The 72,089-nt window shown below is 37.7% G+C and overlaps 6 protein-coding genes across 6 annotated transcripts; 3 read left to right on the top strand and 3 right to left on the bottom strand.

Annotated features, from left to right (window-relative positions):
- Positions 1-3,718: 3,718 nt before the first annotated feature.
- On the top strand, positions 3,719-4,524 carry LOC122015498. Its single transcript, XM_042572417.1, has one exon. The coding sequence runs from the start codon at positions 3,863-3,865 to the stop codon at positions 4,382-4,384; it is 522 nt and encodes a 173-aa protein (XP_042428351.1). The 5' UTR covers positions 3,719-3,862; the 3' UTR covers positions 4,385-4,524.
- A 27,551-nt stretch (positions 4,525-32,075) lies between these two features.
- Positions 32,076-33,935, top strand: LOC122016430. The gene is made up of 7 exons (XM_042573730.1): positions 32,076-32,928; positions 33,011-33,082; positions 33,163-33,230; positions 33,299-33,443; positions 33,516-33,596; positions 33,682-33,771; positions 33,845-33,935. The coding sequence occupies exons 1-7, from the start codon at positions 32,722-32,724 to the stop codon at positions 33,887-33,889; spliced, it is 708 nt and encodes a 235-aa protein (XP_042429664.1). The 5' UTR covers positions 32,076-32,721; the 3' UTR covers positions 33,890-33,935.
- On the bottom strand, positions 33,561-38,618 carry LOC122016429 (L-aspartate oxidase, chloroplastic-like). The gene is made up of 8 exons (XM_042573729.1): positions 38,373-38,618; positions 37,775-37,914; positions 37,263-37,623; positions 36,776-37,018; positions 35,890-35,946; positions 35,695-35,775; positions 35,477-35,538; positions 33,561-35,253 (listed from the first exon to the last, which is right to left on the bottom strand). Exons 2-8 carry the CDS (start codon positions 37,906-37,908, stop codon positions 34,236-34,238), a joined length of 1,956 nt encoding a protein of 651 aa, XP_042429663.1. The 5' UTR covers positions 37,909-37,914; positions 38,373-38,618; the 3' UTR covers positions 33,561-34,235.
- A 5,856-nt stretch (positions 38,619-44,474) lies between these two features.
- Positions 44,475-49,599, top strand: LOC122016433 (1-deoxy-D-xylulose 5-phosphate reductoisomerase, chloroplastic-like). Its single transcript, XM_042573732.1, has 12 exons — positions 44,475-44,807; positions 45,351-45,535; positions 45,908-45,994; positions 46,073-46,198; positions 46,275-46,337; positions 47,183-47,332; positions 47,475-47,542; positions 48,147-48,258; positions 48,351-48,455; positions 48,582-48,703; positions 49,041-49,187; positions 49,272-49,599. Exons 1-12 carry the CDS (start codon positions 44,723-44,725, stop codon positions 49,438-49,440), a joined length of 1,419 nt encoding a protein of 472 aa, XP_042429666.1. The 5' UTR covers positions 44,475-44,722; the 3' UTR covers positions 49,441-49,599.
- Positions 49,600-49,936: 337 nt separating this feature from the next.
- Positions 49,937-50,728, bottom strand: LOC122014144. The gene has a single exon (XM_042570324.1). It carries the CDS (start codon positions 50,726-50,728, stop codon positions 49,937-49,939), a length of 792 nt encoding a protein of 263 aa, XP_042426258.1.
- Positions 50,729-53,226: 2,498 nt separating this feature from the next.
- Positions 53,227-55,567, bottom strand: LOC122017693 (RING-box protein 1a). The gene is made up of 5 exons (XM_042575364.1): positions 55,249-55,567; positions 55,071-55,121; positions 54,891-54,950; positions 53,607-53,678; positions 53,227-53,514 (listed from the first exon to the last, which is right to left on the bottom strand). Exons 1-5 carry the CDS (start codon positions 55,403-55,405, stop codon positions 53,477-53,479), a joined length of 378 nt encoding a protein of 125 aa, XP_042431298.1. The 5' UTR covers positions 55,406-55,567; the 3' UTR covers positions 53,227-53,476.
- Positions 55,568-72,089: the final 16,522 nt, after the last annotated feature.

The following is a 72,089-nucleotide window of genomic DNA, read 5'->3' on the forward strand; positions in this document are numbered from 1 at the left end:
CTAGAGATTTAGAATTCTGAAAATTTGATATAAAAAACATCCTACGAACATTATTCGATATAATTCATAGATGTGAAAATTTTGAAGAGAATGGATGAAAAAAAAATATAGAAGGAGCTGCTACGCCAAAACCTTAATCAGTCTTCTTCACATAACACTGAATCTTCAAAGTTTTAACGGAGCTAAAGTTTTAGATCACTTTTAGGAATATTTTTTCCATTGATATTTTTTTCTGCGGTTGAAATCTCGCCAAAATATGATGGATCCCAAACTTGAAGTATACCTCTGAGAAATCGCCATTGTTGTTCGAGTAAATTTGCATGCACTCCCCATTGGTAAACACAATTTTATATGCAGTCCCCATCCATGAAAAACTTTCTTTTCACTCCCCAGTCAAACATATTTACCTAATTGTCCATGATATTTTTAGGTACAAAAAATCCAAAAACCAGTATAAATCCTTTTAAATTCAGTATATTAAATTAGAATCTAGTATATTTTCTATTAAATTAAGTACGATTCTTTTTTCACCTCAAAATATACTCGATTTTAGTTTAATGTGCTGAATTTAATAGAAAATATACTCGATTTTTAATATAAAGTACTGATTTTAAGAAGAATTATACTCATTTTCGGATTTTTTGTACTTAATTTTTGACTTTTTGTATCTAAAAAATATGGGTTAATTTCAATAAAAAATATACTCGATCCTAGTATAGAGTACTGGATTATAGCGTAAAGTGCTGAATTTAACAGGAATTATACTTATTTTTAGATTTTTTATACCTAAAAAATAAGAGGGATAATTTTGATAGAAAATATATTCGATTTTTAATATAAAGTACTGACTTTAAGAAGAATTATACTCGTTTTCAGACTTTTTGTACTCAATTTTGGACTTTTTTTACCTAAAAAATCTGAGGGGCAATTTAGGTATCAATATTTACATGAGGGAGTTGAAACAAGTAATATTTTGCATGTAGGGAGTGGAAACAAAGTTTTTTAGGCATGAGGATTACATGCAAAGTTATGATTACCATTAGGAATTTTTCTCTAATTTACCGTTGTTCTAAACGTCGAACACGTGCAGACATATTCTTAAGTCAAGATCTATTCGTTAGATAGATTATAATATATCGGTCATTCGTTCATTAATGAGAAGAATCTTTTTTAATCTCAAACAACTATATAATGTGCCGCCTAGCTTAATCGGACCTAGTACTAACGTCACGATGATATCATAATTGTTAAAATTAAAAAGAAATTAGAATTCCATTGAGAATTGGAAAGATCTACTTGAGCCGGGCCCACTTCGATCCGACATGAGAGGACACTGATGGGGTTTAGGGTTTAGGGACCAGATCTTCTGGACCGCCTTTCCCTGGTCCGCCCTTGGACCACACCGGCTGTATAAAACGTCTCTCACGTGTAAAACACGTGCACGCCCTAACCTCTCTCGCTCTCCAACGCCCTAACCTCTCTCGCTCTCCAGCGCCGCTCAACGCGAAAAATCCCTAACCTTCCTCGACCTCCACCGTCGCCTCCCTCCTCCCTCTCGCTGCCTCCCTCCCGTGGTCTCCAGCGACATCTTGCGGCTTCCTCCTCCAACGTCGTCTCCAGCGACATCCTGCGCCCTCCCTTCAGCGACCTCTCTGCTGCGTCGCCGGCCTCCGACAACTTCCCTTCTGCGTCGTCGGCGTCCTCGACGACCTCCCTCCCGCGACTTTCCCGAACGCGACCTCCCTCCCGCGAACTCTGCGACCTCCATCCCTGGCACCGTGTGGAAGAAAGCAAAGACTTTTTCTATTATTAGGTAATAGTGATTCAAAAACTTCTCATTTATTGTTACAATTTCGATTTCCTCCTGATCGTGTTAGCAGATTTTGTGATGATATTTTTCAATTTAGTTTTTTTGTGCTACAAATGCTACTTGATTTCCACAAGGATAATTAAAGTAGTTACTAGTGATTTTAAACTTTGCCCTGAATACTAAACGTATGGTCTCTAAAAGTTCGGGTCTTCTAGATCACTGTTGGATGATTTCATGCATGATCAAATTCTTTAATTTTTTTAGTTCTGTCAAAGAAAATGCAGAAATCAAGTAGATGCTGTTTTTTGAGTTGCTGTTGAAAATGTAGAAATTTGACATAAAATTGTGGTTGTTTTATTATTTTTTTCGCTATTTTTTAAGACCTAAATTTGTTATTTTTTTCTACCGGATCAAAGTAATTATCATGGAGGGTGAATCTACAAGTTATCATCATTTAGACAAATACATAGAAACTGATTTCATATCATTCCAATGTCTCTAGGTCTATCAACATATTTTGATCGAAATCGACTAATGGATCTTTACTGCAGAATGAAATAAAATCAATTCTTATGTGTTCTTTTAATTTTTTTATTAGAAAAATATCTTAAAATATTGATTTTACCTAATATATTAAAAGTGATGATTTTTTAAATATGAATTAAATTTTTTCAATATATTCGTGTTTAAAAAAATAAATGCTCTTAATATTTTAAGTTAAATTGATATTTGAGAATACGAATATATATAATCATAAGAATTAAACGAATTCATATAACATAATTTCACATTATTTTAAATATTTTAATCTATCAATAATCAATTTTGACCGAATAAATATAAAGAGTTTCAACCGTCAAAATTAACTAATAAATCTACATATCTCAAAATTATACTAAATTAGTTCAGATATGATTGATTGTCCAGTACTTTTAATTAAATAATAAAAAAAATATAGGTACGTAATTAAATAATTTTAAAACTGTCATACATATTTGATAATTTCATGTGGTTCGATAAACAAACTGTTTTCTCTTACCGAATTATAATTGTAAAAACAAAAACTTTCTCAATTTTATGGATTCCAGACCCACCGCCTGTGCCTCCACACGGCGCGCTGCTGGTTCCGCCACGTCTCACCCGCAGCATTTCAGGCGCCGCATGTCGCAGCGCTGGACCCGGCTCCGCCAGCCAGCGCGACACGAGCCGCACCGCGCGGTGACGCGGACGGACGAAAATCTTAGCGAGCTGCCACGTGCGGAATCGAACCGAGCCGCTCACACCGGCGCAATAATTTTAATTATTGCAGCGTGATTAATCCCGCGCCACGTGCCATCCAATCGGGCTTCCTCGTTAGGCCCGGCGCCACAGCCACGTGATGTGTCGCCAGCATTAATGGGTAGGAGGTGGGGCCCACTTCCCCTAACCCGGCGCAAGTGCATTAATTATTGGAGGAAGGGCAGCGGCGGCAGATTAGTTGGGCGGGGCCCGTCGACCGACCTGTCAATCGTCCATTCGTTCATACCTGCCCAACGCAATCGCGTGTGGTCAACGAGTCAAGGCCAAAAGCAAAGGACGGAGAAATTAGTAACGGAAAAAAAACTAACCGTCCAAATTAACGCCAATCAGTGGTCCTATTCGGACGTCAAATCCGGACTTCAAATCAAGTTGATAACGGATTTTTTTTCTAATTTTTAGAAAATGGAAGAAAGAAAGGAAAAAACAAAGAAAAAGGCTCGTCGTCCTCCGCGCCCGTGACAGGTGTCCCCACGATCCCCGAACTCCACACTCGTCTATCTTTTTTTATTCTCTTTCGTGTTGAAATTACCGGGATACCCCTCGATTTGGTGGCCTATGAAGAAGGGTTTTCTGAAGAATAAAATATCTGCCGAAATCCTCTTCCTATATAAAGCCCTTCTTCCACCGCGCACCGCACCGCACCGCACCGTTCGCACGCGCACTGACACTCTTCTTTGTCTTTCTCCCTTGCGGCTACGGAGGGCTTGCTCCTTTTTTTTTGACCTTTCCAGATCGGAGACGCTCGCTGGTTTCATGGAGGGATTGTCGGCCGGCGACCACAAGCGGCGGCGCGAGGAGTTCGAATCTGGGTCGCCGGAAGCGAAGCGCTTCCTGCTCGACATGCTCGACGACGATGCGGAGGCGGGGGAGCAGGATCTCGCCTCCATAATGAAGAGCCTCGAGCAGGAAATCACCCTCCCCTCGCCGCCGCCAGTGCAGGCGCCTGCGGACCGCCCCGATCTGGAGTTTCTGCTCGAGGCCTCCGACGACGAGCTAGGCCTGCCGCCTCCTTCGGAGGAGGAGATCGCTGGCGCCGGAGAATTAGAGGAACCTGAGTTGGGAGAGCTTTGGGGGTTTGACGCCAACGACGGCGGCGGCGGCGGCATTCTAGGGTTCGAGAGTTTCGAGTGCGGGATGCTGCCGGAGGAGGAGAAGGTGGAGGAAGGCGGAGTGCCGTTCGAAGAGGGACTGTTTGAGTACGCCGACGTAGCGGGCTGCGGGTCGTCCGATTTCGCAGATCTCTCGTGGCAGCCGGAGACGTTGCCCGCCGTCTGATGGGTAGTGGATGTTTCTTGCCCTTGTTTTTTTTCCCTTCCACACATCCTCCTTGATGTGGATGTTGGAGGTGGTTGATGTAGAGGCTTCACGAAAAGGTTTTGATGAATCCAGAACATGACAAGGAAGGGAAACAAAAACTTGGGTGATAAAATTTTTCAATCCACGATCTAAACCATTAAAATTAAAATATCGAAATTATTATTATTGTTCTTTTACAAAGCACTGAATTGAGTTTGTTTTCAATAATAATAATAATAATAATAATAATATTATTATTATTATTATTATTATTATACATTTTTTTTCATCTAGACTCGTTCAAATAATTTGATTGGTTTGACCGGTCCACCCAATCCATTGGTTTTAACGTTTTGCATCCCGGAGGTAATCAATCCGCTCTCATAGTTTTAAATCGCAGAAAAGTGATAATGCTCAGTAGAGTGTCGGCGGTTCTCAGTTAAATTCAGACAAATTAGATATTTTATTTTTAGTACAGTCCTGTTTTTTTTATGGGACGTATTTTATATTCTAATCGTTCAGTAATTTATTATAGTAAAATGTTATTATTTTAGATAGTTCATCATCTGAGGAGCTGATTCATTGTCTAAATGATTAGAAGTGAAAGGAGTTTTTTGACTCATTGTCTAAATGATTAGAAGTGAAAGGAGTTTTTTAAAATATATGTTCATTTAAAATTAATTTCTATATTATTAAAATAAATTTGTCGCTCTTTAAATTAGAGTAATGATATACACAAGGAAAAATCTCAAGAAAATATTTAAGGATAGATACATAAATTCATGATCTATCATTTTTTTTTTGTGAATCTCATCATTTTATGTGTCTATCATTGAATATTTTCTTGAGATTAAGACATATCATTTTTCTTTAAATAATTGTTATTGTTGAATTATATGAAAATAGTTAAATTATGAAATTAATTTATAGCTGATCATTAAAATTTTAAATTATATAAAAAATAAATTATAGAATCAGTGAAATTAACTAGGATGCATCCTATCAATATCGAAAATTTAGAGCAATTTACGATTTGGGGGCACGCTAAGAAGCATGGGAGCTTAAACCTCGGCCAATCATTGTAATGATTAAAGTAAAGTAACCATCCACGTTGAGGAATCGGTGAGAACGTGACCTCAAACTTTGGCGTCCAACGTGTTACGTGCCTCGCACAATCTTGGCCTGTGCATGATACATACGGGTGGTAATTTGGATCAGATTTGGATGGGTGGATTTCGATTGGTTGGTTAACGAATTGGAATATTAAAATTTAAATTTTATCTGATTAATATTTTAAATTGATCTATTTATCTATATTTAATTTGAATCTTATTAAAATGATTTATTTATAAAATTATATTCATCTTAACTAGAATTCAATCGAAATTTTTTTTATTTTATTAAAATATACGTATTTAAATCCGAACTCAATCAAAATTTGATCCGAAAATATTTAAAAATGAGTTCGGATCATATCCAAAAATATTTAAAAATAAGTTTGGATCAATTTAGATTGATTTAAATATAACTTATTTATTAATCATGTCAATCAAATCAATCCAAATTCGATCTGAATCTAATAAAATCCGACTTTAACTTAATTTTTTTTATGTTCAGTTTTGATCCTATTTTCATATAAGATTTAGGATTTAAGATTTAAGATTTAGAATTTAAAATTTAGTATTATAGGATCAAAAATTACAACTAATAATAAATATGTGGAGCAGTAGCCACAGTTATTCAGGTACACCCTCCTCCTATTTCATTCAATAGTCCTGTTTGAAATTTATTATAATTACATGAAAATGTTATAAGAATGATTAAATCTAACCGCCGATGTAAAAAAACACGTAATTAATTCGTTCGATTATTTGATACTTAATTTTTTTAAAATTTAATTTAATTGATTGATTTTAACTGAATATTTGATTTTAATTCGTTCGATTATTCGGCAGCTTAGTTTCCTCGACGAAGCCGCCACTTTTCCATTGCGTCGTTCTTCTTGGTGCTCTGTTTCCGGCGGGTCTATGCGCTTATCTTCTTGGTCACGCCCGTTTGATCATTGATATTTCCCCGTTGCTAGCGTTGTTCGAAGCCATTCGCGCTTATTTCCCTTCTCTTTTTTTGATCTCCTTTTCATGTCTATTGTTCCTCGCTACGTTTTCGCATTCCATTTTCAGTGATGCCTTTCTCGATGCCTCGGCTGATGATCGATGAATATCTTGGTTTTCTCGCAATCTTTTCCTGCAATTTCTTTCTTACTGCAGTTAACGTATCCACCTTCTAATTAGGAAATACAAGTTGCATTATCTTCAGAGAGTATATAGTTGGAGTCTTCTTGTTTATAATAAACCTCAACCACATTCATTCATTTTTTTTTAATGAAAACCAAATCCATTCATTGCAAAAAGGTGGAACCGCTACCTTAGCGGGCCCCTGTGTCCGATCCCACAGATATCCAGGGGGGGTAAATCACGATTAAACTGGACAGGAGGAGTGACTGGGGGTCGAGTGGAATTTAAAGCGCAGCAAATCGAGGTTTTACGCCCGTGTGCAACTAACGACTCTCGACCCCTGAACCTCCGTTGTAAGCGTCAGACACCCTTCAAGCTGATCCAGCCCGTGGAGGCAAACCAAATCCATTCATGACTTATCTCATGGAGTGCAATTATTTCAGCATGATTTGATGAATTAGGAGTTATAATCTATTTCATAGGTCTCTAACATATTATTGTTCTACCATATGTGAATACATAAACTAATTGAGATATGACCTTATTGGCATAGAGGAGTCGGCAAGAGGGGTTGATCATGTATAAAAATAAAACTAAACTCTTCTCGATCTTTCAACTCAGATTAATAACACACTTATAAAAAAATTAACAATTAATAAAATAAAAGAGACTAAGAAATTACTTGGTTACAAGCTAGGTGGTTGTTAATTCAAGACAAAAGAAAGTATTAAAAAGATCTCTTTTGTTTAGGCGAAAAAGCTTGTTACACTCGTTGAACACTCAAAAATGTGCTAGGAAATATATACAAGAGTTGTTGAATATTTCCCAGGTCTAGTGGTATTTTGATAACCCCTAGAAAATATATTCCGCAACTTGAAAGCACCTTCAAAGAGGTCCAAGGCGCCTTCCATCGGATATAATTTATCCACCAAGGATAAAACTTTATCCTCGCTAACGCCTAGCAAAGGTGTCTTCCATAGGTTGAAAGGTGCTTTCACACTATCCATTGAATACACCTTCCATAAGGTAGAAGGCAGATCAGCTCCCATACATTGATCTTTTCTTGGATGATGCTCCGGCTACCCAGAGTTGAGCTCACCTTAATCCAACTTCGACCTTCTCCTCAAGTAGGCTTCCTCCCCGGCTTCTCGTCCTTCTCGTTCACCGGTGTACTCTTCCGCAGCATCTCATCACTCGGATGCACCGAGCCCATTAGCTCCTTTTTCCGTATCATCCTTCTCGCTAGTTACATCTTCTACTCGACTTCTTGTGTTCCTAAGCTTCTGCACACTTAGACACAAGGATCAAATTAAATACACAGGACCGAACTTAACTTGGTTGACTATATCAAAACTACCACGGGGTGCTTAAAATCTCCCGTTTTTAATGTGTAACAATCCAAGTTAAAGTTAAGGTTAAACAAAAAGTAATGATTATGTAAAGAAGTAAAGAAGTTGCAATTAGAATAAAATATTATAATGTAATGAATTATGCAAGTTAATAAAATTACAAAATTCGTAAAAAAAATGTCCTTACTCCCCCTTAACTTGTACATATTTCTCTCTCTTTGATCACATAAAAAAAATAGGAGAAAAATAAAATAAACTATTAAAAAAATTGAAATATTTTTCTGGGGGTACATTGCAACAATTATCAATAAGTTAATATTTTTTAGAAATAATTTTTAAAAATATTCTATTTTTACTAATTAATCTTCTATTTTGATAAAAATAATTTAGAAATTAATTATCTATTTCAAAAAATTCTGAAATTTTTTATCAAACTTAAACAGAATATTCTTTATCAATATACAAATTTTGACAGAAAAAATAGTTTATCAAATAGAAATGATTTATTTTATCAGAATAACTAATTTTGTGAAGTTAAATCTTTAAAATGTTAGTTAGAGCCCTAAAGCCAATCATTTGATGATTGTATGGACTCATTGTATCATATTCTTGTATATTAATAAAGGCATTTGTTTGGTTATTATACTTATTTATATTAGTGCCAAATAGACTAAGTATAATAGCGTCCTTGAGTAGAAAGGTTCTTACCTATATCAATCGATTGGTTGAATCGATAGTGAGATGATATAGGGAACACTACTCTAAATCATTCCTAGTCGAGTATTAACATTCAGGGACAATGTTAATACAATAAGACTAGCATGTAGGTCAGCTCGATGACTTGATCTCACAAGTCATGGATATAGAGATATCAAGCTGACACATGGGTATGCATTAGAGAATGTATACTGAATGACCCGCCATGAGAAAGTATCATGGATCGTTATATGAGTGTCATATACTTTCTCATGTGGCTATTAGTATGACTATTAGTCCTTAGACCTGAAGTCACCATGGATCCCTACATAAGGAGTTATGTACTTTGGTTTCGTCAAACGTCACCCGTAACTGGGTGGACTATAAAGGCGATTACTGGGTATATAACGAATTATGTAGAGGGATATGAGTGATGTAGATGGGATCTATCCCTCCCATATGACGGGAGCGACATCGGTATTCTTGATAGAGTGAGACCACTAAGTGCATGGTCATGCCCAAATGAGTCAACATTAGATGTTGAGCTCATTTGATTGAGTGAGTCTACTTGGGGTTCAAGATTTAGATTGATTAGAGGATGACACGGTCTATGCCTCATATTGATCAATCTAGATGTCTAGGATAGAAGGACACTTGTCATTATTTTGTGAGGAGTCACAATTGGTAGTCACAAGGTGATGTCGGATCTCGACATTCTTGTAACTTGGGTAGTAATGATGTGTTGCTAGATACCGCTCATTACTTATGCTCCTAAATGTGTTTAGGGCATTGCCAACGTTACAAGAACCTATAGGGTCACACACTAAGGACAATTAGATGGAGATTAGGTTCATATGATGAACCAAGAGGATTAGATTCATTTGATGAATCAAATTGGATTAAGAGTAATCCTAATTGGGCTAACTTGAGTTGGACTCAAGTTGATTCATGTATTCAATGAGTCTAATTTAGATTATGACTCATTAAACCAACTTAATTTAATGAATTAGATTCATTATATTAAGTTGGTTTGATTCAAATGGTTAGATTAGATCAAACATGGTAGAGATTGAGTCAAGTTTGACTTGACTTGAGAAGGAAGACCAAAGGTCAATTTTGACTTGACCTTTTGCCACCTCATTGGTGAGTTGGCATTAGGTGGACCAATAATGATGTTCCACATCATCATGGGTGCCACCTCATGGAAGTTACAAAGTCATTCTCTTTAATGGTTTCATATTAATTGCAATTAATGCAATTAATTTGGGAGGTTTTTGAGAGTGGCCGGCCACTTTGTGTTTGTATGGGAATTCATTTTTCCATTCAAGTGGTGTAACTCCTTCTTCTTCCTTGTGTTCTCTCCTAGCTCTCCCTCCTCTTCCTTGTGTTCTCTCCTAGCTCTCCCTCCTCTTCCTTGCCGTGACCTATCAAGGTGCTAGCACACCTTTGTTTAGGTTTTCTCCATCAAGAATTGTTCGTGTGGATTCTTCTAGAGAATCGACGCTTGACGGTCTAGAGATCCGACAACTTCTTGGACGAGCGGGAACGCGAAGGGCTTCGCTACAAGGGTAATGATCTTAACTTTAGTGTAGATCTAAAGTTTTTACAAACTCGTACAAGAAAAAGTTTTTCGAAAAGTTTTGTTTACGAATCTTTGCCCGAGATCCATGGCTTTGGGTGACTCGGGGTTTTCGCGACGCGAAAAAGCGGTTTTCGCGGCTCGACGAACCCAACATAAAATATACTTCAATTCTGAAAATTCTTCTAAAATTTGTTGGATATGAAAAATTAAAGTTCCTGAATATCTATTTACCTAAATTTTAATATTAAAAATTACTTTTTTAAAAAAATAATTCGTAATAATTTAGATAAATTTTAAAAATGTCAAAAAAATTATTATGATAAAAAACATTACGTTTTATCACATAAAGATATTTTTTTTAAAAAAAATATCAGTCTAAAGAGTATTTTTTTTAATTTTCAAAATATCATTCTTGTAAAAAAATCATAGAAAATATTTTAATGGGAAAGAAATTTTCAAAAATTTTCTATTAGCAAGATCATCAGATAGCATATAATAAAATTTCCAACTTAAAATATGAACAATTGGTATTTAAATAATTTGTTTAAACACCGTGAAAGATAAAATATATTGAAATTTAAAACATGCATAAGATTAGTTTTAAATTATACTAGTCATGATTTGGAAATCCAAGATAAATAAATTTTTACTGAATTAATCAAAAATTTTGGTGGAACATAATTTTTAGGGATTTTTCTAATTTAACCCCTATAGTTCTTGATATACCAGTTTAGCCATTTGTAATTTCTAAAATTTAAATTTCATACATCTTTTAGAGTTGAACATGTATAATCATTTTCAAATATTCTATTTGTTCTTTTAATTTAATATTCTCATTTTTGAGTTTATTAAACAGTTCTAGTGAACATATATTAGCTAATTTTCTTTTTAAATCCATACCTTCTTTCTTTAAATTATTATTGTTAGATTTTAGTTTACATAAAGATCTAGTCATTAAGGTTATTCCAGAATATAGTTGATCAGGGGGTAAGAAACATACCTCACTTACCATATCATGTTCGAAGTTGGATGCTCCCCCTTCGCTGTTGCTTTCTTCAGACGTAGCTTTATATTCATTAATGCTCTCCTCTTGGTGGCTTGCCATGAGTGCTAGTTCCACATACTCCTCCAGTTCGGATTTTCATGATGACTCATCCCACGTTGCATTTAGGTTTTTGTGCTTTGATTTGTTTGGTCCTTTGTTCTTCTCCTTCTTATTCAGTTTTCGGCAGTCATCATTTATGTGCCATTCTTCTTGACAATTGTAGCACCTTATTTTTTGTTTTTCCAGAATAAATTTCTTGGCCTGCGACTTTTTAAATTTATTAGTTTTAAAAAACTTAGTAAATTTTCTTACCATTAAGGCTACTTCGTCTTCGTCAATCGATGAGTCTGAATCTAGTCCACTCTTCTAAGTTTATAGTGCTAGGTTTTGACTTGGTCCCTTTTTTTGTCTTGCACACCGAGACTCATATAATTTAAAAGAAGAAAAAAAGTTTTCTAATGTACTTACTTCAAGGTCTGTAGAGATATAGTAGAAATCTACAATTGATGTCCATTCCAGTATTCTCGGGAACACATTTAAACATACCTTTGCACATCCCGATTAGTTACCATTTCTCCGAGGTTTGTTAATCCAGTGATTAGCTCCTTGATTCTTCTGTGTAGATGAGTAACAAATTCACCTTCTTCCATCCGGAGGTTGTTGATTTAGATCCGGGGCAAGTCTCATCTTGCGAGCTTTGCTTCGAACGTTTCTTCTTATAGCTTCAGGAACTTCTCCCAAAGATCTTTTATTGATTTGTAGGTTCCTAGTCGACTGACTTCCTAGGGTAGAAGTACGCTCAGCAGGTGGAACTCGGCTCGTCCGTTCACCACAAAGTCGGCTTATTCTTTCTTGGCCTATTGATATTCCTCCTTTTCAGCTCCTTATTGGTATTTAGGGCTATAATATCATATTTGATTATTAACAATAATTTAAAATCAGTTTTAAAGAATACCTCCATGCATTTTTTTCATATCGCGAACTCCCCCTCAAACTTAGGCGGGTAGATGCTAGGTTCAGCCATCGTCTTTATACTTCAGTCAGTGGTTAGTTTTTCTGAAGCGGTTGGACTCTGATACCACTTGTTGGTGCAGTGTAGCCCGCAAGAGGGGGTAAATTGCCTGTACAAAAATAAAACTAAATCCTCCTCGATCTTTCAACTCAGATTAGTAGCACACATATAAAAAAGAAATTGAACAAATAATCAAATAAAAGAGACTAAGAAATTACTTGGTTACAACTAGGTGGTTCTAAGGTAAAAGAAAGCACTAAAAATATCTCCTTCGTGTAGGCAGAGAAGCCTGTTACACTCGTTGAATACTTAGAAATTTGCTAGGAAATGAATACAAGATTTATTGAATATTTCCTAGGTCTAGAGGTCTTTTTATAACCCCTGAAAAATGTTATCCGCAACTTGAAGGTGCCTTCCATCGGATAGAGTTTATCCGCAGAGGATAAAACTTTATACTCGGCTAACGACTAGCTAAGGTGCCTTCCATAGGCTGGAAGGCGCTTTCGTACTATTCATCAAAGGTGCCTTCCAAGCCATGAAAGGCATCTTCCATAAGGCAGAAGGCAGATCAGCTCCCATACGCTAATCTCTTCTTGGGTGATGCTCCGGCTACTTGGAGTTGAGGTTATCCGAACCCAGCTCCGACCTTCTCCTCGAGCAGGCTTCCTCCCTGACTTCTCGTCCCTTGAACACCGTACACATGCTTCTCATCCATCGATGTACTCTTTCATAGCATCTCGTCCCTCGCATACACCGAGCCCGTAGACTCCTTTTTCTGTATCATCCTTCTCACTAGCTACGTCTTCTGCTTGACTTCTTGTGTTCTTAAGCTCTTGCATACTTAGACACAAGGATCAAATACATAGGATCTAACTTAACTTGGTTGACCATATTAAAACTACCATGGGGTACTTACAGGCTTTGTGTGGATAACATAATTAAGTATCGTGCATCTGCATACCCAATTAATTTTGTATTTAACTCACGAGGATAAAATATGACCATATCAATTATTTCTCAGAGATATCAAAAAATATGTTTAATTTCATTTCAATGTCTTCTGGTTGGAGTACAACTATATCTTGCTAATAATTTTACAACAAAATTAATATCAAGCTAGGTATTATTAGCAAGATACATTAAAGCACCAATTGCGCACTTCGGGACCAAGAATTTTTTCATTATCATGCTAAGGATGGAAAAGATCTTTTTGTATATCAAGTGACCGAACAATCATTGGGTTGGTTAATGGGTATGAGTTGTTCATATTAAATCATTTTAAAACTTTCTCAGTGTAAGTTGATTGATGGACAAGAATCTCATTCTTTAAATACTCGAACTGTAAGCTGAGATAAAATTAAATTTTACCAAGATCTTTCATTTCAAATTCTTTCTTTAAATAATTTATTACATTCGAGATCTCTTCAAAAGTGCCAATAATATTTAAGTCATCAACATATACAATGATTATTACAAAACCATATTCAGACTTTTTTTTTATAAAAATGCATGAACAAATATGGTTATTTATATAACCCTCTTCTAACAAATATTAACTAAGACTATTGTACCATATACACCCAAATTGTTTAAAACCATATAAAGATCTTTGTAATCTAATAGAAATAATTCTCGAGAATTACATGTTTCTAGCATCTTTAGTTCTTTTGGGACTTTCATGTATATGTCATTATCTAGTGCACCATATAAATATATTGTAATTGTTAGATCGAGACACATATGAGAGGGAGGGTGAATTACATGGTTTTAAAAACTTTTTATTTTTCTTTTGAATCAAAAGCACACAGTGGAATTGAACATAGAAATAGAAAGAAAGAAAACACAAGTACGTGAACTCGGTTGATTTTACTTAGTTCGGAGCCTTCGGCGACTCCTACTCCAAGACTCATGTCTCGTAGACCTTTCAACAGGCAATCCACTTAAAAATCTCTTCCGAAACCGCCAGAAGAGGGGATTGAGTATAAAAAAATAATAGGGAAAGTGTAACAAGCTACACTTTCCTTATACAACAATTAAGTACAATATTAAACATTAGTTACCTAACACCTTTGAAGATGATCGGATCAGGCTCAGTGTTGGATGACTCCTTAGTAGTAGTCGAGTTTAGTAGTGCCGTAGTAGAGCATCATCACAAAACTAGAGCAGTCAAAATGTCAAATGGACGCGTAGAAGCTTATAGAAGAGATGTGTCTTGAGGGCTAGTCGAGATGCTCTGTTATTGAGTATTGAAGGTGCCTTCCATCCACTAAGATTTATCCCGAACAACTCACTTCTTATCATTGACGAAGTCTAATTTTATCAGACCAAAGGCACCTTCCAAGCTCCTCAAGGCACCTTCCATCACCTTGCACAAGGTACCTTCTATCGCATGGAAGGCGCCTCAGGTATTGTCCACCCAAGGCAATTTGTGCTCCTTTTACCCTGCAAAATGGGTTAATCCAATACAAAATATCTAATCTACAAAACAAATTAGTTAGCACAATAATAAATAGTAGTAATAACTAGTTCTTATCCTTCTAAGACCAGGAACTAGTTAAGGTCTCAGTTTAGGGATCCAAAATGAACCTAAACTAGACCAACGCCTACTATCTCCTTAAACAAGATGCGTCCTCACTGAGTCACTCTCCTCCAAATGTCAAGTTACCTTATTGACATCCAATGTGACACACCATGTCTTCCTACTAGAATCACATATCCGAACTTCACCAATCGGGAATCGAACATCCCGACCTCTGATAACTATCATTTCGTCATATTATTTAGGATCCTATACTTATGGTTTTAAGTTGATTGTATGCTAAATCCATGATTATATCATATTTCATAAATTGTATCACCCTGTTTGGAAACAACTTAAGTGAAGGAATTGAATTGAATTCCATTAGGAATTGAAGTATGGCAGGAATTGAATTCAATTCCTATGTTTGGAATGGATTAGTGAATAATAGAATTGAATTGAATTCCTTAATTTGGAATCTATTTGAATTGAATTCCATTCTTATATATTTACCATTTTATCCTCATAACTAATCATTTAATAATCAAGTTAAGTATTAGAGAATAGGAAGAAGGGATCACACAGTTAAGACAGCAGTATGAAGAAGGTGGCGCACGGGAGAAACAGTGCAAGGAGAAGTTTTCGACACAAGGAGAAACGGTGCATGGGAGAAAGGCAGGAGAAAACAAGAGAGTCGGCAGATGGAAAAAAGGGTTTTAAGTTAAAAGGACAATTAAGTGATTTTAGTTGTTCATGGTAAATTCCTATCCAAATCTGACAATTTGAGGTCTGATTTACTATTCACGTTTTGAATGGAATTGGAATTGAATTCCATATCAAATCCATCTCAAAAATTCATTCCAAACTATGGAATTGAATTCCAATTACCATAGGAATTCAATTCCATAGGATTCCAAACAGGGTGTAAATTGTAAATTCTCTCATATTTGTGATATTTGATATTAATATTTGAATGTTATCTTTGTAGGCATCAAAGGATGATGGACTCAAGTCGGATCAATCCAAATTGAGCTCAATTATGAGATTAATTGGGGAGATCAAGGTTCAAAGCAATTTAGGTCGTCCATTCGAGATCCGAGGAGATCTGTGCCATCCATCATAGATCTGTTCCATCCAAGTCAAAGAGAGGGTAGATTAGGACCATAGATCAATATCTAGAGTTTTTGAATCAAATCTGAACCAATCTGACCATTAATCAAGATCTGGAAGAATCTCAATCGTCCATGTAAATCTGAGATCAAATTTAAAATCTATGAGAAGCTACAGTAAGGGGTTTTCGTCAAATTGCTACAGGAGTTTGTTGGAACGGGGATCGTGCATGAGGAGGCAGAGGAGAGGAAGAAGGCGATTGGAGCACCATCAACGGAGTTTAAGCGACTTTTCCCTTCCTCAATCATCATCCTCTGAAGCTCTATTAGGACCCTTAGCGGTCGGCTTGAGGGAGTAAATAGCCTTAAAAAATTAAAAAAAAACAACGTTCCTCAAACTTTTATAGTTTTAACAAAATTAACACTTGCATAAAAAGGAATAAAGACTAAATATGTATTACAAAATAACTAAAAGAAGAGGTACAACAGATTTACTTGGTTACAACCAGGGAGGTTGTTAATCCAAGGAAGATGAAAAGCACACTAAACTCTCCTTCAGGTGGAGAAGTCTCTTTATAGCAATTGAAGTACTAAAAATATGAAGCTAGACAAAAGAAATAATTTACAAGTGTTCTATAGTGTTTTCTTATTGTTTCTTAGCTTTTGGGACTATGACTGTATTTATAACCCTGGTCGGGGCGTCTAGAAGGATTCCAAGCACCTGGAGAGGGATAAAACTTTATCCCCATTGCAACGGATCACGTTTGACATGATCCGGATAAAAATCCTGGTCCGGGTGCTCGAACCCAAGTTAACAACTTGTTAACTTGTTTGGTTCGACACTACAAGAAAATTGGGATTCTACAACACTTAAACGACAACGCTGTTTTTAAAAGGCGTTGTCTATTTTTTTTTAAACAATGCTTTTAGTGAAAAGCGTTGTCTATTTCATTATTTTCTTATTAATAGACAATGTTTTTCTAAAAACCGTTGTCTATTAGTGATTTTTATGGATCAAAGACAACGCTTCGTAAAAAGCATTGTCTATTAGCCTTTTTTTTAGTGACAACAATTTTTAAAAAGTGTTGTATGTTGTTAAGTTCTCGTCTAAATCTAGATTAATACAAATCGTTGGATCAAGTAAGTGTTGGTTGCTACTCAGAAAACCTATAGGTTCCACTGTACAAAAATTTTGTACAAAGGTCTGAACCTTTTCCTAGCTACCATGTGTTCTTTTAAATTAAATTTTGGATCGCCTGCGGAACTTAACACGTTTGATCCAAAACTTAATCTATTTGTTCTTTTAGGTTTTGACTTGGATCTCCTGCGGAACTTAACACGTTCGACCCAAGTCTCCTTAAGTTATTAATTCCATTAAATATTAATTTCCATAAAAGGTTCCCAGTACTGACGTGGCGAGGCACATGGCCTTCTTGGATATGGGAGCAACCACCACCGACTAGACAAAACCTTTAATAGAAAGCTAATATTTAATTTCCTAAAATAACTTTAGGTTAACCAAAGAGAACAATCAAATCACAAGGAAAAGAAAGAAACAAAAGAACACAACTTCGAAAAAACATATTCGAAATTCTAGAACGTAAGCCTCTTGTATTTGGTATTATTTCCATAAATAACTAGCATGATGCGGAAATAAAATTTACTAGTTATACCTTGTAGAAAAACCTCTTGATCTTCTACCGTATTCCTCTTCTAACCTCGGACGTTGTGTGGGCAACGATCTTCCGAGACGAGAAACCACCAATCACCTTCTTCTCCTCCTAGCTAGGTTCGGCCAACAAAGAGGAAGCTTCACCAAGGAAGAAAAACAAAATACTAACCAAGCTCCAAGAGATGCTAGCTTTCTCTCCTTCTTCTTCTTCTTCTCCGAGTAGTATCCGGCCACCACAAGAGCTCCAATAGAAGGGTAGGGTTCGGCCACCACAAGAGGAAGAGAGGGAGAGGTTGGCCGGCCACACCAAGGAACAAAAGAGGGAGAGGAATAATAGATGTTGTGTCTTGTGAAGGCACCCTCACCCCTTCTTTTATATTCCTTGGCCTAGGCAAATTAGGAAATTTAATTACAATAAATTTTACTTAATTTCCTTGACATGATTTAATTGAGAGAAATAAAATAAAATTTCCCCAATTAATTTCAAGTGGCCGGCCACATTATTGGAAAACAAAAGAGGACAAATTTTAATCAACAATTAAAACTTCCTAATTTGTTTCCGGAAATTTTAAAAAATAAAATTTCTCTTTAAAATCTCTTCATGGTTGATAAAAGGAAATTTCTATAATTTTAATTTTATCAACATGTGAATAATTTTTAAAGAAAAAATAAAACATCTCTCCAATCTACAAATAAGGAAAGAGATCTAATCTCTTTCTTTAATCTTTTGTAGATCTTTTACAAGAGAGATATTTTAATTTTAATTCTCTTTAAAATATATCTTCCACATAATAATAAAAATTAAAATTAAATTTCTTTTTTAATTTATTTTGGTCGGCCCTACTAGCTTGGGTTCAAGCTAGGGCCGGCCACCCAATCTCATACCTAGGCCCCTAGCTTGGATCCCAAGCTAGCTTGGCGGCCCCTATTGGGTGGGTATAGAAGGTGGGTATAGGTGGGTATAGAACTCTATAAATAAGAGGCTACGATAGGGACCGAGAGGAGGAATTGATTTTGGTCTCCCGATAAAATTAAGCATCCCGTGTTCGCCCCGAACACACAACTTAATTTTATCAATGATAATTCATTCCACTAGAGAACTATCATTGAACTACCGCACCAATCCCAAATTACATTTTTGGGCTCCTTCTTATTATGAGTGTGTTAGTCTCCCTGTGTTTAAGATAACAAATGTCCACTAATTAAGTAAGTTACTGACAACTCACTTAATTAATATCTAGCTCCAAGAGTAGTACCACTCAACTTCATCGTCATGTCGGACTAAGTCCACCTGCAGGGTTTAACATGACAATCCTTATGAGCTCCTCTTGGGGACATTCTCAACCTAGATCACTAGGACACAGTTTCCTTCTATAATCAACAACACACACTATAAGTGATATCATTTCCCAACTTATCGGGTTTATTGATTTATCGAACTAAATCTCACCCATTGATAAATTAAAGAAATAAATATCAAATATATGTGCTTGTTATTATATTAGGATTAAGAGCACACACTTCCATAATAATTGAGGTCTTTATTCTTTTATAAAGTCAGTATAAAAGGAACGACCTCAAATGGTCCTACTCAATACACTCTAAGTGTACTAGTGTAATCATATAGTTAAGATAAACTAATACCTAATTACACTACGACCTTCCAATGGTTTGTTCCTTTCCATCTTGGTCGTGAGCTACTGTTTATAATTTATAAGGAACCGATAACATGATCTTCTGTATGTGACACCACACACCATGTTATCTACAATATAAATTAATTGAGCAACTACATTTATCATAAATGTAGACATTTGACCAATGTGATTCTTATTTCTAGATTAATGTTTATACCAAAAGCTAGGCTTTTAGTATACACTCCAACAATCTCCCACTTATACTAAAAGACTAAGCTGCCATATCTGCTGTCATACATCTGATTCCCAACCCTTCAACATGTCAATCAAAAGCTCTTGCCTTAAGGACCTTAGTGAAAAGATCTATAGGTCATCACCTGATGCAATCTAGGCAGCAACAACTTCTCCTCGTTTATACGATTTCTCGTATTGGGTGGTACTTGCGCTCTATTGTGTTTACTTGCCTTATAGACTTATGGTTTCTTCGAGTTTGATACTGCACCAACATTATTACATTAAATTGTAACAATCTTTGGACAAACCAGAAATCATATCTAAGTCTATCTTAAGGTTATTGAGTCATTCAGCTTTTATGGCTACCTCAGAGGCTTGCCATATACTAAGCTTCTATGGTGGAGTCCAGAAAAACACCTATGCTTATCACTCTTCCATAGTTATGACTATACCTCCTAAAGTAATCACAAAACCCCGAGGTTGACTTATTATTATCTCTATCCGATTGGAAGCCAAAATCCATGCAACCCACTAGGACCAAATTAACTGCCTTGTAAGCTAGCATATAATCTCTAGTTCCTCTAAGGTACTTTAATATATGCTTTACTGCAGTCCAATGTCCTTGTCTAGGGTTACATTGATATCTGCTAACTATGCCCTTGGCAAAACAGATTTCTGATCTCGTGCATAGCATACATTAGGTTGTCTAACTGCTGAAGCATAAAGAACTGCCTACATGTCCTCAATCTCCTTTGATGTCATCGGAGACATCTCTTTAGATAAAGACACTCCATGCTTAAAAGATAAGAAACCTTTCTAGGAGTTTTGCATGCTTAAAATGAGCAAGGATTTTTCCGATGTATCAAGCTTGGGATAAGTAAAATATATTTTTTTTTTCTTGCGATCCCTTATTACTTTGATCTCAAGAATATATACATTCTCCCAAGTCCTTTATATCGAATTGTTTGGACAACCATACCCTTACTTCTGACAACATTTTGATATTGTTTCCAACTACCAAAAATGTTATCTACGTATAGTACAAGAAATACCACCACGCTTCCATCACACCTTTTGTATACACAAGACTTATCCGGTTACTAAATCCATAGATCTGGATTACTTTGATAAACCGGATGTTCCAAGACCTTGAAGCTTTACCTCAGTCCATAGACTGATTGAGCTTGCACACAAGATGCTCTTAGCCCTTTGCAATGAACCCTTCTGGTTGCTTAATATGGATGCTTTCTTCAAGACTTCCATTAAGGAATGCTGTCTTGACATCCACTTGCCAAATAGATAAAAGAATCCGGATAGAATTAAGCATGGCTACCAGTGAAAAGGTTTCCTTTTTCATCAAGTCTTGCTTTAAAAGTTACCACCTTCCTGTCTATCCCTCTTTTCCTATTATATACCTTTTTACACCCAACGGCTTTTACACCATTTGGTGATTCTATAAGCTTCCAGATTTAGAATACATATATTCTAATTCTGTTATTCATTACTCTTTGCCAAGATGCTGCATCTTTATCTTGGAGTACTTCATCATATGACCGGAGATCAGGTTCATGTCCTCCAGGGATCGAATCCAAAAACTCTCCCAAAACATGAACCTATTTAGGTTGCCTAACAACCCTCCCACTACGACAAGGCATTTTCTGCAATTGTGTATCATATGTGATACGTGTTGCAGTTTTCTTGTGGTATCTCATCTTGTACAGTTGGTACTAGGTTAGACATGTCTTTTATTATTTCTTTAAGAACAAATTTACTTATGAGCACGTGGTTTATTATATAGTCCTTTTCTAAAAATCAGTCATTGATGCTAACAATGACCTTCTGATTTTTAAGACTATAAACCTACTTTTTTTTTATCTAGGATAACTTACAAACAAGTGAACTCCTATCCAACTTATCATTATCTCTCTTTAACATATGTGCTAGATTACCCGAATCCGAATATGCTTCAAAATAGGCTTACGCCTATTCAGCAATTCTATATGAGTAGAGAGTTATGACTTGGAAGGCACTATGTTCACTTTCATTTTCAGAGTTTATCCTTAAAACAAATTTGGTAATTTTCTGAATAACTCATTATCTATCTAATTATTCCATAAGAGTTCTTTACCTTCTTTCTACTACACTATTCTATTGGGGTGTACCAGATGCAGTTAGTTGGGATTGAAATCCAACTTCTGATAAGTGACTCCTAAAATCTCTCAAGAGGTACTTGCCACTACGATCTTCCATAGTGAATTTTTACTTTATTTCTCCGCATCAACCTTGTACTCTTTGAACTAATCAAAGTACTTAGTCTTGCGGTACATTAAGTAAATTTATTTGTATCTTGAATAGTTGTCTATAAATTAGACAAAATATTCAATACTACCACTTGTCTGGATAGTCATAGGATCACACAAATCAGAATGAACCGATTTCAACATATTTTTGACTCCATACCCCTTGGACTTAAAAGCTTCTTGGTTATTTTTCTTCCAAGTAAGACTCGCAGGTTGGAAAGATTTCCACTACCAATGATCCCAAAAGTTCATCAGCTACCAATGAATCCTACTCAAGTATAACCTAGATTTATATGCCAAAGATATAATTGGTTCATTTCCGAAGGTTGCTTTCTCTTAAAATTAGAAGATGTGTTACTAATTTCCATTTGTTGCATCGTGGGAGTTATTGGATTATAAATTGTCAACCATCATACTAGAATAGATAACTTTCTTATTTTTCTTGATAACAACTTTGTTATCAAAATAGACATAATATTTATAATAGTTTAGAAACTGAAATCAGGTTCTTTCTAAACTTGGTACGTAAAGACAATTACTTAAAATCCATATTTTATTCTTATCAAAGAATAAACATCTCCCACTGCAACAGTTACCACTTTTACAGTAGTGCCCATGTGGACGGTGATTTACCTTTCATTTAGTTGTCGGGTTTCCTGGAACCCTGCAATGAATTGCAGACATGATTAATGGCATCTTGTATCTACACTCCAGGTTCTGGTAGATAACACCACTAGACATGTTTCAACTAATGAATTAAATACACCTAAATTGTTCTTAGTTCTAAGAAGACAGTCTACCTTAATGTCCAAGTCCTATTTCCAATCATTACAATTTGGACTACTAAGTCTTTTTCTATAGTATGACTACTAGGGATTGACAAACATCCTAAGAATCACAAAAATATTTGGTCAAGATCAACTCCTTAAAATCTCCATAAATTTTGTGTATACAAAATCGAAGAGGAGATTTTATTCATTAATTTTATTATCTTGTCAACTTTACTTTATGACGAATAAAATTAATAGTTGATCTGTCTTTGATCAAATATTTGGTCAAAACTCTTTGAATTTAAAATAACATTGATTCCTCAAACAATATTATTTAAATTTACCAACACCTCAAATACCGTGAATTTTGCATACCACGTTAGTGTGGACGTATACAAATTCAACATTTGTAAAAGGAGGGTTTTACCCATTAACTATTTTGTCATCGTATCTTTATGACAAATAAAATTATCTCAAACACCGTTAATTTTGTATGCCACGTTAATGTGAACGTATACAAAATCAATCATTTGTAAGAGGGGTTTTAACCCTTTAATTTTATTATCTTGTCAACCTAGTTTTATGACAAATTAATAGTTGGTTTCATTTGGTCACACAAATAATAGCAGTGACTCCGATGGGGAGGATACTATTAGATGTGTCTAAGTGTATACCATTACTTGACACTAAGTCCATTAATAAGATTATGCCCCTTCCGTTGGGGAAGATCACACGCTCTTAATTAACTTCCTATAGTCATCCAAAAATGGAAGTCTGTTCTAGTGATCCACAAACAAGCTCATCCGTTATGGAGGAAGGCACTCAGAGCCAACGCGCAAGCTTGTTTGCATCACTTACAAACCAGTAATGGAGACCATGAGATTTATTTAAAAATCCCTCTCCCACTTAGTTATTTATAAACGAGGAATTTTAACTATGCTAGCCTACTAGTCATGTATACTAACATGCACACACATCACAATATAAAAACAATAAATAGAAAATCTAATTTTCAACTATTATGGCTTTTATCTCTAGTTGTCCTCCGTGTGTTGTCATCCCAAGCTGCTGCCATATTTGGCCACCGCCACCGGGTCTAGCTGTCGCATCCATCTTGCTCCTAGTTCCGCTGCGCCTCTGGTCCTTAGAAGGTTCCACGCTTTGCAAGATTCGATCCGCGACATAAATAGAATTTTACATTTTGATCCTATATTCCATAAAAGGAATGTACATGTATCTAGATCAAAAATAAAATCCTAATAAAACTAAATACAGCTCCTGCTGTATTTTAATACAATCATGCACACAGATAAATGCCCTTGACATGTCCAAGGGTCCAATCACACACATAATAACTATAAGCCATAATAGTTGGATCCTGCGTCCACAAAGTTAGACATCCTACTATTAACTTGCCTAAATTATGTATGACATGTGCATAATTAAACTAATACCAAATACACAGAGGCAAAACCCTAGCTCGATACCAATTGTTGGTTGCTACTCGGAAAACCTATAGGTTCCACTGTACAAAAATTTTGTACAAAGGTCTGAACCTTTCCTAGCTACCATGTGTTCTTTTAAATTAAATTTTGGATCGCCTGTGGAACTTAACACGTTTGATCCAAAACTTAATCTATTTGTTCTTTTAGGTTTTGACTTGGATCTCTCGGAACTTAACACGTTCGACCCAAGTCTCCTTAAGTTATTAATTCCATTAAATATTAATTTCCATAAAAGGTTCCCGAGATCTTGACGTGGCGAGGCACATGGCCTTCTTGGATATGGGAGCAACCACCACCGACTAGACAAAACCTTTAATAGAAAGCTAATATTTAATTTCCTAAAATAACTTTAGGTTAACCAAAGAGAACAATCAAATCACAAGGAAAAGAAAGAAACAAAAGAACACAACTTCGAAAAAACATATTCGAAATTCTAGAACGTAAGCCTCTTGTATTTGGTATTATTTCCATAAATAACTAGCATGATGCGGAAATAAAATTTACTAGTTATACCTTGTAGAAAAATCTCTTGATCTTCTACCGTATTCCTCTTCTAACCTCGGACGTTGTGTGGGCAACGATCTTCCGAGACGAGAAACCACCAATCACCTTCTTCTCCTCCTAGCTAGGTTCGGCCAACAAAGAGGAAGCTTCACCAAGGAAGAAAACAAAATACTAACCAAGCTCCAAGAGATGCTAGCTTTCTCTCCTTCTTCTTCTTCTTCTCCGAGTAGTATCCGCCACCACAAGAGCTCCAATAGAAGGGTGGGTTCGGCCACCACAAGAGGAAGAGAGGGAGAGGTTGGCCGGCCACACCAAGGAACAAAAGAGGGAGAGGAATAATAGATGTTGTGTCTTGTGAAGGCACCTCACCCCTTCTTTTATATTCCTTGGCCTAGGCAAATTAGGAAATTTAATTACAATAAATTTTCCTTAATTTCCTTGACATGATTTAATTGAGAGAAATAAAATAAAATTTCCCAATTAATTTCAAGTGGCCACATTATTGGAAAACAAAGAGGACAAGTTTTAATCAACAATTAAAACTTCCTAATTTGTTTCCGGAAATTTTAAAAATAAAATTTCTCTTTAAAATCTCTTCATGGTTGATAAAAGGAAATTTCTATAATTTTAATTTTATCAACATGTGAATAATTTTAAAGAAAAAATAAAACATCTCTCCAATCTACAAATAAGGAAAGAGATCTAATCTCTTTCTTTAATCTTTAGATCTTTTACAAGAGAGATATTTTAATTTTAATTCTCTTTAAAATATATCTTCCACATAATAATAAAAATTAAAATTAAATTTCTTTTTTAATTTATTTTGGTCGGCCCTACTAGCTTGGGTTCAAGCTAGGGCCGGCCACCCAATCTCATACCTAGGCCGGCCCTAGCTTGATCCCAAGCTAGCTTGGCCGACCCCTATTGGGTGGGTATAGAAGGTGGGTATAGGTGGGTATAGAACTCTATAAATAAGAGGCTACGATAGGGACTGAGAGGAGGAATTGATTTTGGTCTCCCGATAAAATTAAGCATCCCGTGTTCGCCCCGAACACACAACTTAATTTTATCAATGATAATTCATTCCACTAGAGAACTATCATTGAACTACCGCACCAATCCCAAATTACATTTTTGGGCTCCTTCTTATTATGAGTGTGTTAGTCTCCCTGTGTTTAAGATAACAAATGTCCACTAATTAAGTAAGTTACTGACAACTCACTTAATTAATATCTAGCTCCAAGAGTAGTACCACTCAACTTCATCGTCATGTCGGACTAAGTCCACCTACAGGGTTTAACATGACAATCCTTATGAGCTCCTCTTGGGGACATTCTCAACCTAGATCACTAGGACACAGTTTCCTTCTATAATCAACAACACACACTATAAGTGATATCATTTCCCAACTTATCGGGTTTATTGATTTATCGAACTAAATCTCACCCATTGATAAATTAAAGAAATAAATATCAAATATATGTGCTTGTTATTATATTAGGATTAAGAGCACACACTTCCATAATAACTGAGGTCTTTATTCTTTTATAAAGTCAGTATAAAAGGAACGACCTCAAATGGTCCTACTCAATACACTCTAAGTGTACTAGTGTAATCATATAGTTAAGATAAACTAATACCTAATTACACTACGACCTTCCAATGGTTTGTTCATTTCCATCTTGGTCGTGAGCTACTGTTTATAATTTATAAGGAACCGATAACATGATCTTCTGTATGTGACACCACACACCATGTTATCTACAATATAAATTAATTGAGCAACTACATTTATCATAAATGTAAACATTTGACCAATGTGATTCTTATTTCTAGATTAATGTTTATACCAAAAGCTAGGCTTTTAGTATACACTCCAATAGTAAGGAGTAGAAAACCCTTAGTTTCACTGGCCCACCTATCTTCCGATCGTTTTTGATCCCGAACCCTTCTCCCAACTCCTCATCTCACGTCGGCCTTCTCCATCCAACTCCTCCTCTCATGCCCTCTCCTTCCAACTCCTCTCTGGCAAACCCCTCTTCGGCGAACCCCTCTCCGCGAACCACTCCTCCGAACTCCTCTCCGTCAAGACCGCGGGATTAATCACCTTATTCCTTCACCTCTTCATGCCCTAATATCTTCGCCTCCGTCGCCTCATTCACGCTTCCTTCACACTACCCAATCTCTTTGACCTCACCTTCATCAAGCGACAGATTCCGATGCTGAGGCGATCGACCACGACAGATCGACCCATCTCTTCGCCTCCTTCGCCCCGGCTCGATCATATGGGAGGCAGCTGAGTCGATGAGCTCTCCAGCGTGCTGTGGGCGCTCCGCAAGACTCCTAAGGAAGGGACCTGGGCAACTCCTTTTCACCTAGTGTATGGTGGCGAAGCGGTCGTCCCCGTCGAAGTCGGAGTCGAATCCGATCGGATACAACACTACGATGAGGACAACTCTGAGCGAAGGCTTCTGGAACTAGACTTAGTGGACGAAACTTACGCAAAAGCCGCTAGTCGATTGATGGCCTACCGCCAGAGGATGAAGCAGAACTATAATCAGAGGGTGATCTCGAGGTCATTCCAGGTCGACGATCTGGTATGGAAGAAAGTAAAGTCGGTCGGCAACGTCACCAAGCTAGAAGTCCCATGGGCTGGACCCTTCAAGGTCATGGAGAAGCTTCGTTCGGGCGCTATTACTTGGAGGATGAGGACGGACGACGACTAGAGTGGCCGTGGAGCACGAACCATCTCTGGCCTTATCGAGCCAGGTGAGAGGTACGCCGATGCAATAATTAATCTATCTTTATATCCCTATGCTCCTTGTATGCAGGGCAGAAATAAAGGAATCAAATTCCAAACTCTATGTCGAATGACACAATAAATCATTGAGCGATGACGTTAAACTCATGTCTCCATCAACGGTCGAGCGGCGACCTTAAACCCAAGTCTTTTTTAAATCGTCGAGCGGCGACGTTAAACCCATGTCTCCACTAATGGTCGAGCGGCGACCTTAAACCAAGTTTTCGTCAAATCGTCGAGCGACGACGTTAAACCCATGTCTCCACCGACGATCGAGCGGCGACTTTAAACTCATGTCTCCATCAACGGTCGAGTGGCGACCTTAAATCCTGGACTTTATCAAATCATCTAGCGGCGACGTTATACCCATGTCTTTATTGACGGTCGAGCGGCGACTTTAACCCAAGAGTATAAATCATAAAATTAGACGATGATTATAGCCGTCAAATCGTCGAGCGACGACGTTAAACCCATGTCTCCACCAACGGTCGAGTGGCGACCTTAAATCCTGGACTTATCAAATCATCGAGCGGCGACGTTAAACCCATGTCTCCACCGACGGTCGAGCAGTGACGTTAAACTCATGTCTCCACCGACGGTCGAGCAGCGACCTTAAACCCTGGACTTTGACAAGTCGTCGAGCGGCGACATTATACCCATGTTTTTATTGATGGTAGAGTGACGACCTTAAACCCAAGAGTATAATCGTAAAATTAGACGATGATTATAGCCGAACGGAAGGATCAGGGCCAGACATGTAAACAAACAAAGAAGTCCGCCGAGCGGGCAGATAATTCATTGATCAAAGGGAAGAACCGTCGATCGGTGGACATACAATGAGATTTCAAAAACTTTTACAAGACGGACGCTCGACCTCACTCTATATAATCAAAAACATCATCAGGCATCGAGTCGTTCAATTTGCTGCGATTGATGATGTTGTCCGTCGTCTCGGAGGGAAGGTGGTCGTCCGTCTTGAGCTGTTGAAGCGTCCCGTCGATGGCCAACTAGAAGACGCGGACGATCCGCTAGACAACCTTGTCAGTGAACTGGTCTGAGCGGAGGTAAGCTTGCTTCAGCGCTTCAAACCTAGCCGGCTCAGCTTCCCGGTAGGTCACTAGAGCCAAGCGAGAGGCCTCCAGGGCGTCCTCAGCATCTTTGAACTTCCCCTTCAGAGAGGCTTCTCCAGCCGAGCGGCAGTCCCGCTCGATAATCAGGTAGTCCTCGGCTTCTTTGAGATTTTGGACGAGCTACTGAGCCTCCTGGTTCTTTAGCTCCAGATCGGCAATGGCTCGTTTCTTCCTTGTCGTGGCCAGCTCGATCTTTTTATCATAAGTTTTCACCTGCGCCTCGAGCTGGCCCAGCTGGATTTCCTAATCGGTAGACTTCTTCTCTCGGCCTCAAGGAGCTTCTGGGCATTCTCCAGATCGGCCTTTAACTCGGCGACCGATGGCTCCTGGGAGGAAGAGGTGTCGCCCAAGATCTTGAACTTCTTCAACTTGTCCTCCACAAAAGCGAGCCGCTAGCACATGGTCATGCTCTCCACCCAGTACTGCAGATAAACAGGAAAAGGTTGAGCGTCGATCGGAGGTAAATTATGAATTGATGAAATACGTACCCCGGTGGACATCTGCAGGTGGCTATTGCCAAGCGCCCCTGGTGACATCATCGCCGCTCGGGCCCTCGCTTCCTCCCAAACGTCGACGAGTGGCCCGCGGATAAGAATCTTGTGCTCGGGGATATGCGGACGGGTGCACTGCTCGAGGTAGTCCTCTGTTGGAAGGTTGAGGACCGCCGTCATGGATCGTCGGCCGCTCAGGTTCGACTGGGAGGAGGTCACCGGACCGGAAGGTGCGGCAGTGGATGTAGGATTGATCCTAGACTGCAATGGTCTCCGTTGGGTCGGCGGCAGAAATGCGTCAGGCTAGGCAGCAAGGGTCTCTAGTGGCAGCTCGGCCAGAGATGGGGTCCGATTGGGTGAAGTAACCTCCGTTGTTGCCGGGATGGTCATGGAAGAAGAGGTGTCGACCCGCTCGATGACCCCCACAGCCGAGGTGGCGGAGCGGGATGGATTGTCCGTGTGGCGCCTCTTGCGCCTAGCAAGGGGCACTCCACCACCAGAAGACTCGGAGCCTCAGGTCTGAGTGACGGGTTGTGCTTCGAGGGTTGGGAGGGGGTCACCAGCCGCTTCAATGTTGGTCGTCTGGTCGACGGTGCCTTCGCCCACAATGGGTGTCTCCCCAGTAGGAGTGCCCTCGTGGGAGCCGAAAGACGCTAAGTCGCGGCTCGCCAACTCCTTTGCAACGACCGCCTCGACCTCGGCATCTTTCAACTTGCTATAGCCTGCCACCCGTGCTCGCATCGTGATTTGGGCTGCAACAGGAAAAAAGGAAATCAGGTAGACTTAAAGGAAAGAACCTAAGGAGTTTCTTACCTAAGCCACGCGGGAGTCGGGATCAAATCGGACTTAGGCCGAAGACGTGCATGACACCTTCCAGCAGCAGCTTATGGATGTCATATTTTTGGCCTGCCAGCATGATCGTTGTGTGAAGATAGTCCAGCCAACTCTTGTACTTTTTTAGATCGGGCTGAGGGGGCAAGCCGACCTGCCAGCGCATTCGGTAGCAGGGTCCTCGGGAAGACGCAAAAAGAAAAAAATACTCCTTCCAATGCTTGTTGGAAGTAGACATCTTGTCAAAAAAAGACTAGCCCGACCCGCGATTGAAAGAGGAAGTCCCCAGCTCGGACTGCTTGGGATAGTAAAAATAATGGAAAACACGTGGGGTCAGGGGAATGTCGTGCAGCCGAAACAAAACTACGACGTCGTACAACAAACGGAAAGAATTTGGTACGAGTTGCGGAAGGGGAACACGGAAGTAGTTACAAACTTCGATGATGAAGGGGTGGGTCGGGAATCGAAGACCAACTATAAATTGGTCTCGGAAAAGACAGATAGTTTCGGTCGGTGGGTCATTCGACCGATCGAATGGGGAGGCCAAGATTATATCATGATCAGAGGGGATATTGAAGACATTCCTAAGGTTCTCAGCGTCGCCTGCATCAAATCTGGTCTCCATGGTACTGTACCAGAGATCAGGAGCGAGGTCAAACGGCTGAGAAGAGATGGCCATTGCCGGAAAATAAGAAAACAGGACTTCGATAGAAATAAAGATGGACAGAAAGCACAACGAACATGGAAAAGAGGCGAGGATCCAAAAGAATTGCAAAAGATCAAAGAGAGCTTACAGAAAGAGTAGAAAAGGTTGCTGCAGAAGACGGGAAGTCGTCGGAACACTGATCGCACAGGAATCGCCGGGCACTTTAGCAGAACGCAAAGGTAAGGGGGAAGGGGGCTCTGCGAGGTTATAAACCTTCAGCTTGGCCAAGTAGAGCCATCGGATCTAGGACGTAATACCCAAGACGCAGATCCAGCAGTGGAATTCAAAACCGCCAGACGTCGCGTCAAAGCCTGTCGCTTCGGGCATACGGCGACTGCGACAGCAACACGTGGCATTCCCTCACTAGTTCACATTTAATGGGCGCCATTATCAAGCGTAGGAGCGTGTTCGACCTTAACGGGGTGATTTGCACGAATTTCGAAGAGATCTGGTGACATCAGCATTGACCGCACATGTCCGAGGACACTGAGGGAGAAAGCCCAAGTGCAAATACTTGGAGAGTCGATCGGCTACAAGGATCAATCTCGGGGCCAACTGACACTCTTCAATGAACCGATCGGAGTCCTACCAACATGATGGTCGATCGGCCAACCGGTCTCCATTCTTCTTTTTGTCTAGTCAGTCGGACTTGCAACCTCCTTCGACTAGATTTGAGGGGGACGCATGTGATCCGGTGATAAGGGCCCACCCCTCAGAGGGTCGTTGCCACGGTAGAAGTCAAAGTCTAGGCGGTCAACGCCCTTGTATCGCTGGCCGGTCGGACAAGCCACTTGCCCGACCGGGGTGAAGGATAGCCAGGTCGATGTCAACCCGATGTTACCACAGCTCGGTTGCATACCGAACTTCCGATGCTCAGAGATGTGCCGCCGAAGCATTTGCCGAGCGATCATCCTGCTCGAACTTACATCGAACCTAGGAACCGGTGGAACGGGATCGCAACCGAGTAGTTACACTCAGATATAACTCCTCCACTCGGCACAACAACGGAGCTCGGGCAGTGGAATGTTAGCCGAGCGAGCACTTCGTTCGGCTCAAACACAGGATTGCCCGAATGGCTGATGACTGGCCGAGCGGCTATCCCGCTCGACCCAGTAATGGACAAAAAGGATTAGCCAATATCCTTGTGAGAACCCGTGCCCTCGACAGACGACATGATTGGCGGCATGGTCAGATAGAGGATCGTACGGCGGAAGCTTACACTGTCATGTCAGAGATATGCTCGGGTTATTGAGGTATGGTGTCAGGGACACTTTCCTGATATGTCTTTTCAGGGAAAATTTCAAGAAGCGTCCACGCCTCGAGAAGCATGCATGCGCGCTTCTATAACCCTATATAAGGAGCCCCAAGCTTTGACGAAGGTATGCTAAGATTATTGTAGCTACTGTTACTCTGCTTCTTTCGATTCGCTTATTTCTCTACTCCCACATCACTGGTAACTGACTTGAGCATCGGAGAGTCATCGCCGGAGAACCCCTCTCTGGCTCGACACTGATGTTATTGTGGCTGCAAGATCACCTTATTCGGAGTCCACGCACAGTGAACAAGAATGTTACGTTTTTTCAACGTTCATCGTCTCGATTCTCGGACAGAATCCGGATTGATTCATAGAATTGAATAAAAATTAAAAAAATTCTTTATTTACTCCCTTCTAAAGAAACTTCTAAATGGTGTGGAGCGTGTCTTAGTTTTGACTTTCATTTTGGTGGCTTGTAGCACCTCCACCTCCTCCTCACTTCATCTCTTGCTTCCTCCTCTGTTTGCTTCGCCTCGTCACATCCAATTCCTTCCTCGCAAGTCTCCTCCTCTTCAAGTCGACACTTTTCCATTGCGTCGTTCTTCTTGGTGCTCTGTTTCCGTCGGGTCTATGCGCTTACCTTCTTGCTCACGTCCGTTTGATCATTGATATTTCCTCGTTGCCAGCGTTGTTCAAAGCCATTTGTGCTTATTTCCCTCCCTTTTTTTAATCTCCTTTTCATGTCTATTGTTCCTCGCTACGTTTTCGCATTCCATTTTCAGTGATGCTTTTCTCGATGCCTCGGCTGATGATCATGAATATCTCGGTTTTCTCGCAATCTTTTCCCGCAATTTCTTTCTGAGATTGTTGTCGATGACGGGGTGATGCTGTCTTCGGAGTTGAAGAGAACTGCTTCATTCAAAGATTGCAGAAAAAATGGGCGACCATTTCGCGCTGTTGGCGGGCCGGCTCCTCACGGAGTCGACGCTCGAAGCAACCGTCGGGAGCAAGGAGGAAGACCAAGGCAGAGAAATCACCCGGAACAGGATCGCCGGAGGGGAATCACTCGAGTGCCGAATCTGTCAAGAAGAAGACGAAGATTTCAATATGGAGACTCCTTGCTCTTGCCGTGGTAGCTTGAAGGTAAAAAAAGAACTACTTTTCTCGAAAGATTCAGCCGGATCTTTTCAATTGAATCCTGCAATTTCTTCCTTCCTACTGCCAGTTTGCTCACAGAAAATGTGTCCAGAGATGGTGCAACGAAAAGGGCGACACTGTGTGCGAGATTTGCCTGCAGGTGAAACCTCGACCAGCAAAAATCTTGAATTGACAGTCGATGTTTTCTATTTCAATAGCTTTTATCATTATGAACTTCAGCAATTCGAGCCAGGATATACGGCTCCGCCGAGGTTACTTCAGTATGGGACTGCTCCGATGAACTTCAGGTATTTTCTTATCTGCTCCATGGTTCTAACATCCATGTCGATCTTTGACCTGGGCGATACTCATTTAGAGGAAACTGGGAGATCACAAGACAGGAGGATCTTCATGATTCTCAAATCCTGACACTTGCTCCTTCTGAGCCTGATGATACTTTGCACCACTATGACGACGACCATTCGAGGAGCAAAATCTGCTGTCGAGCCATAGCCATAACAGTCAGTGTTCCTTTCCCAGATCATCATCCGTTTGATTTTGATATCAACTGTCATCATCTCTGTTTCGTCCAGTTCGTGGTTCTTTTGTTTCTTCGTCATTGCCTTCCTCCCCTGATCGGCGGACCTGAGCAGTACTCATTCACCTTATTCTCAGTAAAACTCTGGATCTGAGATCTAGCTATTGTAGTTATCAGCTTCTGGAGCACTTCATGATCGTAATTCTCGTTCACTTGTACAGTTGCTGGTGTTGAGGACTGCTGGAATACTTTTGCCTGTCGTCGTGATGGTCCGGACAGTAAGAACACTCCGTCAGTGCCGTCGTCATCAGGTGAAGTTTGGTGCTTGTTTTCCATCATTTCCACAAAGATTTCTTTTGAGCTTGATTGAGATTGGCATTGCAGGCAGCTGGAGAAATTGCTTACTCACATCGCATCCAAATGCACTGACATTAAAGAGAAGCAATTCAAATGATGCTTGAATTGATCTGTAAATAGAAGCCAAGAACCCTTGGGCTTGTGTTTATTATGTTTAAAATCATGGTTCAATAGAGTTTCTTCGCAAAAATGCTTCAGCATGGCAAACCAGACAACTAAAATACAACACTATCCACTACTTATATGATGCTTAAAATCATGGTACAATAGAGCTTCTTAGCCATGTGGAACAGGTGAACTTAAAAAATGAGTGTGAATCTTGAGTGTACTGCTTCAATATGGCATAAGCTAGTTTCTTGAAGGAAACAATCTTGCGAAATAATGACCGAGGATCCATTTGTCGACTATGTTTTATGTTTCATCGAGGCAAACCGGCTATGAGCTTATGTACCTGCTGTGAACTCCATGTCAACTTCATAGAAGTTGGAAAGATTATCGTCGGCTTCCTCTTACTCTCCTCAAGAAAAGGGAAGTCTTCTGTAAAATGTAACCCCCGGCTTTCATGCCTTGCGAGAGCACTGTTCACAACAAGCTTTGCACAGCAGAAAAGATTCTTCATCTCACAAGCTTCCAGACAGACCATTGTCGGATTCCACCCTCTCCGAAATAAAAAGTCCTCCCAGTCAGCCTCCAGCTCTCCAATCTTCCACTCCGCGGTCTTCAACCGACTTGTGGAGCGTACTATACCGACAAACTCCCACATGATAGATTGTAATTCGACTCTAGTTGCCTTTGTCCTAAACAAAATCTCCTGGATCGCATGGCCTTTGAGGGACGACGGAAGCATTGGACGGGTCCACAATGTTGAAGAGTGGGTATCAAGGTTTGATCCTGCCATATGGTCAATTGAGGGTTGCACTGCACGTCGAGCGAAGACTAGTGCTTCGAGCAATGAGTTGCTTGCAAGTCGATTAGCTCCGTGCAATCCTGTGCATGCAACCTCACCAGCTACATAGAGACCTTTAACATTTGTCTCTCCGTGCAACCCTGCACGAATGCCACCACACATGTAATGAGCAGCTGGAACGACGGGTATTGACGAGCAGGTTATGTCCAATCCATATCTGAGACACTCCGCCGCAATATTGGGGAAGTGTGAAAGAATTTGTTCTCTTGGCTTATGGCTTATGTCAAGTAGCACGTACTTCTCTCCACGCTTTTTTAGTTGATCATCGATGCTTCTCGCAACTACATCCCTTGGAGCTAGTTCTGCCCGTTCATCATATAGCGGCATGAATCTCTGCATTGACTGATTATAAAGGATGCCTCCATCCCCTCTGACTGCTTCCGTGATCAGAAAAGCATTGTCTCGTCTATTAATAGGTTTGATTGGGAGGCCTTCATCAGCTAAAGCTGTTGGGTGGAACTGCACAAATCTTGTTAATGGAGATGACAATATGTTAAATAGTGAAGTAAAGAGAAATTATTGCTATAATGCAACTATTATGATAAGTGCATACTTTGTTAAACTTTGCAAGAGCAAGCATTCAACATATATATTCTATTTGATCCAGAGTAGAACTCTATATAGAGCTGATTACAGTTCTTAACGAGAAAAGGTGACGAAGCTATCAACTTTAGTTCAGCATAGACACTTACTCCATATTTGAAATCACTGCTTGAGCACGATGTGCCATAGCAACACCATCTCCAGTTGCTACCTGTGCAGAAAATGCATAGCAGTTTCAACACTAAGCAAATGTGTTATTGTGCAACCCGAGATCAGATTTGTTCTTTCCTAATTATTTCTAGAATAACAAGGAATGAATCAAATTACTTCAATTCATTGAAAACTATTAAGGCTAAATGATACTTACAGGGGGATTAGTCGTTGAAGGGTATATGTGTCCAGCTCCACCAGAGGCTAGCAGTGTCACTTTAGAGATAAAACGGACAATCTAAAGAACAACCAACCATGAAATTTAAAGGCATGCAGAATTGATAATGCTGGCATCAATAACTAGAATAGAATTAACAGATAAACAGCTTCTATACAGAAATAATTTTGCTACCTGTTGGGTTTCTGTGTTCAATGTATCTACACCATGGCAATATGATTCGCCATTATCCTGAAAAAACATGAAATTCTTTATGTGATTCACTTGCTTTTTGGTACATAGTCACTGTTTTTCTGGGTAAAGAGAATTGCCAAGGTGCAGTTACACATGAATTTATCACTAATATATGTCCATGAGAAACAATCCCACCAATGCTAGTCCCATGCCTGGATGAGAAAGAAAGGTTTATGGTTGCATTGCACCTAGACAGCTAGTGTTAAAATTAGTCTAAACATATGAATATTTATTGCCAAAGAGAGCATTCCTCTAGCTGACAACAAATACCTGATTAACCAGACAAGAACGATAAACAAAAAGAAAATAGATTTTATGCAAGATCACAAATGGAATTTGGTTGGTCAGCATAAACATGTACCAGAACAGAAAACACTAGAAGATTTGCTGATGATCTTTTCTCGGATGGTAATTGGTAAAGCTTCTTTCAGTGGGGTCCCAAGTGAATTCAAACCTGTAGTTGGCTTCTCATTCAAAATAAATCATCCATAACCCAAGAGTTTCATCATTAACCTACTTTTATCTCATCCAAGGCACTACCTATAACCGGGGGTAATTTACAGGTCATAATTTTCTTCTTTAGTAGTAAAAGACAGGTATGACACTGTTTAGGGGGAAAATCATTGATAACTGTAATTTAGAATTATTGCAATTAGGAAGTTACAGATTTTTTATTTATTAATTTCCTATCCATTAAGAGATTGAATCAGTATCGATTGTCCAGCTTGAGAAGTCATTTAATTACGGCTCTTGATGAAGTACAAGTGATGGATAGATCTTGGATAACCACCATAGCAATTAAGCATGCGGTAACATAAGAACATACCTGAGAAGTCAAGAGATCAATTGCAAAATGGTGACCAAACAAAAATATATTTGGTTCATCATCAACAGCCTTGAGCAATGCACGTTCAATCTCTCTCCCAGTCATGTCAGCTGCATGGACAATTCTGTTATGAGAATGCCCCCCTTCCCTAGCTAGATGTAGCTTCCCATCGTCGCCATGATCAAATGAAGCACCAATGGCAATTAATTCCTTTACCCGATCAGGGCCCTCTGTGCATACAACCTGGAGTTGGCAATGTTAGAAGGTAATTGGACAATCCTCTCAGATATTTGTAATAACTAATAATCTACTATTAAAAAGAAGCCACAGATCACTGCTTCGAAATTCTTATCCACTAAAATACCATCACAATATACACAATGAGCATACGTGGATCATACTTCATCAAGAGAGAAAAAGCTACAGCATACCAATATGTGTGAATCAAGAATAAAATTGTGAAATTAGAAACATCAAGGAAGCTTACTCTAACAGTCTCTTCATCACAAAGATAAGCCCCAGCAATGATTGTGTCTTGCATGTGGCTCTCTACGGAATCTGAAGGGCACAAAACAGCACTAACTCCACCTTGAGCATAATTTGTGTTGCTCTCCTGAGGTTCAGCTTTAGTAATTATAGCAACAGATCCATACTTTGAAACTTCTAAGGCATACCGCAGTCCAGCAACACCACTGCCAACAACTATAAAATCAAAAAACTTTGTATCACAATTGCTGTCTTGCGAGCACGCAATTCTAGTATGTCTATCTGCAGCAGTCCTCCTAGTAAATAGAGTTTGGACAGATCGAACAGTTGTCCCATGCCCAAACCTGGAAATGGTACAAAACCTGACAGAGAAGATAATACAGGTTGTTAAATGTAGTAGGATTGTTTCACCTTTGGTAACCATGTATCAGAGTTCAGAAATGAACCATGACCCCATTTGAATTTTATGAACAAGAAGAAACAATTGACTTGATGTGGATGTGAGATATGTACCGTGAAGCATCTGTTAGGAGACATGTCTTGAATGCTAAATTAGACAATCCAGAACAATGCTGATAATCGTTCTTGATGTTTAAGTTCCATCCACTTCGCAAATTGACACTCCCATCTAAGAGACTAATCGCCATCTACTCCTGCACCAATAGAATTTCAAATTGCCAAAATTCCAAGTATACTGAAGAGAATTTAACCAGGGTTAAGGAGAGCATATATAGATGCTACGGAAGACTTCAGAAGAAGACTGTCTAAATTCAACAACTTGGCACTTCAAAGATTTCACCAAAAATAAATAAATAAATAAACAGAAAGCCCAAAAGCTACAAACCCAGCCAGTAAAGATCGTGTCTTTAAAAAGAGAGCAATAGTGGTACAAGCAACTCTAAAAAAGGAGAGAAAGAGAGAGAGAAGACGTCCCTGCAAGGGCAGTACAAAACAAATCTGGCGATGGCATCACACGTTTAGGTCAGACAACGAAATGGATCTTAAGATAATAAAGCCCGAAGAACCCGCCGCACAAAAAAAAAAAAAACAGTTCCGCTATAATGGAAATGAAGGCTGAAGGCCCAATCTTTCTGGGACCTGAAGGTCTTACCTATCGAGCGCGTCTCGATCCTCCTCGCCGAAGTTCGAATTCTCTTCGAGGAACTCAAAGCGGACGAAGCCGGCGACGCAAGCAAACAAGGCGACGGAACGGGAAGGGAAGGCAGACAACCCAAAGGAGAGCAGAGAATACCTAACTGGATTCGCGAGGACGGATGGATGAATCGCTCATCCACGCCCAAAACGGAAGATGCATTTGAAGACAGAAAAGGGAAGAGAAAAACAAAATGGAATGGGTGAATTCTTCGATGGCGGCCGGGGCGCCACATCCTTCCCGGAAGATTCACGCGGCCGAACCACTTGCCTATTTTCCATATCGCCGCCACTGACATTCTAGATTTACAGATTAGTACAGGCCCCTAAACTTTTTAGGATAAAAATAAAAAAAGGCGCGCCCCTTAGAATTACGCAAGGAATATTTCTTTTTCATCTGTTATCCTATCCTATTACTATACAATTTACTTTTCAAAATTACATTTATTTTTGAGGTTCTTCTATCCTCCCGGGGCTATAGCGTTCCGTTAGGATATTCATATTGTTATCTAGACATTCGTAATTTGATCACAGTTATAATATATTTATAGAAATTTTTTTTCTAAATAAGGGATGCAATCAAAGATACTGGGCTCCTAGGTTTATCGCCGTATGCACTTCACGATTTATCCTGGTGACCAATAGAAAATTTTCGTAGGGTCGAACCGGTCATCTCAGGAATAGTCAATAAGACTAATTGGGATTATCAATAGTTACTAACACTATTATTATAATATTTGCCTCCAAAGCTATGGTGACGTGATATGACATTCAGGTTGTCCCGCAGGTATCCATGATTCGATCCCAGCTATGATGTATTTATAAGAATTTTTTCTTCAAATGAAAGGCGTAATTAAAAGATGTTGGACTTCTGGACTTCTGTGTTGGTTGTCATATGTATTTTTTTAAATTTATTCTAGTGATTAGTAGAAAATTTTCGTGAAACTAATTATAAAAATATAATATTTATATTATAAAAATTATGAATTATATGTTATAATATAATATTGATCGGTATTAATTTATGATACAATTAATATTAGTATTTATATTATAACAGCTAGAACTATTACAACAATGTTAAAAATAAAAATAATTTTAAAAGTAAGATGGAATATGATATTTTTTTATAATAAATTAAAAAAATGCTCCTCGAAGAATCCAATTTAAAAAAATGCACTTTTAATTTTTTTTTTCCCCAACTTTTTGTTAAGTTTCAAGAAATATAATACAAACTTTAATAATTTTAAACTATTCATAAATAGAACATAAACTTTTCCCAACAATGTCAGGATCACAATGAGAATTGTTAGGAAATGGAGGGCTTGGTCGCAATTTTCCTCGCTGCGTGGGGTTGCATTCGTCTCATGGCGCAATCCCACTTGTGAGAGAGTGCGACCCAGTGAATTTGATTGGTAGTCAAAAAGTGTAAGAATTAATTTGTAGTCGAAGTTGATTTCTCCTCTTCAACCAAGTGGGAGATGCTAAGGCATGCCATTGTAGAGGTACGATTTAATTGTTGACATATATAAATATTATTTTAAATTATTTTATGTCCTCTAAATTTAGGATGATCGTTAAGTCCTCGTAATTAACTTCTTTTGAGTGTATTGGACAATTTTAGAAAAGTGGGTAGGGTGGCAATGCCATCTTTTTTTCATTATAAATATAGTAGGTAATATTAACTTCCCTTCTAACCGTCGGTAGTTGAAACAAAGTTCAATAGAAATATAATTACACGGACAGACATGAGGAAATCCTTTACAAAGTTTCACCTCTGTCACTATCATCATTCATACGGTAAATAAAATGGAGCTCCTAGGTCTAAACTATCGGTTGACATGCTAATTAAAGTTAATAAAAAATTATTTCTCAAAAAAATGTGAAATTGTTACATCAACAGCTCTACTAAAGTCGATCCTACAAATATAGAAAAAGATAAATATAGATACACAATTAAAAGTACATGACAGAGATGTTAATCCTAGGAAAATGAGTCCCTCGGTTGATTGTCACGATCAAAAGATTATTCGACGGGATCATTATATCAGTTGAACACCGAGTCTCTCAGTATTGATGAATAACTAAAAATAAGTCAGCACCCTTTAGAGCCAAGTCTTCTTTGTCACTCTAAGATAGCACGATTAACTAGCTTTATCGAATAATTCAATCGATCGAAACTACGGTCCTATCAGATAGACTGGATACCCGGTCTGATCCTGTTTGAATGAGGGAAACTGGAAAGCTGAGGATGAGACGACTACTAACGGGATGAAGACCTCAAAAAATGATCTTGCAAAGTAAAATCAAACCAAGGAAGGAGTCCCTGACATTGGGCATTTGACGCTCAAGTCAGAATCATGAAAAGAGAATGAGTAATCAAGAAATAAATAGATCTTACCTTTCCTCATACCTATACCATTTTATATATTTATTTGTGATCATTCATCTGTCCCTATTTAATGATATTAATTATAAGAGAAAGACTTCTTTATCTTTATTTCTATGTATTAATAATAGATGGAATGTTCTTTTTTGTCTTGACTTCTTTATATTTAATGATAGACGGAATATTTTATTTTGTTTGTTTGTTTCCGCCTGTGTAATGTCATTCCTTACGCCGGACGGATGGTCCGAACGACTCGTTTTCTCACCAACCGAAACAACCAACTACAAGTTTATCGATTCGATTGATCAGTCCATGATGTCTATTTATCTGGCCGATCAGATGATCTACTCGACCACTCTATTATTGATCGAGCTAATCATACAGCCATCTTTAACTAAGACTTTTTTCTTAAACCCCGAAGTTGACCGTCTATTCAGTGAATCATCTTCTTCATTTTTGAACCGTTATCCCATATCTTTATGAACTGAGCCGCATGATCATCTGTTTTTCCGGTAGTTGTGAAGGGCAGAGGAGGAACACGCACGGTCAGATTTAAAATAAATAAATAAAACTTTTTCCTTTTTTTTTCTTAAAATCGAAGGAGATTTGCGTGTGGACAAAGCGACCATCTCGGCCAATCACACAACTCGAATGGGTTTCATAATTTTTGCCTAAAGCATTCAACGCTATTGGACCAACACTGGGCCCCACCACCGCTAACTATTGGTGTTAGATTTCCAAATCTATCAAAAGTTCGATAGATTCGTTTCTTGACCGATCCCAACTTGATTGTCAGATTGTCCATCCCAAGTAATTTGTCCGTTCCGACCCGACATCAGTACAATCGGCTTAATCGATTTAATAATAATTTAAAATGATTTAGTTAGACATTAAGTGATCAGGTGTTTGCCGAGTTAAAGTCAAGCAAAGTGGTTCATTACATTAAAGTTTTCATATAAACCATACTTTATTTACAATTGAGCTAATATAAAACTACCACTTAAGCATACGGAGCCATCTATCACAAATCTATTTGTGCAAACTATTTTTTTCCGTTGATTCTAAAAAAAAAATTTTAAATTATATTGATTTAGTAGAATATGAAGACATGAATAATCAAACTTGACGTTTGAAAAGAACAACGATTGTAAATTTTTATTCCAAAAAGTAAACCTAAAATTACTAAATTATTAAACATGTGTTTAAATAGATTCAACATCTTAAGATGAAAATATTTTTAAAATCCTAATTCGATAAAAATAATAAAAAGATTAAAATTGTTCTTTTACTCTCGTATCATTCTCTCCATGGTAAAAAAATTCACCCTCGATTTGTTGATGATATCATCATTAAAAGCATTGTCAACACGTTATGATCTTTTTAATGTAATACAAAAAACTATTGAATCTATTGATTAGCGTATAAATAGTGAAAATAATCTTCTAAATCTGGTTAATTCGCACATGAATTTCAGGAAATAGAAAAGTAAAATTCATCGTTCCTGAAGGAGATGATGATTGACTCTATAAGATCAACATCGCTCTGATACCAACTGACGCGATAAATAACTATTGGTTATATTGATTCACATATAAATAACATAAATGATCTTCTAAATCTTATTAATTTTGCATAATACCAAAAGATATGCAATGAAACTCAACGTTTGAAAAAAAAAAAACATGACTGTAAATTCTTATTCCAAAAACTAAACTCTAAAACAACTAAACATGCGTTTAAATAGATTTAAGCTAGGGGTATCAATTCGGGTAGGTCGGGTCGGATTGGATCGGGTTGAGTTTTTTTTTTAACCCAACCCGAACCTGAGTTCAACCCAAAACACCTCAACCCGAACCCGAACCCCGACCAACCCGATCAACCCGAACCCGACCCATATAACCCGAAAATCCTATTCAAAATGATTTTTTTGGGCTATTTTCCCTATAATTCTTCACTTTTATCTCAATACTCCATTATTATCATACAAACATGATATTAATATACATAAAAACATCTAAATTTTTTAAATAAAATTTGATTTAACCCAAAAAAAATTCACAAAACCCTATATTTAAGTCAACACGGGCCAACCCGGATCCGACCCAATCCGAAACTTTTTTACTCTCCAACCCTCCAACCCGAACCTGACCCGAACCCAAAAATGTTCAACTCGAATTTGATTTTTTTTCAAGTCGACTCGGATTGGGTTGTCGTGTCGGGTTCATTTTTGACACCCCTAATTTAAGCCCTAACATTGTAAATACAAAACTACCCTCAAAATCCTAACTCAATAAAAAAATTAAAATTATTCTTTTATTTCCACGTCACTTTGGGTTACCTTAGATAAGTTTGATCTCTTCTTGTGTCCAACTACCCAAGATGAAAAATAGGAAGATGCCCTATACCATGAGTTATGGAATTCATCCGAGTAATACTAATTGCTTGTTTAGCAAGAAGAGCATCACTCATCCACATAAAAGGAAAAGGTGCAAAGAGTTATAAAGATAGAGAAAGGATAAATTTATTAAATTATACCATAATTGTGATGATTCTCTCCATTTGCTTCACAGCAAAGGACAATATTCTTTTTTTTTAACTAAAAGGTTGAAACAAAATAATAATAAGACATAGATTGTTTAATTATTTTTTTTTGAAGGGCGATCTGATAAAATTATTAAAATATTGTAGATAAAAGTTAATAAATTAACTAGTGCATGATTGTGATCCCTTGCCCGTTGAAGATAATGAGACAAACTGCCGCATTTGTCCATATCCACCGTTAATTCCAGTGATTGCCATACACAAAACACCTTTTCATGCATTTAGAATTTTTGCCCCTGGTGGTGAGGGTTCTAATCTGAGCAAGTCTTGGAATGGTCAATTTAGTCATATAATTTTTTTTTATTAATTATCCAGATAAATTAGAAATTACTCGTGGGAGGTGGTCTAGAAATTCAATATCTCTTGATTAGGTATCCTATTTAAAAAAAAAACTCTATAAATTTATTACCGATGAGATTAAATTATGAATACTTGAATGACATTCATAATTGATATGAGAGATCAAATGGAAAATATTTTTTGAAAGGATAATGTTAAATGATTCTGGCCAGCTAGAATTTATGCATATATGCATATATAAAGGTATTTTAGTAATATTATATGCATATATTAATTACATGTATTATGATTGAACGATAGAGAATTTTAACTGACCAGATTCTGACTAACAAGATTTATTCTTTTTGAAAATATGGGGCATTCATGCTTGTTTTAGAAAATCTAGATGTTTGGTAGGGTTTTGAATTTTAAGTGAGCTTTGGTCAATTATCGAAATATTTTTTTTTGAAAAATAATAAAATAGCACATATATTTAAAATTATATATATAAAAAATTTAGTATATCCTTTGTTACAAGGGTCACTCATGCAGCATGGATATTGCTATTAAATATACCCAATATAATTCCCACTGCTGAACGTGCAGAGATTATTTTATAAGGATACTTTGGACCGAATCTAAAAATATTAATAATTTTTTAAATTTGGAATAAAATAAAAATAAAATTAATATAAAAACTCGATTCAGAAAAAGGTCTGTAACAGTTTCAAAACGTTATAGAACAATGTAGCAGTTCGAATAAATCACTAGAATGCTATAAATGTATATCAGATAGAGAAAGGACATGGAGAAAGGTGTGTACCGGTACGATTTGCTATAGACGACAACCGAATAACGTCACTGGAGCCCCTGACACTCCAGTGGCCGAGGCGAAGAGGGCGGAGGGCTGACGGAGTAGCCGTATAATATTTTGAGCATCCGCCGCGCTGCGCCCGTTGCAATTCGAGATTCCCCCTTCGTCTTATCCCTCCTCCAACCTCCTATAATTTGCGGAGCGGGAGGTAGTGCGAGTTGCGACGATGACGCTCGGACTGCCGCTTTCGGGAGAGATTGGAGGCGTCTCCTTCTTGGAGTCCTGCCGGGGCGCCTTTACCCAGCGCAAAGGTGCGACCTTTTTTTTTTTTTTTTTTGGTTTTTCTTCTTGTTTGTGAGAATTTGTGTCTGGAGACGCGAGCTGTGTAGTTGGATCTGGTACCTTGGTTTTTCGTTTCCGCTTCGTTGATTTGGGCCGATTTATCTCGAGTTCCAACCTTGTATCAGCGGTTAATTACATTTGGTTGCGATTAGGTTATCGCCCTATCGATTGTTTTTGCATAAATGAATTAGCTGGACTCGAAGAAGGTTTTTTCCCCTACGGCTAGGTCTTTTCAGTGGCTTTTATTTTCTTATTTTAGTTCTGTTCCAGTTCCTTTCCGCAATTGGAGCTTGCAGAAGTGATTTATCCTTTTCTTAATTGTACTTTTAGCTTTTCAAAGTAGTTTTATGAGGAAAAAAAAAATCTTTAGAAAAGGGCATCAATTCCTGAAGCTGCTGGAGCAATCCAGAGAACAAGCTTCGCGTATGCTTCGAACCATTTAAGTGTAGGGGTTTGTTACTTGTGTTCGAACGGATAGCATGTGAATTTTTATTTGGCATTGCCGTTCTCAGTGTGCCTTCCTTTGGGACAAAAACAAAAGGGAGCAAAAATTCAATTCTGGAGAGCAAGTTGTTCCATGCAGCAGGGGCCTCCACCGGCCTGGCCTGGCCGAGCTGTTGAGGAACCGGGACGCAAGACTTGGGATGGGCCAAAGCCTATTTCAATTGTTGGATCCACTGGGTCAATTGGAACTCAGGTATAAAGTTGAAGGCAGTGACAACATATATTTCCTCTTATTGTGTATCTTGTAATATTTTTTTATCAAACTATTGGCACATTGGGGGAATATTTACTGAAGGGATCTCATCTCATGAATGTTTACTTTCAATATTCTAGATGATCTTTTAGAAACTACTAGTTGTTGATCCAAGTTGTTGGATTATTTCTTGCCAAAAAGTACAGTCCCTCTTGTTGAGCTTACTTATCAACCAAGCTCAACAGGATTATAAAAAATACAGAATCACTGTTGTTAGGCTTTCTTAAAGACCTAGCGAAAATGAGTACCACTGTTTTGAATTATGACACCAAATTTTGATACTGTTTCTTTCTTTTAATATAATGTGCACAGACATTGGATATAGTTGCTGAAAACCCAGACAAGTTTAAGGTTGTTGCTCTTGCAGCTGGTTCCAATGTGACACTCCTTGCCGATCAGGTAACACTAGTTATGCTAGAGTTACATTAATGTCATTGTACTGTCTAAAAGTCTATTCTTTTTTTTCCCTTTGATCAGATAAAGACTTTCAGACCTCAACTGGTTTCTGTGAGAAATGAGTCACTGGTTGCTGAACTTAAAAAGGCCTTGGAGGATGCTGAACACAAACCTGAAATCATTCCTGGAGAGGAAGGCATTGTAGAGGTAATTTTCTGTGTGCATATATTGTGAACTGTTTGAACTGTTCTTAAGTTAACATTGTTCTGATATGAGTTTTTAGGTTGCTCGCCATCCTGATGCCGTGACAGTAGTTACAGGAATAGTAGGATGTGCAGGACTAAAGGTAATGCATTATCTCTTAATTCTATCTTGATATTGTTATCTTGTAATTTAGATTTACCTTGATGCATATTTCATAATAGTTTATGTTTTGAATGATTGTGGTGCCACTTAAAACATCAAAAATTCTTTTGACATTGAAAATAAACAATTAGACGATGAACCTTTTTGGTTGACTTGATGCTGCTCTTCTCGACAGGATAGACTAATATTTGATCTGTCAAACTGTATCTTTTGAAATTTGCCTTATTGTAGACAACTAATTAGCTTTTCATTTTCAGAAGGTCATTGAGTAACCATTTGATAACTTAGAAGATTGTGAACACCAAGACTGGCTGGGAGAAACTGAGTATTGACCTTTTTCATAACTATGTTCCTTTGACCTTGCATTAGGTTGCAAATGCTTCTTCAGATTTCATCACAAGAGAAACACAAAGAATATGTGTTGGATATTAAATGGATGTGCATGCACTTACTTTGAATACTCATATATGCAACGAGCTAGTTCAACATGATTCAGCATACCAAGATGTTTATCATCATTGCATTCATTTTTCAATGGCGCTTGTGACACCTGCAATGGCTGAAATTTAAGAGCTTTAGTTCTATAAGTGTTCTATATTCAGGAGAAGAAGAATATCTTGATTGATAGTTTTGAAGAATTCCAGGTTTTTTTAATACAATTTCCTAATTTTTTTGGTTATTTGAAATTTTATATGGTGGTTTTATTGTTTGCATTAGAATTATTCAAAAAGATACATATACTAATGCAAAACACATCTGGATCTAATAATTATTCTCTCTACATTCAGTTTAATGCTTCAAATTAATCCAATTTTATATGATCAGCCTACAGTTGCTGCTATTAAGGCTGGGAAAGACATAGCCTTGGCAAATAAAGAAACTCTTATTGCTGGCGGTCCTTTTGTGCTACCACTTGCGCACAAACACAATGTGAAAATTCTTCCTGCTGATTCAGAACATTCTGCCATATTCCAGGTATTCATTTCTCGATGCATCACTCATTCAATTAGCAGTTGGTGATTTCATCTCCTTTTGCTCCAAAATTCTATTTTTCATTAAAGGCTTGATTTAGTTTCCCATATACCTGATCTTTAGAAAGTATCATTTTTTTTCTTAGTGTATCCAAGGCTTGTCAGAGGGTGCACTGCGACGCATAATTTTGACTGCATCAGGAGGAGCCTTCAGGTATAACAACTGCAAATTAGCTTCCATTTTTCATCTTTTATAAATGACTAAAAAATGCTAACAATTATCTGGTTAAGGCATACATTTTAACAATCTATGTTCTAGACACACAAGAGTGGAGTCCTATGGCTATGGTAGTTGTGTGACAATTGTACGATCAGTCCATTGTTTATGCATTATGTCAGTTAGACAACACTTATCTGAATCAAACTATAAATTGAAAGACGGTTTTACTTCTTATTATCAAATGATGATGAGGGTTATTATTGGAAAATTTAAGCTCTGAAAAAAAAAACTGGCCAGGTTTTGTCAATCTGACTGGTTTGGCTTCTGTGACAAAAATTGACTGCTAGGACCAGTTTTTTATTTGTTCAATTGCACATCTGATCCACTCATAGAACCGGACCGGACTAGGACCTAGCCCTGGTGTTTTCTAAATTCATAGCTAGGAGTTAGACTATTGTAAATGAGCTTGATTCCTTCTTTCTCAAAAACAATGCGAGCCTGTTTATGTTTGCAGATATCAGTAATGCAATTCTCTGTTTCCACCTGTGATTTAGCATCGAGTAAGTTATCGAAACATCTACTTTGGTGTTTGACATAGGGATTTGCCTGTTGAAAAACTAAAAGACGTGAAGGTTGCTGATGCTTTGAAGCATCCCAACTGGAACATGGGAAAAAAGATCACTGTGGATTCTGCTACCCTGTTCAACAAGGTATTGTCAGCATTATCATAAAATTTGTTAGTTAGGATTCGATTCTATACCCTACATTTTCAGATTCACCTAGAATATTCTTTGTCATACAGGGACTAGAAGTTATAGAAGCACACTATTTGTTTGGAGCAGATTATGATAATATAGAGATTGTGATTCATCCACAATCGATAATCCACTCTATGGTTGAGACTCAGGTAAATTCTATCGCAAACCCATTATCTCTGATCTTCGTTATAGATTTTTGTCAACAACTACTGTCATATTCTGGCATAAAGAATGTTAAACTCATAGTTTTGAACAAATTTATGTTTATTATGCAGGACTCATCTGTATTGGCTCAACTAGGGTGGCCTGATATGCGCCTTCCAATCCTTTACACACTATCATGGCCGGACAGAATCTATTGCTCAGAGATTTCATGGCCTCGACTTGATCTTTGCAAGTATGAGATTCTAATCTAATTTGTTACGTATTTGGTTTTTTCATATCCTACATGCATACTGTCTTGTTACAAAGTTACCGCGCCTGTGTTAAATTCCGGAGACACCACGCTTTACCCGGGCCAGCATTCACCGTTGATTTACCTCCTCCTAGGATCCCTGTGGGGCCAGGCCTAGGGGGCCGCTGGGCGGCGGGACCCGCCTTTTTGCACAATTGTTACAAAGTTACCGACATCAACAGCGCGTGAAAGCTTTTGCCATTATATTTAGCATTGAGTGAGGCAATGTACAATCATTGAGTGAACAAACTAGAAAACTTATCGCAAATTTGCAATGCAGGCAAGGCTCATTGACCTTCAAAGCTCCGGACAATGTGAAGTACCCTTCAATGGATCTCGCCTATGCGGCTGGCCGAGCCGGGGGCACAATGACAGGAGTCCTTAGTGCTGCAAATGAAAAGGCAGTGGAGATGTTCATTAATGAGAAGTACTTCTCCCTTATTTCAATTCCTTTGATGCTTCATTCTTACGGTTCAATCGAAGTCGCAAAACATAATGTTCCACTTTGCAGAATCAACTATCTGGACATATTCAAGGTAGTGGAACTCACATGCGATGCTCACCGAAACGAACTCGTCGCCCGCCCTTCGCTCGAGGAAATCGTGCACTATGATCTGTGGGCTCGGGACTATGCTGCCAATTTACAGCTCTCATCTGGCTTGAGTCCTGTGGCTGCTTGAGACACACATTTCCTTTATGTAGACTGCTGGCCTCTAAGCTAAATTATGGTCAATTCCTAGAGTCAAATGGTGTTATTGTGATTACAATGCACACATTTGTATTGCTCAATCTTTAGGTCTCATTTAGTTTGCATGAATAAATATTTAGCCATTGACTTAGTCCCATCTCCCATGTCAAACTCTTGTGAAGTTCTATCATTTCTTTAGCTTTCAAAACAAGTTGGACAAGCTCTTGATAGAGACCTCTTCATTTTTAAGAAATAAGAAAACCATTAGAAGAAATATAATTTAATGGTTAGTGGGTTAGATTCAATATTCCACAATAAAATAACCTTGACCTTATCCAAGTGTTGAAAATTTTTATATTCATTTATTAATTTAAAATTTCTGATTGAAATGGTTAATTATAAAGATTTTCTCATTTTTGGACACAATGAATTTCAATAAGAATTGTTTTCTCTACAAAATGAGATGAAAAGATAATAATGGATATTTATTAATAATAAAACGGGTTTCTTTTATGGGTATTATGCGTCAATGCATTGGCAGGAGCGAACAGCCCCAGTAGTTCCTGCCTGTACGGTAAGAATGACCGCCGCGGTCCCTTCACCGCCTGTTTGTTTGCTCCCTTGCCGTATAAGGGAGGGTTGGCGGTGACCGCATCAGCCTCCGCCGCCCGCGGCCCCTTCTTCGAGACCTTGTTGGAGATCATCTTCTTCGCCGACGCCGACCCCGGCGCCGACGCCTCGATGAACACGAACTTATCCCTCCCGTCGCTTTGGCTCCGTCCGATCGTAAAGCTCCGGAACAGACCCCGCAGCGTTCCGGTGGAGGCGCTTTTCTTGCACCGCTCCGGCTGGTGCTCCTCCCGCTCCACCTCCTTCTCCGCGATTAGAAGCTTCCGGATGGGTATCGTGTCGGCCTCCGGCTCCTCCGGCTCCTCCGCTTCCGCGGGGCGGCGGATGAGATCGCGATTGAAGACAGGGTAGACAGGGAGCATCCGCCCGCCGCAGAAGATCTCGTCCGCGTCGGCGCAAGGAAACCCGAAAGCTCCATTCGATTCGACGGAAAACTCGAAATCATCGCTGGAAGCGTCGTATTCTTCGTCGTCGCCGTCGGCGGAGGCTTTGACCGGCGGAGGCAGCGTCTCCAAGCGGTGAGCGACGCCGAAAGTGGGGGAGTCGGAGCCATCGTACGCTGCGTTTTCGTACTCGACGGGTGCTCTTCCGAAGCTGGGGGACGAGGAGAAGTAGGGAAACGTCGCCGGCGGCAGGCGTTCAGTCGCCATCTCGATTTCCGATAAGATTTGAGAGAGAAGAAAACGAAAGACGATGACTTTTATAGAGGGAGCAGGAAGGAAACCTTGGGAAGTAAGTTAGTATTCTCAACCGTTGGATGCGATTTATCGATTCTAGAAGTCCGAGGGGTCGAATCTGGACCGTCCGTGGGATGGACGAACTGCTCACTGTGGACGCGTGGAAAGTTTAAAACTAACGGTGAGGACCGCCGTTGCAGTCGTCGATGATTTCGGTTGGTGCGGACGCACGACGTGGGGATTTTAGTTCCTGTACGCGGTCGCGTGCTCCCAACCACGTGAGTAGTCTTCCAGAAAGCTTTTTGTTTTTTTATCTCGGATGTAAATATTTTTTGAACGGTAAATTTTATTGGCCAGCTAATTATAATATATATATAATTAATATATATAAATATGATATTATTAAAATATCTTTGATATAATTTATAAAATATATTAAATTCTAGTTATTAAGTATTATTTTTTTAATAATATTTGAGTTTCAAATATATTAAATGATGCAGTGCAATTCTGGAAAGAGCCGCCTTTGTTTTTTTTTTTTTGTGTGTGCGCACAGCACGAAATTGATCAAATCGGCATTAAATTCTACGAATATATAATTTATTCTATTGAGATATCATGCGTACATTGATCGATCAGTAGCTGGGGACAACTCACTGTATATAATTTGCTAATTTAATGTGACCCAAAGACGTTTAACTGTCTCTCACATGCCTGTAGTTTAATTTTAAATTATGATGTATTTATAATTAAAGGATGCTGGACGACGGACCGTTAAATTATATAAATCATTAAAAAAAATTAAAAGACATTTTCAATACTACAATAACTAATACAACACGTTAACATCTATTAAATAGGACAAACTCCAAAATGCATCTCTAGTTTATTCAAATACTTAAAAAGAAAAAAAAACAAAATTAAAATCCATTAACTTTTTTTTTTATCGAAGTGATGCCCCACCCCGTATAAGATCAATAGAGATCCTCTGGTCCATAAATTACAGACCAAGGGATGGTCCACTGATGAGGACCCTTGATTTAGATGGACCCCGCCTATTTAAAGATGAGGTCCATCCAAATCAAGGGTCCTCATGTAATGGGTCATCTCCTGGTCTGTAATTTACGGACCATAGGATCTATTCTCGTATAAGATACCCCACACCATATAAGATGACACGAATATTTTTAAGTAGATAAGTACTATTCTCATTATTATCCCATCTACATGTTACATCTTCCGCCTAAATTTTGAATCAGTCGGAAACATTGTAGTAATTACAAAACTGTAAACGTTACAACATGTGTAGCACATACAATTTCGTATCTACTATAATAGGGAAGATACCGTTAATAATGAGGACTAAAATTCTTTAAAATCTTAAAAAAAAAAAGCTTTAAACGATATCTTTTGAACATAAAACTGGATCGATTACATCTAATAGCAAATGTAAATATCTAAACGAATTTTAATTCGATATATTATGTCCCATGATTCAATCTTAATAAAAAAATTATGACATTTCAAAACTTACAAGTTATAATAACTATAATTTCATAACTATTATAATTATATGACAACTAAATTATAAGAGCTATGAATTCATAGCAACTACAACCATATAACATAGTAACAGCTAGTAGTTTAGTTTCATCAAATCCACTTCAAAATTTAGATGAAAAATATAAATGAGGGATAATGACAGAAATAATATAATAAAAGATAGTTTAATAATTATATATGGGATGGGGCGCCATAAAAAATTAGGAATCTTGATGATTTCAAAAAAATAAAAATGGCCTTTTAATTTGTGTACTACTAAAAAACTACTCCATTATTGCAATAGCTACTACAACTATATAATAACTACTTAAATAATTGCTATAATAATTTTAAAATAATTTCAACTAACTTAATATAATTTTAATAATTTTAATCAAATAAAAAATATTTTTAATATAATAATATTCTATTTATCATGCGAATTTCATGAAGCCTTCTAAGATACCTCGTTCCATCACATTAGGAGAGCAAGTCAAAATAGGAAAAATAATTGATAAACTAACTGAAACGACAAGACTTCCTATAAGTCTTGATTTAACCTTTTGTAACAAATTCCAAGTTCCCGAGGAAGATAGCAGTTGAATGGATTATTTTCCAACAGGACGTTGGAAAAACAAAGACTCATTTCTGCACTTTTCTCGAAGCATAACTAAACCATTGAATACTAAAATCTCGCTTTGGAAAGAAAAAAGAAGTGAAGAACCTTCTATCTTTTCAAACACACTGCGAAATTGTCATCAGGAACATTCAAATAGATTATAAATATTATTGCTATATTGACCAACAATTTTCCTAGCTCTCCCTCTATCCTCTAGAACTTTTATCTCAGCCTAGAAAGAACAAGGTGGGCATAACCTATAATAGCACATGATGAATAAAGCATTCTGAAAATAGGGAAACACATTAAATTGATCACACAGAACAAGCACTTAATTATATTATTCCTACTAAACAAAGATTAATAGTAGAGTATGAAACCACACATACAGCATAACAACTACTTTCCTCAGCATTAAAACCAATTGGTATTGAAGGAATTTGCAGCAAGTTGGCATAATTGTAAACAAAGTGCAAGTCGAGTAAATACGAGTTTTAGTATCTTCTGGATGATCACTACCGCAGAATCCAAACTGCCTTGGAAACACCTTAATGATTATTCTAGTGACCATATTTCTGGAACTCCCATTCGCTGTTGTCTGTAATGAAGAAAAGGTATCATCAGGTAAAAGTATGAGAGAAATGCAGCAGAAAAATCTGAGATCAAGTGGCGGGAGACAAGATTATTTACCCAAGGGACAGACTTGGCGAGTTTTAAGCCAACGACTGATACAGTGGAAATGGAAGGCATGATTGCAGACGCCTGTCCGAACCAGATAATATTGAACACAGTAAATAAAAGAAAAGGAAACAAATGTCAGAAATTATGGATGATCAAAGGAAACAAGTGGTGTATGCAAGGCGTTGTAAATGTGTATCTACAAAATTACCAAAGCTATCTTTCTTTACATAACCAAAAGTCTGAGTTGGTAATGAATGTAAATTTATGTAATAATTAGCTTGACATAGTGAGAATATTTATATATATATAAAAGGTTTCAAAAAGTCATCAATTAGGCCAAAATCATTGTGGTTATGTGATTTTCCTGTAAATATAATGCCTTTTGCCTGTAAATAAAAAGGCTATGATCCTGAGAACAAATCCTACAAGTCTGAAACATCTCAACCATATCAAACTGCAATCTGTTTTTAAGGTCCAATCATAACAAAATTAGAAATGACAGAGAGAGACCCTTCATACTCTTGTGACAACCACAGATGCAGTCTGAAACAATGCTTCTATCAGATGTTTGTTCATACCAAACAGGAGATAACATAATAACATATGTTGGGAACAAATAAGACAGAAAGTCATGTCGGGAATAAATATGACAGAAAGCGCCCTCTACTCTACCAATATATCTCTAGGACTTAGATCCAGAATGCAGTCATTCTTCATATGCATAATTATCAAATCACATGCCCTAAACGTAGTCATAAAGGGAAGATATAACTATATTTATGTTTCTTCCCATTCCCTAGGAAATTTTATTGAGGCATTATACTTTTAGTTATAACTTATTCAAGTATCAGGACAATATAGCGGTATCGTATCTGATATTTTACAGTACACTTTTCTGATTGGTTGGATCTCAAAATTATCCCTAAAACACACTTCATATACATTATCTCATAATCCTAAAAGTTCTCTAACTCTCTTCCTATCAAAGTGTAAACTATACATACCAAACGCTTTCCGTATGCAAGTGCAAACCATACACCCTAAAATCAGCATCAAGTTCTCTTCAAAATGCACTCTAAGATAACAATTCTATTTTGTGATAATATGAAAGAGACAAAAAAACAGTTTCCTTGTTGGTCTGTAGGATTAGTTATTGGCTGAATTTTTTTCATGCAATAAAAATATAAAATTAAACTGAAATTTTGAAAACAATCGTAGAACAAAAGAATTGGTTGTGCCATATACTCAGAAGTCCTTCAATTTGTTGTTAAAATAAGAAAACGCGAAGCATACCCCAAGCCACTGTGCACTCCTCACTAGTCGCACTCGCCTGGTTAGCCTGGCACTCGATGCCTGCAAACAGACCACAGAGTACCAAATCAAAATCCCTATAATTTAAACTGAAGAAACACTAAAATGTGCAACATAAAGGCTGCTGAAAACCCAGAAATCACGGGAAGTGAGAGGACTCACAGAGATCCATGATGTGATTCCTACAAATAGCGCAGTTGTCCACCACAATATCTGCAAAATACAATAAAATTAGTATTATCTACTCGGAGGACTCAAGCACGGAAAATCAAAGAAATCAAACAGTCAAGAGGAGAATCCAAAATAGAATCCATCAAAAACTTGTGACTAGGAGGCATACCCCAGGCCCAGAGGGAGACAGCGTTCCACTTCTTGATCTCGAACCTCTTCGGCTTTTTCGAAGAGGAGGAAGCGGCGGCGGAGGACGATCCCGCGACGCCGACGCTTGAACCTTCACCGACTGGAACCATGTCGACGTCCGTGTCCATAGAAGCCATGGATCGAAGGAGGGTCGGGATTCGGCGGCAGCACGGAGGAGGAGAATTACAGTGGGTGACGTTTGTCTCTCTGCTGGAACCGAAGTGCTGCCCTAACCCGCGTCCCGAAGGAAATTGGAGAAAAGGATGAGAGGCAGATCGAACCCTAAAAGTCTCTGAAAAACTAATTTGATTAATCAATTGTATTATTTATAGCTAAAGGTATATAAGGCTAGGCATGTGTAAATACTTTTTTTCTAAACAGAAAAACTAATAGTAAATTTAACAACCTGTTTTAACATAAAAATAAGAATAAAAATGAGAATAAATTTAATTACTTATTCTTATATTTTAAAAATAAAATACTAAATCTAATATCTCATTCTAAATAATAAAATTTTAAAATAAAATACTAATAATAAATTTAATGGTTTATTCTAAAAAAAAACTATATTGAACTCGTTATGTGAATATATTTATTTGAAAATTGTATATTCCATTGTAGAGTAAAATAATTGTGTACTTAGTTTTTTTTTTTTCCGATGATTTGGATAAAATATTTTGTATCGTGAACCAATTGAAAAATATCTCCTTTTTATGAAGTTATGATCATAGTCGGAAAAATTCGCACTAGATGATTGTAGAATTCAAAATACTAAGGGGACGTTTGGTTCTCTCCTAGGAGTCGGAATGGGAATAGATATCATAGTATTATGGAATGGGAATGAGTATGAGCTTGGGTATCATTCTTAAAAATGATGTTTGGTTAGTTAAATATTTTCAATCGGAATGAACCTAAATTTTCTTTTTTACCCTTGTAGGAAAATAAAAGAAAAAATTAGATGGGAGAGAAAGTTGAATGTAAGAGAAACATATGATGAGAGACAATGATGAGAGAGAAAGTGTGATGAGAGAGAAAGTGTGTTGGGAAAAAATGAAGAGAGAGAAAGTATGATCAGAGAAAATGAGGAGAGAGTACATGATAGGAGAGATTGAGAAAAGAAAAAGTATGATGAGAGAGCAAAGTGTGATGAGAGAGAAAGTGTGATGGGAAAAATAAAGAGAGAGAAACTATTATGAGAGAAAATGAAAGAGTGAGGAGAGAGAAAGTATGATGAGAGAGAAAGTGGTTTGAGAGAGAAAGAGTGATGGAAAAAAATGAAGAGAGAGAAAGTATGATGAGAGAAAATGAGAGACTGAGGAGAGAGAAAATATGCTGAGAGAGAAAGAGTAATGGAAAAAAATGAAGAGAGAGAGTATTATGAGATAAAATGAAAAAGTGAGGAGAGAGAAAGTATAATGAGAGAGAAAGTAGGTTGAAAAAGAAAGAATGATAGGAAAAAATGAAGAGAGAGAAAGTATAATGAGAGAGAATGCCAGACTGGGAGAGAGAAAATATGATGAGAGAGAAAGTGTGCTTAGAGAAAAAGTGTGATTAGAGAAAATAAAGAGAGAGAGTGTGATGAGAGAGAATAAAGAGAGAAAAAGTGTGATGAGAGAAAATGAGGAGAGAGAGTATGCTGAAAGAGATTGAGGAGAGAGAAAGTATGATGAAAAAATAAGTAGAAAGTGTGTAATGGGAGAGAAAGTGTGATAGAAGAGAGAGAAAATAAGGAGAGAGAGTATATGATGGGAGAGAATATAGAGAGAGAATGAGGAGAGAGAAAGTATCTTGAGAGAGAAAATGTGATGATAAAATAAGGAGAGAGAAAATATGATGAGAGAGAGTGTGTGAAATTTTAAAAAATTAAACAAATATACTAAGGATATTTTTGTCTAAAACTTAATTCACAATCCTATTCCATCAAAACCCAAGGGAGGGGGTGGGTTTCATCCATACCCAAATTTTTGGGTTTCATTCCAAAATCTTGATTCCATTCCCATTAATCAAACACAAGGTTTGGGAATGAATCCATTCCCTCATTCCCAAACCCATAAACCAAGCACCACCTAAATCAATTTGAGATAGTTTGGAATTATATTTTATAATGGAATTGATTGTACGTTACAATGATTCTAAATATTTTTTATTGGATTGATTTGTTGATAAGGTGGCAGATAAGGGACCTCATACGTGGCATGACCTAGTTAAAGGTCAAGACACTCAGTCAAAAGTTAAGTAGAGGTGTAAGTTAAAGAGATCATCTCAGAACAGAGCATACCCTAACCGAGACCAAGCTCATCTAACTCAGTCCACCTGACTCTTTCAACTTGGTTTCGTCCACCTCTTTTACCCGACCTCTCTAGACGCCTCCAACTTAGTTTCGCCCAACTTCTCTTGATGCCTCTGGCTCAGTCTCACCCAACCACACCTAACTCTTCTAGCTCGGCCTAGGCTAAGTCTCTCCATAGGCTTCGACCCCAGTGATAAATAATACCATATCCTAAGAGCTCTCCTCATCAAAGACCAACGACGGAGGTAGGAAGGGGGGGGGGCGGGGCGGGAGGGGGTGTGGAAGCACACCCTTGCTTGTAGAAAAAAAATGCAAAATGTAATTATGATTAAAAAAATAAAGGGTATAATTATAATTTTTCAAACTTATTGGATTTTTTCTCAAAAGTGTCATTAAAACACCTTTTCTTTTCTTTCTCATTCCTGATCCTTTTTCCCGCAGTTTTTTCCAGCAGCCGAACCTTCTTTTTCTAAGCCAACCTTGTATTCTTCAAACCAAAAACCCTAATTGCGCTAAGAGATCTCATCGTTTCTCCCTCTCCGGTCTCCTCAAACCATTGCCCTCCTCTTTGTTGCCTCTTCACTTTGTTGATGCCTCACGCCAATGACCGAGTGACGCCACTACTGTTCTCTTGTTCCGTCGACACCACTTCCACTGTGCTCCGCCAGCGATCCTCCACAACAAACAAAATCCCTTCAATTTTAGGTAAATCTTGTTCCTTATTTCATCTAATTCTTAATTTCCTGATTTATATTTGATAGTACTGTAATTGTTACATTAATTGTGTCACGCCCCGGAGGAGTCCCTGTCCGAAGAAATTTCGGCAGCATCTCCCCTGTACGGCGGACAATCTGAAACTTTCTACATAGCCACATACCTCAGCCACATGCGGCTGGAATAATAACAGAAATAAACAAACATATATATAACCATCACACGCAGTTAATAATAAACACAATGTAACAATGAACATATGACTCAAAAACAACCCTACTCAACTACACTCGTAAATCTCAAATTCGACGATAAGATTAACTTACCTCTTCTGCCATCCAGGCAGGCATGTAGTAGAACAAATCCAAAACATACAAAAATCCATCGACCATATGAATCCATAAAATATCCAAATCCTCAAATAGAATAAGTCTAACACAGTCTAAATAAGAAACCCAAAAGATAAATACAGCTTGAGATCTACAGGGGACTAGCAACTGGTGTTAGAGTGTATACTAAAAGCATAGCTTTTGGTATAAATATTTATCTAGAAATAAGAATCTCATTGGTCAAATGTCTACATTTATGATAAATGTAGTTGCTCAATTAATTTATATTGTAGATAACATGGTGTGTGGTGTCACACACAGAAGATCATGTTATTGGTTCCTTATAAATTATAAACAGTAGCTCACGACCAAGATGGAAAGGAACAAACCATTGGAAGGTCGTAGTGTAATTAGGTATTAGTTTATCTTAACTATATAATTACACTAGTACACTTAGAGTGTATTGAGTAGGACCATTTGAGGTCGTTCCTTTTATACTGACTTTATGAAGGAACAAAGACCTCAGTTATTATGGAAGTGTGTGCTCTTAATCCTAATATAATAACAAGCACATATATTTGATATTTATTTCTTTAATTTATCAATGGGTGAGATTTAGTTCGATGAATCAATAAGCCCGATAAGTTGGGAAATGATATCACTTATAATGTGTGTTGTTGATTATAGAAGGAAACTGTGTCCTAGTAATCTAGGTTGAGAATGTCCCCAAGAGGAGCTCATAAGGATTGTCATGTTAAACCCTGCAGGTGAACTTAGTCCGACATGATGATGAAGTTGAGTGGTACTACTCTTGGAGCTAAATATTAATTAAGTGAGTTGTCAGTAACTTACTTAATTAGTGGACTTTTGTTATCTTAAACACAGGGAGACTAACACACTCATAATAAGAAGGAGCCCAAAATGTAATTTGGGATTGGTGCGGTAGTTCAATAATAATTCTCTAGTGGAATGAATTATTATTGATAAAATTAAGTTGTGTGTTCGGGGCGAGCACGGGATGCTTAATTTTATCGGGAGACCAAAACCAATTCCTCCTCTCGGTCCCTATCGTAGCCTCTAGTATATAGAGATTTATATCCACCGCATACCCACCTTCTTACCCATCCAATGGGGTCGGCCAAGCTAGCTTGGAACCCAAGCTAGGGCCGGCCAAGAACAAGTGGATGAGCCATGTAGGTGGCCGGCCAAAGCTTGGGTCCCAAGCTTAGGTGGCCGGCCACTAGAATATTAAAAAGGATTTTTATTAAAATTATTTCTTATGTGGATATCATGATTTTAAAAGAGAGTTTAAAAATTAAAAAATTTCTTTTATAGCTTTCTACAAAAGATTAAGAGAAGAGATTAATCTCTTTCCTTATTTGTAGTTTAAAAGGATGGTTTTAATTTTTGGTAAAAACTTTCCTTATTTGTAAATCATCTAACATGTTTAAAAGAGAGTTTAAAATTTGAAATCTTTCCTTATTTGTTGATTAAAGGGGATTTTAAATTTTAAGAAAACTTTCCTTTTTAACCATGTTCATGATTTAAAAGAGAGTTTAAAATTAAATATTCTCTTTTATAAGTTTCTACAAAAGATTAAGAAAAGATTTGATATCTTTCCTTATTTGTAGATTAAAAGAGATTTTAATTTTTAGAGATAACTTTCTTTTTATCCACATGTTTAAAAGAAAGATTTTAATTTATTAAATTTCCTTTTTATAAACCAATCATAAAGGGATTAAAATTATTGGAGAAATTTTTATAAATTTCTGGAGACAAATTAGGAAGTTTTAATTAATTAAAACTCTCCTTGTTTGTAGCTTTTATATGGCCGGCCAAATAAAATTGAGAAAGAAAATTATTTTTAATTAAATAAATTTTCCTTTTCAATGGCAAAAGAATTAAGGAAGTTTTTATTAAAATTTCCTTATTTGCCAAGATCAAGGATTATAAAAGAGGGGGTAGAGGAGGCTTTAAGGCTAACGAATCTATTCTATTTTTCTCCCTCTTTTCCTTGGTGGTGTGGCCGGCCCTTCCTTCTTCTCTTCTTCTTCTCTTTGTGACCGAACCTCTTCTTGCTCATGGAGTTTTAATTGGTGGCCGGATCTAGCTTGAGGAAGAAGGAGAGAAAGCTTACATCCCTTGGAGCTTGGTTGGTGGAAAAGATCTTCATCTTTTGGAAGCTTTGTGCTTGGCCGAAATTTGAAGAAAGGAGAAGAAGGTGCTTTGGTGGTTTCTCATCTCGGAAGATCGTTGCCCACACAACGTCCGAGGTTAGAAGAGGAATACGGTAGAAGATCAAGAGGTTTTTCTAAAAGGTATAACTAGTATTTTTTTCTTTCCGCATCATACTAGTTATTTTTGGAAATAATACTAAATACAAGAGGCATATGATTCTAGAGTTTCGAATTTGTTTTCGATATAGTGTTCTTTTGTTTTTCTTTTCCTTGTGATTTGATTGTTCTTTTCGGTTAACCTAAAGTTATTTTAGGAAATTAAATATTAGCTTTCCATAAAAGGTTTTATCTAGTCGGTGGTGGTTGCTCCCATATCCAAGAAGGTCATGTGCCTAGCCACGTCAGTACTGGGAACCAATTATGGAAATTAATATTTAATGGAATTAATAACTTAAGGTGACTTGGGTCGAACGTGTTAAGTTCCGCAGGAGATCCAAGTCAAAACCTAAAAGAACAAATAGATTAAGTTTTGGATCAAACGTGTTAAGTTCCGCAGGCGATCCAAAATTTAATTTAAAAGAACACATGGTAGCTAGGAAAAGGTTCAGACTTTTGTACAAAATTTTTGTACAGTGGAACCTCTAGGTTTTTCGAGTAGCAACCAACAATTGGTATAAGAGCTAGGGTTTTGCCTTTGTGTATTTGGTATTAGTTTAATTATGCACATGTCATACATAATTTAGGCAGGTTAATAGTAGGATGTGCTAACTTTGTGGATGCAGGATCCAACTATTATGGCTTATATTTATTATGTGTGTGATTGGACCCTTGGACATGTCAAGGGCATTTTATTGTGTGTGCATGATTGTATTATAAAATACAACAGGAGCTGTATTTAGTTTTATTAGGATTTTATTTTTGATCTAGTTACATGTACATTCCTTTTATGGAATATAGGATCGATGGATGTAAATTTTATTTTATGTTCGATCTAGTTTACATGTACATTCCTTCGAGGAATATAGGATCAAAAATGTAAAATTCTATTTATGTCGCGGATCGAATCTTGCAAAGCGTGAAACCTTCTAAGGACCAGAGGTGCAGCGGAACTAGATGGATGCGACAACTAGACCCGGTGGCAGTGGCCAAATATGGCGACGACTTGGGATGACAACACACGGAGGACAACAAGAGATAAAAGCCATAATAGTTGAAAATTAGATTTTCTATTTATTGCTTTTATATTGTGCTGTGTGTGCATGTTAGTTTACATATTTAGTAGGCTAGCATAGTTAAAATTCCTCATTTATAAATAACTAAGTGGGAGAGGGATTTTTAAGTAAATCCCATGGTCTCCATTACTAGTTTGTAAGTGATGCAAACAAGCTTGCGCGTTGGCTCTGAGTGCCTTCCTCCATAACGGATGAGCTTGTTTGTGGATCACTAGAACAGACTTCCATTTTTGGATGACTATAGGAAGTTAATTAAGAGCGTGTGATCTTCCCAAACGGAAGGGGCATAATCTTATTAATGGACTTAGTGTCAAGTAATGGTATACACTTAGACACATCTAATAGTATCCTCCCCATCGGAGTCACTGCTATTATTTGTGTGACCAAATGAAACCAACTATTAATTTTATTTGTCAAAAAGGTAGGTTGACAAGATAATAAAATTAATGGGTTAAAATCCTCCTTTTACAAATGTTGAATTTGTATACGTCCACACTAACGTGGCATGCAAAATTCACGGTGTTTGAGGTGTTGGTGAATTTAAATAATATTGTTTGAGGAATCAATATTTTTTTAAATTCAAAAGTTTTTGACCAAATATTTGATCAAAGACAGATCAACTATTAATTTTATTCGTCATAAAGTAAAGTTGACGAAATAATAAAATTAATGAATAAAATCTCCTCTTCGATTTTGTATACGTCCACACTATCGTGGCATACAAAATTCATGGGGATTTTTAAGGAGTTGATCTTGACCAAATATTCTTATGATTCTTAGGATTTAAAATGTTTGTCAATCACCTAGTAGTCATACTATAGAAAAGACTTAGTAGTCCCAATTGTAATGATTGGAAATAGGACTTGGACATTAAGGTAGACTGTCTTCTTAGAATTAAGAACAATATAGGTGTATTTAATTCATTAGTTGAAACATGTTTAGTGGTGTTATCTACCAAGAACCTGGAGTGTAGATACATATGTCATTAATCATGTCCGCAATTCATTGCAGGGTTCCAGGAAACCCGGCAACTAAATGAAAATTAAAACACCGTCCACATGGGCACTACTGTAGCTATTACAGTGGGAGATGTTTATCTTTTGATAAGAATAAAACATGGATTTTTGAGTAATTGTCTTTACGCACCAAGTTTAGAAAGAACTAGTTTTCAGTTTCTAAACTATTCAAAGAACTTGATATTCTGCCTCTTTTAGTAACAAAGTTGTTATTAAGAAAAAGAGGGAAGTTATCTGTTCTAGTACGTTGGTTGGCAATTTATAAATCCAATAACTCTCATGATGCAACAAATGGAAATTAGTAATACATCTTCTAACTTTAAGAGAAAGTAACCTTCGAAAATGAACCAATTATATCTTTGGCTTCTAAGGCTAGGTTATATTAACTTGAGTAGGATTCATTGGTAGCTAATGAACTTTTGGGTTCATTAGTAGTGGAAATCTTTCCAACCTACGAGTCTTACTTGGAAGGAAAAATAACCAAGAAGCTTTTAAGTCTAAGGGGTATGGAGTCAAAGATATATTGGAATTGGTTCATTCTGATTTGTGTGATCCTATGAGCATCCAGGCAAGAGGTTGTTTCAAATATTTCATCTATTTTATAGACAACTATTTGAGATACGGATATATTTACTTGATGTGCTGCAAGTCTAAGTGCTTTGATTAGTTCAAAGAGTATGAGGCTGATGTGGAGAAACGACAAAGTAAAAGTATCAAGACACTACGGTAAGATCGTAGTGGCAAGTACCTCTTGGGAGAATTTAGGAGTCATTTATCAGAAGTAGGGATTCAATCCAAACTAACTGCACCTGGTACACCCCAACAGAATGGTGTAGGAAAAGGAAGGTATATGACTCTTATGGAAATAAGTAGATTGATGAGTTATTAAGAATATTATCAAAATCATTTTAAGGATATACTCTGGAAGCGGAGTGAATATAGTACCTTCTAAAGTCGAACTCTCTACTCATATAGAATTCTTTGAATAGCGTAAGCCTATTTCAAGCATATTCGGATTCGGGTAGTCAGCACATATGCAGAAGAGAGACAATGATAAGTTGGACAGGAATTCACTTGTTTATGGGTTATCCTAGTAAAATGAAAGTAGGTTTATAGTCTTAAAAATCAGAAGGTCATTGTTAGCATCAATGATCGATTTTTAGAAAAGGACTATGTAATAAATCATGTGCCCATAAGAAAATTTGTTCTTAAGGAAATAATAAAAGGCATGTCTAATCTAGTACCAACTGTACAAGATGAGATACCACAAGGAAACTGCAACACGTATCACAAATGATACACAATTGTAGAAAGTGCCTTGTCGTAGTGGGAGGGTTGTTAGACAACCTAAAAAGATTCATGTTTTGGGAGAGTTTTTGGACTCGATCCCTGGAGGACATGAACCTGATCTCCGGACATATGATGAAACACTCCAAGATAAAGATGCAACATCTTGGCAAAGAGTAATGAATAACAGAATTAGAATATATGTATTCTAATAAAATCTGGAAGCTTGTAGAACCACCAAATGGTGTAAAAGCCTTTGGATGTAAAAAGGTCTATAATAGGAAAAGAGGGATAGAAAGGAAGGTAGTAACTTTCAAAGCAAGGCTTGATGAAAAAGGAAACTTTTTCACTGGTAGCCATGCTTAAGTCTATTCGGATTCTTTTATCTATTTGGCAAGTGGATGTCAAGACAGCATTCCTTAATGGAAGTCTTGATGAAAGCATCCATATAAAGCAACCAGAAGGGTTCATTGCAAAGGGCTAAGAGCATCTTGTGTGCAAGCTCAATCAGTCTATGAACTGAGGCAAAGCTTCAAGGTCTTGGAACATCTGGTTTATCAAAGTAATCCAGACCTATGGATTTATTGAGTAAACGGATAAGTCTTGTGTATACAAAAGGTGTGATGGAAACGTGGTGGTATTTCTTGTACTATACGTAGATAACATTTTTGGTAGTCGGAAACAATATCAAAATGTTGTCAGAAGTAAGGGTATGGTTGTCCAAATAATTCGATATAAAGGACTTGGGAGAATGTATATATTTTTGAGATCAAAGTAATAAGGGATCGAAAGAAAAATATATTTTACTTATCCCAAGCTTGATATATCGGAAAATCCTTGCTCGTTTTAAGCATGCAAAACTCCTCGAAAGGTTTCTTACCTTTTAAGCATGGAGTGCCTTTATCTAAAGAGATGTCTCCGATGACATCTAAGGACATTGAGGACATGTAGGCAGTTCTTTATGCTTTGGCAGTTAGACAACCTAATGTATGCTATACACGAGATCAGAAATCTGTTTTGCCAAGGGCATAGTTATCAGATATCAAAGTAACTCTAGACAAGGACATTGGACTGCAGTAAAGCATATATTAAAGTACCTTAGAGGCGCTAGAGATTATATGCTAGCTTACAAGGCAGTTAATTTGGTCCCTGTGGGTTACACGGATTTTGACTTCCAATCGGATAGGGACAATAATAAGTCGACCTCGGGGTTTTGTGTTTACTTTAGGAGGAAAAGTCATAACTATGGAAGAGTGATAAGCATAGGTGTTTTTCTGGACTCCACCATAGAAGCTGAGTATATGGCAAGCCTATGAGGTAGCCATAAAAGCTGAATGACTTAATTACCTCAAGATAGACTTAGATATGATTTCTAGTTTGTCCAAAGATTATTACAATTTATTGTAATAATAATGGTGCAGTAACAAACTCGAAGAAACCATGAGTCTATAAGGCAAGTAAACACAATAGAGCGCAAGTACTACCCAATACGAGAAATTGTATAACGAGGAGAAGTTGTTGCCGCCTAGATTGCATCAGATGATAACCTAAGGTCCTTAAGGCAAGAGTTTTTTGAAAGGCATGGGAATCAGATGTATGGCAGCAGATATGGCAGCTTAGTCTTTTAGTATAAGTGGGAGATTGTTAGAGTGTATACTAAAAGCCTAGCTTTTGGTATAAATATTTATCTAGAAATAAGAATCTCATTGGTCAAATGTCTACATTTATGATAAATGTAGTTGCTCAATTAATTTATATTGTAGATAACATGGTGTGTGGTGTCACACACAGAAGATCATGTTATTGGTTCCTTATAAATTATAAACAGTAGCTCACGACCAAGATGGAAAGGAACAAACCATTGGAAGGTCGTAGTGTAATTAGGTATTATTTTATCTTAACTATATAATTACACTAGTACACTTAGAGTGTATTGAGTAGGACCATTTGAGGTCGTTCCTTTTATACTGACTTTATGAAGGAACAAAGACCTCAGTTATTATGGAAGTGTGTGCTCTTAATCCTAATATAATAACAAGCACATATATTTGATATTTATTTCTTTAATTTATCAATGGGTGAGATTTAGTTCGATGAATTAATAAGCCCGATAAGTTGGGAAATGATATCACTTATAGTGTGTGTTGTTGATTATAGAAGGAAACTGTGTCCTAGTAATCTAGGTTGAGAATGTCCCCAAGAGGAGCTCATAAGGATTGTCATGTTAAACCCTGCAGGTGAACTTAGTCCGACATGATGATGAAGTTGAGTAGTACTATTCTTGGAGCTAAATATTAATTAAGTGAGTTGTCAGTAACTTACTTAATTAGTGGACTTTTGTTATCTTAAACACAGGGAGACTAACACACTCATAATAAGAAGGAGCCCAAAATGTAATTTGGGATTGGTGCGGTAGTTCAATAATAATTCTCTAGTGGAATGAATTATTATTGATAAAATTAAGTTGTGTGTTCGGGGCGAGCACGGGATGCTTAATTTTATCGGGAGACCAAAACCAATTCCTCCTCTCGGTCCCTATCGTAGCCTCTAGTATATAGAGATTTATACCCACCGCATACCCACCTTCTTACCCATCCAATGGGGCCGGCCAAGCTAGCTTGGAACCCAAGCTAGGGCCGGCCAAGACCAAGTGGATGAGCCATGTAGGTGGTCGGCCAAAGCTTGGGTCCCAAGCTTAGGTGGCCGGCCACTAGAATATTAAAAAGGATTTTTATTAAAATTATTTCTTATGTGGATATCATGATTTTAAGAGAGTTTAAAATTAAAAATTTCCTTTTATAGCTTTCTACAAAAGATTAAGAGAAGAGATTAATCTCTTTCCTTATTTGTAGTTTAAAAGGATGGTTTTAATTTTTGGTAAAAACTTTCCTTATTTGTAAATCATCTACATGTTTAAAAGAGAGTTTAAAATTTGAAATCTTTCCTTATTTGTTGATTAAAGGAGGATTTTAAATTTTAAGAAAACTTTCCTTTTTAACCATGTTCATGATTTAAAAGAGAGTTTAAAATTAAATATTCTCTTTTATAAGTTTCTACAAAAGATTAAGAAAAGATTTGATATCTTTCCTTATTTGTAGATTAAAAGAGATTTTAATTTTTAGAGATAACTTTCTTTTTATCCACATGTTTAAAAGAAAGATTTTAATTTATTAAATTTCCTTTTTATAAACCAATCATGAAGGGATAAAAATTATTGGAGAAATTTTTTATAAATTTCTGGAGACAAATTAGGAAGTTTTAATTAATTAAAACTCTCCTTGTTTGTAGCTTTTATATGGCCGGCCAAATAAAATTGAGAAAGAAAATTATTTTTAATTAAATAAATTTTCCTTTTCAATGGCAAAAGAATTAAGGAAGTTTTTATTAAAATTTCCTTATTTGCCAAGATCAAGGATTATAAAAGAGGGGGTAGAGGAGGCTTTAAGGCTAACGAATCTATTCTATTTTTCTCCCTCTTTTCCTTGGTGGTGTGGCCGACCCTTCCTTCTTCTCTTCTTCTTCTCTTTGTGGCCGAACCTCTTCTTGCTCATGGAGTTTTAATTGGTGGCCGGATCTAGCTTGAGGAAGAAGGAGAGAAAGCTTACATCCCTTGGAGCTTGGTTGGTGGAAAAGATCTTCATCTTTTGGAAGCTTTGTGCTTGGCCGAAATTTGAAGAAAGGAGAAGAAGGTGCTTTGGTGGTTTCTCATCTCGGAAGATCGTTGCCCGCACAACGTCCGAGGTTAGAAGAGGAATACGGTAGAAGATCAAGAGGTTTTTCTAAAAGGTATAACTAGTATTTTTTTCTTTCCGCATCATACTAGTTATTTTTGGAAATAATACTAAATACAAGAGGCATATGATTCTAGAGTTTCGAATTTATTTTCGATATAGTGTTCTTTTGTTTTTCTTTTCCTTGTGATTTGATTGTTCTTTTCGGTTAACCTAAAGTTATTTTAGGAAATTAAATATTAGCTTTCCATAAAAGGTTTTGTCTAGTCGGTGGTGGTTGCTCTCATATCCAAGAAGGCCATGTGCCTCGCCACGTCAGTACTGGGAACCAATTATGGAAATTAATATTTAATGGAATTAATAACTTAAGGTGACTTGGGTGGAACGTGTTAAGTTCCGCAGGAGATCCAAGTCAAAACCTAAAAGAACAAATAGATTAAGTTTTGGATCAAACGTGTTAAGTTCCGCAGGCGATCCAAAATTTAATTTAAAAGAACACATGGTAGCTAGGGAAAGGTTCAGACTTTTGTACAAAATTGTTGTACAGTGGAACCTCTTGGTTTTCCGAGTAGCAACCAACAACTGGAACTCTCTCCTGACAGCATTAACCTGAAAAATAACAACAATGGAGGCGGGGTGAGTCCAACACTCAGCAGGTACAATTGATATACAAAGTAAAGAAATAACACCTAGCACTAATCATGCGTACAGTCTCCTGATAAAAATAAAGATAAATGCAAACCGAAGTAGACAGGAGAGAATCTGTACTAACCAGGACCTGGTATAAGGACAAACAATCCGAAAGGTATAGAAGACCTGTATGCATGTCAAACATAGGTATCCAAACAATATGCAGCATATAAATGCAGCAAACACAATCACAAACAATAAATGCATCATGCATATGATGCCAATGTTATGGTCACCCCTAACGCAGTCAGCCAACTCACAACAAAAGTGGGACCGAGTGGGTAGGGTTGTGACGACCGTGCAATCTGCATCACTACCCCTGATGAGTGACCGAGTGGACGGGATGCTGTCGGAGTACATACGTACTCCTACCCCAAATCATAAATGGGGGAGCGCAATGCTCTCATCTCCCGGTACGCTATGACGGGGAGGAATCTCTAACGTGCTACACGCTGCGTCACACTACCCATGAGCGGATCAACGGAGCACCGGAAGAGTCAAACTGAAGTGCTACCACGCTGTGTCACGCTACCCATGAGCGTCACAACGGAGCACCGAACAGTGATGAAAACTGGCAAAGTGCTCGACAATAATGGAGCAATCTCTCACACAGCATGCAATCATGCGAATGGAGCATGTCACTAAGCATGGTAATATGCTAAATCAATCTCTGGACATATGACAATGTGCACCAAAGTAAATAAATCATATCAAGGTATACTGATCACATAAGGTATCAAACCTAGGTCCTGACATGGTAAAACATGGTTATATCACTACCCATGAGCATGTGAAATCAGATAGGTATCAACCCGAAATGCAAACAAACAATCAATCAAGCAGGTAACATGTATCGGGCAGTGATTAACCGAAACAAATAAGAAAACACAATTAATGCAAATTGTTAATTTCATTACTAAGCATATCAAAGACAATAAGTCAAAAGTACCCGCCTCCAATCGAAATGGTTCAGTCCGACAAATCGAAATACTCGTCTCGCGTCAAAATCCTGTGGTATCAAACATATCCGGATTTAGCTAATTACTATATGTATTCAGTAGCTAAATCAAATTCCTATTAAATCATGAACCCTAATTATCGATCAACCTTAACTGATCATCGATTAACTTATCCACATCAAGACCTAAATCCACAAACGTTAAACAAGAGCATTACCTTTCACTGATCTCTGGTTCTGTCCGTATCGCCAACACCTACAAGTATTCCAACCATCACAAGTATTCTAGTCGGAGCTACAATGATCAGACAACAAGAGATTAAATCGAAGTTTTACCCTGACTCCGGCAGTGAAGAGGAAGAGATCGTGGACTCCTCTTGTGTGAGATCTGCAAATTCTTCCCGACTCCACAGAAAAGGGAAGGTTGGCCTAATCCCTTAAGCGATGCTCCTTCTCCTTACGATGACAGCACTGATCAACAGCGACAGTAACTGGACGATGGCCTTGCTGTGGCAAGGGAAAATAGGCACTGTGCGACCTCTCCAATCACCTTCAGTCTAATTGTGGCTAGAATGTCGCACCACCAGTCCTCCACGCTACGACCTCTCTGTGCAAAAGGGGCAGCCGGCGCTAGGGCTCGCCCGTGAGTTGCTGTGGTGGCGTCGGCTAGGGCAAAAATGATGGAGGAAGAGGAAAGAAGGGCCGGCGCTAGGGCAGAGGCGACAGCGGCCACAGCGGCACTGGGTCGAATCGGTGACCGGCACAGAGGAGACGGCCGGCGGTATCACGAACCCAAGGAGGAGGAAGCAGGGTTGCAGCGTCGAGCGGCGGCGCAATGAAGAAGATGATGAGGAGAAGAATCGGGCGGAGGCAACTAGAGAAAGTGAGGAGAAGAAATGGGAAGTGATCGGACGCGAGGGGAAGAAAAGAAGAAGGGAAGAGGAACCGGCGCTCGGAGGAGAATCGGGCACGCGAGGACTTTCGGCGAAGAAGAGAAGAAGAAAGCAAATAAAGGAATAAAGCAAAAAGAAATATAAAAGGAAAAGGAAATATAAACATTTCCTCACTTAAATAGGGTAGCCTAAACAGGCTTTTCCGGGTCCCGTTCTTGTCCCGTTAACTCGTCCATACGAGTTCCGAAAAATTCCCAAAAAATTTCCAAAAATTCCATAAAATTCCCTTATTAATATTCACCTATTTTCCGGTATTTTACAAATTGCATAAATCAATAATTTTAATGAATTGACATAGGTTATGGAGAAATTTTTAAAACGAAGTATTGAGTCTTCTAAGAATTCTATGGAAGAAAATAGTAAGAAAAAATATTCTCGCGTTGAATTCAACCCGAATGATGTTGTTAGTGACCCAGGGCTACGCAAACCAATTAATGAATTTAATGTTTCTATTAGAGATCAGATTCGAAGAGAATATTTGATTAGAGGACCTTGTTAACCATTTGGTCATAGTTATCCCCAAAGACAATTTGGTAAAGAGCATAGAAGTTTCCAAGTTACTTGATTTAAAAAATTTTCATGGTTAGAGTACAACATATCAAAAGATGCCGCTTTTTATTTTTGGTGTTATCTCTTTAAAAATTCTCATAGAGGATGTCGAGTTGGAGATGAGACATTTACTAATTCAAGGATGAATAATTGGAGAAAAGCAATAGGAGTATTTAATACGCATGTTGGTGGTGGTGCTAGTGCTCATAATGATGCAAGAACACAATTTGAGGTTTTTCAAAATCAACGACAAAGTGTGTCACATTTGCTACAAGCACAGGGGTGTTGAATGGAGGTTGCATATCACACTCGGTTAACGGCGACTTTGGATGTTACACGCTTTCTTTTGAAACAAGGTTTGTCTTTCCGTGGACATGACGAGTCATCGAGTTCCTCAAATAAAAGTAACTTTCTTGAATTGGTTGAGTGGTATACCCAAAGAAATGACGATATTGCCAAGACAATGAATGAAAATGCCCCTGGAAACAATCAAATGAAGTCTCCAACAGTTTAAAAGGATTTAACATGGGATTGTGCTGCTGAAATGTCATTCTTAATGATATAAAAGATAATATATTTTCTCTTATGGTTGATGAGTGTTGAGATATTTCAGTCAAAGAGAAAAATGAAAGTTGTTTTAAGATATGTGAATAAATATGGATGTGTTATTGAAAGATTTCTTGCTATTGTACATGTGTCTGACACTTCTACTATTTCTTTGAAGAAGGCTATTGATGAATTGTTTGTAAAACATAAGTTGTCATTATCAAGATTGAGGGTCAAGGATACGATAGAGCTTCAAATATGCGAGGTGAGTATAATGGATTGAAGGCTCTCATATTGAAGGACAATTTATCTGCAAGGTATGTCCATTGTTTTGCTCACCAACTTCAAC

This window comes from Zingiber officinale, chromosome 8B (genome assembly GCF_018446385.1).
Source record: "Zingiber officinale cultivar Zhangliang chromosome 8B, Zo_v1.1, whole genome shotgun sequence".
NCBI lineage: Eukaryota > Viridiplantae > Streptophyta > Magnoliopsida > Zingiberales > Zingiberaceae > Zingiber > Zingiber officinale.

Coding starts and splice junctions, on each gene's coding strand:
- LOC122015498 (XM_042572417.1), top strand. CDS start 3,863: ATGGAGGGATTGTCGGCCGGCGACCACAAGCGGCGGCGCGAGGAGTTC.
- LOC122017693 (XM_042575364.1), bottom strand. CDS start 55,405: ATGGCTTCTATGGACACGGACGTCGACATGGTTCCAGTCGGTGAAGGT. Junction 55,122..55,248: donor TGTCTCCCTCTGGGCCTGGG/GTATGCCTCCTA, acceptor TGTATTTTGCAG/ATATTGTGGTGGACAACTGC. Junction 53,515..53,606: donor TCGCCAAGTCTGTCCCTTGG/GTAAATAATCTT, acceptor TCTTCATTACAG/ACAACAGCGAATGGGAGTTC.
- LOC122014144 (XM_042570324.1), bottom strand. CDS start 50,728: ATGGCGACTGAACGCCTGCCGCCGGCGACGTTTCCCTACTTCTCCTCG.
- LOC122016430 (XM_042573730.1), top strand. CDS start 32,722: ATGGGCGACCATTTCGCGCTGTTGGCGGGCCGGCTCCTCACGGAGTCG. Junction 33,083..33,162: donor TGTGCGAGATTTGCCTGCAG/GTGAAACCTCGA, acceptor TATGAACTTCAG/CAATTCGAGCCAGGATATAC. Junction 33,597..33,681: donor ACTCATTCACCTTATTCTCA/GTAAAACTCTGG, acceptor TCACTTGTACAG/TTGCTGGTGTTGAGGACTGC.
- LOC122016433 (XM_042573732.1), top strand. CDS start 44,723: ATGACGCTCGGACTGCCGCTTTCGGGAGAGATTGGAGGCGTCTCCTTC. Junction 47,333..47,474: donor AACATTCTGCCATATTCCAG/GTATTCATTTCT, acceptor TTTTTTTCTTAG/TGTATCCAAGGCTTGTCAGA. Junction 48,259..48,350: donor CTGCTACCCTGTTCAACAAG/GTATTGTCAGCA, acceptor TTTGTCATACAG/GGACTAGAAGTTATAGAAGC.
- LOC122016429 (XM_042573729.1), bottom strand. CDS start 37,908: ATGGCGATTAGTCTCTTAGATGGGAGTGTCAATTTGCGAAGTGGATGG. Junction 37,624..37,774: donor CTCCTAACAGATGCTTCACG/GTACATATCTCA, acceptor CTTCTCTGTCAG/GTTTTGTACCATTTCCAGGT. Junction 35,947..36,775: donor TTGATCTCTTGACTTCTCAG/GTATGTTCTTAT, acceptor ATGTTTTTTCAG/GATAATGGCGAATCATATTG.